The sequence below is a fragment of the Dromiciops gliroides genome, chromosome 3 (assembly GCF_019393635.1).
Source record: "Dromiciops gliroides isolate mDroGli1 chromosome 3, mDroGli1.pri, whole genome shotgun sequence".
Lineage (NCBI taxonomy): Eukaryota > Metazoa > Chordata > Mammalia > Microbiotheria > Microbiotheriidae > Dromiciops > Dromiciops gliroides.
The window spans coordinates 648,128,615-648,200,703 of record NC_057863.1 but is presented as its reverse complement, the minus strand read 5'-3'; the positions used below and the strand labels follow the sequence as shown (position 1 = coordinate 648,200,703).

Sequence of the window (72,089 nt, the reverse complement as noted above, 5' to 3'; positions counted from 1 at the left end):
GTCCCAACAAGTCTCAGAACTTTTCAGACATCTTATACCCCATCCAGTTAACAGAACAGAGAACTGAGAGCACCAGTGGTTGCCTCTGCCCTCATTTCCACCCTCAGCTGCCTATAACATCCTTTTCTCTGGCTCCATGTATCATCTACACATCCCATCAAGAGCTAGATTTCTCTTCCAGTTTGTCTCCTGGACTGAGTAAACTAACTTTTAATGTTCAAGGCCAAGCTGATCAATCTGAATTTCATAAAGAGGTCACCAAGCATGCTTTTATCTTTTATAATCAGTTTAATGCTTCTTTGTGGTCCTTTTCTGTTATTGGGTCCTAGACTTTCTAGAACCATTTCATTACCCTTACCTGTTCATATATTGCAATCCCTAGGGGATAGAGTGAGATATTTAAAAATATGTGTTGGGGGCAGCTAGGTGGCACAGTGGATAAAGCACCAGCCCTGGATTCAGGAGGACCTGAGTTCAAATCCGGGCTCAGACACTTGACACTAGCTGTGTGACCCTGGGCAAGTCACTTAACCCTCATTGCCCCACAAAAAATAAAAAATAAAAAAAATAAGGATTAAAAAAAAGTATATGTTTAGGGGGCAGCTAGGTAGTGCAGTAGATAAAGCACCAGCCCTGGATTCAGGAGGACCTGAGTTCAAATCCGGCCTCAGACACTTGACACTTACTAGCTGTGTGACCCTGGGCAAGTCACTTAACCCTCATTGCCCCGCAAAAAAATAAAAATATAAATTTTAAAAGTACATATTTAAAGCTGGACAGTCCCTCAAAGGTCATTTCTTCCAACTCTCTTCTTTTATACTTGAAGAACCTGGGGCTCTGAAGTCAGAAGGGTCATGAAGATTGTAACACTCATTTAGAGCCAGAAGGGCTCTCAGAGGCTATCGAGTGCTAAACTGGAAAGGCAGCTTGAACCTGGGTCCTTGAACTCCAGAATCAGTGCTCTTCCCCAACTCCCAACCCGAGGGCTCTTCCCTCTCCCCCTTCTGACTATAGAGGAGGGACATCTGCTCCCTGGGCATCACCCTTCATGTTCGTGGCTACTCACAGATGATTTTTAGGGAGACAGGGGCACTGATACTGGCCACGGCTGGGTTCCTGGCCCCACATTGGTATAGGCCACTGTCGTTTCGAGTGACAGCCTCCAGGGTAAGGGTCCTGTTGTCTGGAGACAGGTCCAGCCCCTGGCGCCCCCTGAGGAGAATCTCCCCATCCTTGTACCAGAAGATGGTCACCGTACTCCTTGGAGGAACACAGGTCAGGTTGACAGAGTCCTTGTTCTCCACCGGGCCTGAGTTATTGGCCACAATGCCAGGCTGGGTCAGTGTCTCTGTGGGGATACAAGAAAGTGGAATTCCATAGAGATTTCTAGGTGTCCCCTCAGAACATGATAGAGTAGATTGAAGGTCCAACTCTCTTTAGCTCCTCAGGACCCAACACAGTGCATGGAATATAGTAAGTGCTTATGCATTGGTTGATAATGGACCTTTAAGATCATCTGGTTGAACCCTTCATTTTACAAAGGAAACAGGTCCAGGGAGATTAAATAACTAGCCTAAATTCACCCAGGCAGGAAGCAGCAGATCTAAGATTTGAATCCAGGACCTCTGGACCAACTAGGTTTTTACTCCTCCCTCTCTCTCATCCCCTTCTCTGATCTCACCTTCAGTCAGCTACCAAGTCCTATAGAGTCCACCTTCTCTACCATCTCTTTCCTCTTCTCTTTTACTATAGCCACCATCCTAGTTCAGTCCTCATTACTTGGACTTTCCCAATAGCCCCCCTGGGACTTGTATCTGATTGGATACAAGAGGTGAGAAAGAAGTAAGAAAGAGGGAAGGGCCTAAGTCTAGTTTGGAAACCACTTGGTTGACCCCCCCCAAAATTGTAGTAGTTGTGATTTGAAATGACAGAATCTCAGAGTCAATGGCATTTTAGATGATCATAGATTTAGGGCTGAAAGGTACCTCAGAGGGCATCTGGTCCAGCCTCTACCTAGGTTGGAATAACTTCTTCAACCTCAATGACAAATGCTCCCCTGGCTTTTATTTAAAGACCCCTGGTAATAGATGGCAAGCTTATGACCTCCTGAATCAGCTCATCTCACTTGGGGAGACAGCTCTGGGAAATTCCTTCTGAGCTTAAATCTGCCTGTTTGTCATTGTTGCTGGAAAGACCCAGAAAATTTCAAGAAAAACATTTCATCTTTTCCTTACCTCCCCCAAGTTTCAAGGGTCTGTGATTCCACCCTAGGGGGTCTCATCCCTCCACTAACATGGCTTGCAGCATCTCTCCTCCGAGGCTTTAGTGGATAACCCTTACCGACAACCGAAATAGTTTTGAGTCTTTTTAACTATATTGATCCCCAGATGACAAATCCATCCTCAAAATCTTTACAACATAGCAGGCTACAAGATTCTAAGTTCCAGGTTCCTAAGATTCTGTTACTCAAAAGTTTTTCCATTTATGAACCTTAGATTCTAAAATTCTATCATTCACTTGGCTTACACTGATCAATACAATGATCTATGACAACTCCAAAAGACTTATGATGTAAAATGTTATCCAACTCCAGAGAGAGGACTGATGAACCCAGAGCAGATTGAAGGAGATTTTTTCCCCACTTGATTTCTCTTGTCTTTTTGGGGCAACATAGCTTATATGGAAATATGTCTTGAATGACTACATATATAATGAATATCATATGGCTTGGCTTCTCAATGAGTAGGGGAGAGGCTGGAGGGAGGAAAAGGATTTAGAAATTAAAACTAAAACAAATGAATGAATGGATAAATAAGTGAATAGCTAGATGGATAGATCGATAAATAGACGATAAATAAATAAATCTAGCATTCCAAGTAAATAAATCAATTCTACCATTCCAAAATTCTATGGTCTAAAGTTCCATGTTTATAAAATTCTACAAGTTTGGGGGGGCAGCTAGGAGGCGCAGTGGATAAAGCACTGGCCCTGGATTCAGGAGTACCTGAGTTCAAATCCGGCCTCAGACACTTGACACTTACTGGCTGTGTGACCCTGGGCAAGTCACTTAACCCCCATTGCCCCGCCAAAAAAAAAAAAAATTTAAAAAAAAATTCTACAAGTTCACTAGAACCCACTTCCATAACTCCTGCTGAGCACAGGCATTGAGGGCAGACTTTGGTAATGTTCTCCCCCCACCCCATCCCACCCACATCCAGCTTCAAAATGTCCTGAAAGCCAATGGCTCCCTGGCATCCCTTTGACATGTTTTAATATTTTGTTACTAGGGTATCATTTCTCATATGCCATGCCTTACCTGATATACTGACTGCCGTTTCTGCCATGCTATGGAGACCAGAGAGGGGATTAGTAGCATTACAGGTGTAGACTCCTGAATGCCCCCCAGAGATGTTTGGAATGAAAAGTTGCTGGCCAGATGGTCCCTCGGTCCCATTGACCCACCAAGTGTACTGGGCTGTAGGGTTGGAGTTGGCAAAGCAGGAGAGACTGAGGTTGGATCCAATGACAAAATCTGAACCCACAGAACTGAGCATGGGAGTGTCTGGACCATCTAAAGAAAAGAAGGGGGGAAAAAAGAAAGAAAAAGAAAAGAAGGTAGTGTTGGACAGAATGGAAATCTCTCTGTTCTGTGGCCAGTGACCTGGGGCAAATTATCCATTCCAAATCAAATCAGAACTGGTCTCCTAAGTTAGCCTTCTGAGAGCCACAAGCTTGCAAGTCAGGTTCTGGCTCTCCCTTTGACTGATTTCTCCTGTGGCCTTGGGCCAGCCCCTTTCTCTTTCTAAGCCTCCTGCTTTCTCTTCCAAAAAATAAGGGCATTGAATGAAATTATTTATGAAGTCTTTCACACACTAATGATCTATTATTCTAAATTCTTAATTCCTTAAATTTCTAAGATTATTTTATTCAGATGTTTCCAAGGATCTATAATTCTAATTTCTCTGCCTGAAAAACCCTAGCTGGATGAGATTCCCCTCCCTCCCCACCTTCTCCCCTCGCCTCCTCCCCCCACCCCCACCCCACCCCGCCCCATAACTCACAGATCACGTTTACCACTAGGGGGCTGCTGAGGCTGAACGTAAGCTCATTCCGAGCCTCACATTGGTAGGTTCCTGAATCATTCCTGGTGACCCTGGGGATGGTCAGAATCCTTCGATCTGGAGACAACTGGAGTCTGTCACCCTCAGAGATCAATTCATTGTCTACAAACCAGCGAAGAGTCACACCATTATTGAGAGGGGTACAGGTCAGCTTCACTGAGTCCAGGTGTTCCGTTGGCCTGTCATCCTGGACCGTGATGTTGGGTGGAGACAAACGCTCTAAAAGGGAAAATGCAGAAAGATAGATGACAGATTCATAGGATTTAGCACTGGAATAACCAGAAGTGATAGAAGCCAGTGGTTCTTCAAATATGGGCCAGGGACTTCTGAGCGTCCTGCTACCCTTTCAGAAGGTCTGTAAGATCAAAATTATTTTCATAACTGTAAGGTCTAAAATTCTAGCTGTGATGTCTAAAATCTAATGAGTGGTCACCTAAAATTAGAAAATGTATAGCACCAATCTTTGGGCATTAAGTATTTATTAAAGTATATTAGGGGGTAGTAAAGAGAAACACATGGATAAAGTATGAGATTTGTTTACTCTTCCTAGCCTTCCTGTCCCTGCCACCAAACCACAGTCCAGAACCCAAAAGACCTTGCTTCTCCGTGGCTTCTCCCAGAAGCCTCCTGTGAAACAGGAAACAGGGCTGTACACACACACACACACACACACACACACACACACACACACACACACACCTTCAAGCTAATTGGCTGGTAGCTCTGATTGACAGGACCCACTGGAGGCAGACATCACTTCCTGACACCGATCTGACCTTCAAAACCCCAGAAAGGTAACTTCCAGACGCTAAGTCACATGCTCATGGTGGAGCTTCCCTGCAGTATCTTTCTCAACAGGTTGGTAGCACTCTAATTCTCACAAAATAATACTAAGATGTTTTAATATCTAACATGGTAAAGACCAATAGATGTAACCGGAGGCATACTTAAGCCAGCTTGAATTGGAACCAGGGAGCTGATTGTTAAATTTTCAATGTAATCATTTACACCTCAGAAACTGGTGAATATGACAACTCAGGGCTTGGCTTATTGTTTTGTTGATTTCTAGACTTAAGAAAGTAATGGAGAAAATATAATAATTCAGATTTTATTTAAAAGAGTATCTTGTGTACCTGTTTCTACCTCCCTGCCCCATTCAGAGCCAGTTGTTAAATATTTACTAGCACACCCCTGGATATAACCTACATAAACAAAAGCTCTTTAAGATTCTCAATGTTTAAGAGTGCCCTAGGGTCTTGAGACCACTACTTTTGAGAACCACTAATCTAGACCAAAGACCCTTAGCCTTTTTTCTGGGTCAAGGAGAGCTTTAGCAGTCTGGGGGCAACTAGAGACTTCTCGTACTAATGTGTGCTGCCTATATTCATCATTGAAGGAAATGCTACATTTTAGTTAGAGACTAGTGAAAGTAAAGATAATAGCTAGCATTTGTTGTTGTTCAGCTATGTCTGACCTTTCATGACCTTGTGGACCATGGAGGTCTTCTTTGCAAAGATACTAGAGTGGTTTGCCATTTCTGTCTCCAGTGGAAATGAAGTGACTTGTCCAGGGTCACACAGCTAGAAAGTTTAAGGTCATATTTGAACTCAGGTCTTCCTGACTCCAGGTCCAGAGCTCTATCTACTAAGCCACCCAGCTGCCTCCACTTAGCATTTATACAGCTTCAAAACTCACCAATTCAATTCAACTTACTAAGCACCTGTTCTATTAGTCAGTAAATAAGCATTTATTAAGTGCCTAGTAGGTGTTGTATTAGGAGCTGGATTAACAAAAAACAAAATGAAACAGACCCTGCCCTCAAAGGGTTTACATTATATTAAAGGGGAGGGATGACACCATTTGTATGTAGATAAGTATAGTGCAAAGACAGCCAAAAAAGGACAACATTTGGGGAAAATCAGAGAAGGCTCCCTGGAGGAAGTGGCAGTTCAGCTAGAGATGAGCCTTGAAAGTAGACAAAGATTATGAGAGGCAGAGATGAGGAGAGAGGGAATTCCAGCTCAGGGGGCAGCTTGTGAGAATGCACAAATTTAGGAGATGGAGGGTCAAGGCTGTAGAAATGCTAATACTCAGTCCAGGTTGCCTGCAATGTAGTGTGTAAAGAGGAAATGTGTGAAGACCAGAAATCCAGGCAGGAGCCAGACAATGGAGAATGTGAAGGGCTAGGCTGAGGGGTTGCTGCTTTATCCTGTGAGCAATAGGGAGCCATTCAAAGTTCTTGAGTGACGTGATCAAACTTAAGCATTAGGAAGATTCCTTTTAGCAACTGTGTGAGCTCATCACTCAACTGAAGTTGCTCTTTTCAAAGCCAACAATAATCTGCTGAGTCCAACATTCTTTTCTCAACTCTCATCACTCTTGAGCTCTCTGCAGGCTTGGACCCTGTTGGCCACACTCTCCTCCTGGATACTTTCTTAGTCCTCTTCCTGCCTGATTCACCCACCTCCTACCTGTCTTATCATTCCTCTGTTTTCTTCGGCAGATCTTATGTTTCCTGGCTCATTAGCATCAGAGTTCCCCAGGGGCACTCTCCAAGGTCCTCTTGTCTCTATATACTACTATGTCTCTCTCTCTCTCTCTCTCTCTCTCTCTCTCTCTCTCTCTCTCTCTCTCTCTCTCTCTCTCTCGGACTGTTTCTGTCTGTCTTTCTGTGTCTCTGTCTCTCTCTCTCTGTCTCTCCCGCCTCCCACCCGAGTATATGCACCTCTTAGAATCCTTGCTTTCCCTCAAGACTCAGTTCAAATCCCACCTTCTACAGGAGGCCTTTTTTTTCTTTTTTCTTTTATTGTAGGGCAATGAGGGTTAAGTGACTTGCCCAGGGTCACACAGCTAGTAAGTGTGAAGTGTCTGAGGCTGGATTTGAACTCAGGTCCTCCTGAATCCAGGGCCAGTGCTTTATTCACTGAGCCACCTAGCTTCCCCCAGGAGGCCTTTTCTACCACCTATCCCACTTTTCTAGTATTTCAGTGAATAGAGCACTAGACCTGGAGTCAAAAAGACCTGAGTTCCAATCTGACCTTACACACTTACTAGCTGTGTGACCTTGGGCAAGTCACTTAACCCTCTTTGCCTCAGTTCCTCATGTGTAAAATGAGCCAGAGAAGGAAATGGCAACCCACTCCAGTATCTTTGCCAAGAAAATTCCAAATAGGGTCACCAAGAATCAGACAAAACTGAAACTACTGAACAACAACAGAAAGAGCTAGGTGTCTCAGTGGATAGAGCCCCAGGCCTGGAGTCAAGAACATAGGTATTAAAATCTTGCCATTTACTAGCTTTGTGACCCTAGGTAAGTCACTTGATTTCTCTCTGCCTCAATTTCCTCATCTGTGAAATGTAGATAATAATAGTACTGAGCTTCTAGGGTTGTTACAAAAATAAATTAGATAATATTGGTAAAGTCCTGAGTGTAATGTCTGGTATATAACAGATACTTAATAAATGCTTGTGTCCTTCCTTCCATTGATAAACTCCATTTGACCCTATCTGTGTCTTGTTATTTACATATTGTCTCCCCATTAGACTGTGAGCTCCTTGAGGGCAGAGACTGGGGGGTTTTTTTGTTTCTTTGGGGGAGGGGGGTTGTGGGACAATGAGGGTTAAGTGACTTGCCCAGGGTCACACAGCTAGTAAGTGTCAAGTGTCAGAGGCTGGATTTGAACTCAAGTCCTCCTGAATCCCAGGCCTATGTTTTATCCACTGTGCCACCTAGCTGACCCCAGGCAGGAACTGGGTTTTTTTGCCTTTATTTCTATCCCCCGGACTCAGCACAGTGCCTAACACATTGACCTGTTGCTATGTAACAATTGATATTATTTCTACAACACTTTGAAATGTACCCAACATTTCATACACACCATTTCACTTGACCCTCCCAAGGAGAGAGGTAATAGAGGAGAATTAGTTTCCTTTTACAGCTGGGGAATCTGAGGCTCCCACAAATTATGGCTCCCACCCAAAGTCACGCACCTAAGGCAGGCCAGAGCAATCTCCCCACCCCAGGTCCCCAGACTGCAAGTCCAGGACTCATCTACCAGATCTCTCCACTAGGGGTCACTCTTCTCCCATGTCTCCACTCAGCAGCCTTGTAGCTTTCTGGACCAAAGGGTTCCCCTCTACGAGTCATCTCTTCCTATTAGAATGTAAGCGACTCGAGGGCAGGAGCTTGTAATGATATTCCCAGCCCTTAACGCAGGGATCAACTCACTGAAGAATTGGGGGAAGGCTTCAAGGAAAGCCCCAATTTCCCCTTAGAAGCACGACACTGGTCAACAGAGGATCAAACCCACAACCCTGGCGTTGTTAGTACATTTGAGCCAACTAAACTGAGGATCTGAACTCAAATTCCACTTCTGACATTTACTACCTGTGCAAACTCTGGACAAGTCCCGAAACTTCCCTGGGTCTCAGTTTTCCTCATCTGTAAAATGGGAGGAGGGGAGTCAGACTATATAGTTTCTGTGCTTCCTTCCACCTCTGGTCCTATAATCTTAAGTGGTGTATGTTAAAGTCCTATCAAGAGTTGAACTCAGATCACTGGATTCCAGGTCTCAGGTACCTTGGATCCTTGCCTCTCAGTTCATCTAACTTTTGTTTACATACTCCCAGTAACAGGCAGCTCGTTATCTACTGAGGAAGATTTTTCCATTGGTGGACAGCTCAGTTCTTAAGAAGCTCTCCTTTATATTGGCTCTCTGTAAGTACTATTTAGTGTTTCTAGTCTGACCTCTGGGACCAAATAAAACAACCTTAAATCCCCCTCCCTCTGACGGCCCTTCCTGAACACCGCCATCCTATCCAAACTAAGTCTTTTCTTCTCCAATCTAAACATCATGAGTTCCTTCAGCCGATCAATTACCCCAGGGCTGTATTGTGAATCCCATCCCCCCATTTTCATTCTGGCTGCCCTCCTCTGAAGTCACAACTTATTGACCCCTAACTAGGTGACAAAGTGGATAGAGTGCTGGCCCTAGAGTCAGAAGGACCTATGTTCAAATATGGTCTCAGACACTTACTAACTGTGTGACCCTGAGCAGGTCACTTAACCATGTTTGCCTCAGTTTTCTCATTTGTAAAATGAGCTGGAGAAGGAAATGGCAAACCACTTAAGTATCTTTGCCAAGAAAATGCCCAGTGGGGTCATGAAGAGTCAGACACGATTAATTGACAAAATAAGAAACCAACCTAAAATATGGGTACAAGAACCATCCTGATATTTCTGATATGGCCTGACCTTCTTAGGCAATGCCAGCCCTTTATAAGCCCAGAAAAGCTATGTGACCATGGGCAAGTCATTTTCCTGCTTTGGATCTTAGTTTACTTTTCTGCAAAATGAAGGCATTGGACTTGCTGACCTCTGGAATCCCTTCCAGTACTGAGTCCTGCAACTCTGAGATCTACACAGCAACAGAATGCACCCCAGCTCTGCTCCAGAACTCTTTTACCCTCATTAGGCTGCCCCCTTCCCCCTCCAAACTCTCCCCCATCACATTAGGAGGCAGCACAACAAAGTGGGCAGGGCCAGGTTTGGAGTCAGAAGATCTGGTATCAAATCCTTGACCTGCCATTGACTGACTGTGTAACCTTGGGCAAGTGAATTGCCTTCTATGAGCCACAGTTCCCTTATACTTTAGGCTAGGTGATCTCCAAGCATTCTAAGTCTTATGGTTCATCCCAGCTCCGATGATCAGTAATGCTACTTACCAGACACTAGTAGATTTCCATGGTACAGGGCATTTTCCCCAAATGATATTAGATGCAGGGTGAAGATGCCACTATCATTCAGGCGGACATTTGTGATGTTCAGGGAGCCATCGGGGGCCCCCATCTCTCGACCTGTGTGTGCTTTGCCAGGGCTCTGTGTATGGGTTGAAAACCTGTAATTGAGGATGCGAAGGTCTGCTTCATTTGTTGCTCCCCGATACCAATTATAGGATATGAGATTCTCAGGGAGTCCCTGGACAGCCAGGGTGATGTTCTCACCCTCGATGGAACGGGAGGGGATGGGGATGATGGTTGGCTCGGCAAACACTCCCTGCTGGCTCCAGGTGCTCAGGATAAGGGCTATGAAGGGGGGAAGAAGAGCAGGTAGGTCAAGAGCACTGAGTACTTACCTTGTAGTGATGAATCAGTCAGTCAGTCAAACAACAAATATTGACCAAAATCCTGCTATGTGCTACGCTCCACTGATACAAAGCCAAAATCAGAGCAGGCCTTCTTCTCCAGGAGCTAACACTCCATTGGGGGAAGAGGGGGCAATAAGTACACAGAGTAGGATAAACACTGGACCTGTGGCTCCATTGATACAGGGAACTCCCAGATGAAGGAACAAGTCAGCATACCTTCTCCGAAAATTATAGCCTTAGAGAGAATTGCCTAGAGGGGGAGAAGCCAAATGATTTACCCAGGATCACACAGCCACGATGTTTCAGAGAGGGAGGACTTGAAATCAAGTCTCCTTGGCTCCCAAGTCAGCCCTCTCTCCACTAACCAGGCAGTCTTTTGCACAAATAAATGGATGCAAAACATACAAAGTGATTTCCAGGGGATACGAATAGATAGGGCACCAGCTGCTGAGGGGATCAGGCAAGGCCTCTTGTATGAGATGGCACATGAATGGAACCCAGAAGAGAGCCAAAAATTCTAGGAACAGTCTCCCTTATCACCTCTATTTCAGAGAACATCCCATTGTACCTAGGATAGGTACACTCACTACAAAATGCCATCTGCAAAGGCATGGTAACAGGAGATGGATGGTGCACACCAAGAGGGGAAGCAGGATAGTAGTATGGCTGCACAGTAGAGTGTGTGCTGGCCTAGTTATGATAGAATATAACTTAAGACAAAAAAAAGCACAGGATTTTGTCATAATACAGAGACAGTCAGAGAGATGGAGATTAGAGAAGCAGAGAGAGTGGGGATGGGGGAGAGAGAGAGATTAAAGAGTAGAGAATAAAGAGGTTGAGAGAGGTGATAGATGGGTTGAGAGAGAATATTGAGGTAGAAATGAGGGATGTATGAATAGAGAGGAAGATTAAAGAGTAGAAAGGTAGAGAGGGGGTGGACAGATAATTGATGGAGAGAGATTAAAGAGTAGAGAGGGAGAGAAAGGTGGATAGATGGGTGGATGAGTGAGTGGGTGAGTAGGTGTATGGATGGGTGGATGGATGTGTGGATGAGTGGGTGGGTAGATGGATGGGTGAGTGGATGGATGGATGGATGGATGGATGGATGGATGGATGGATGGATGGATGGATGGATGGATGGGTGGGTGGATGGATGGGTGGAGGTGGAGAAAGAGATGGAGAGATTAGAGAGTAGAGAGGTAGAGGAGGATGGAGAGAGAGAGAAGAGCATTTATTAAGCCTCTACTCTGTGCTGAGCACAGGAGATACAAATACAAGCAATCAAGAAAGTCTACACCTTCAATTAGCTTACATTCTATTGGGATGAGCAAACATAAAGGGGAGCTAATACTGCATTCAAGCAACATGATGTGGAGTTGACCAGGAAATGTCATGGAAGCCTGAGACTCCATAGAAATGCATGATCATAGAACCTCAGAATCATGGATTTTTTTCATCTTTAAATCAAAGAATCTTGGACACCAGAAATCTTAGAATCACAGACTTTTAGGGTTGGGAAAGTCTGTAGGAATGAACTTCCCTTTCCTTTTTGCAAATGAGCAACCAAAACCCAGAGAGGAAAGCAGAGTCCTAGCAGAGCAGGCAGAAAGTTTAGATTTACTACAGCAGGCAATGGGGAGCCATGGCAGATCCTAAGCAGAGTGGAGTCTAATAAAAATGGCATTAAAGGGGGAAAAATTAAAATTTTGTTTAATTTTTAAATTTAAAAAAAAGAAAATGGCATTAAAGGGAGCTCAATAGGAAGAGAATAATTTCCTTTCTGTCTTCCCCATCTTCACTTTCACATCTAAAACTCCCTGAGAACTGTTTCCTCCTTCCCCTTACTCCCTCAAAGACTCAGGTCAAGTTATGGGGTGGGGGGAGCTAAGTCCCCCTGAGTCTCCCTTCAGGACCAGAGAGAGATCCCTTTTCTCTCACCTGTGAACAGGAGGCCCTTCCACGGCCCTCCCAAGAGGAGATCCAGGCATCCATGTGTCTGAGCTCTGACCTCCCCTGGAATCCATCTTCTAGTCTGACTCCAGGCCATTGTCTGGGGCAGGGGACCAGGAGCCCGGGAGAACCGAAGGTGCCAGGAATGCATTGCCTGTTTCCCATGTCCTGAGTTTGAATGCCAGCCTGTCCCCCAGACTGAGCCCCTAGACACAAAGGGCCTCAGGGATGAGGGGCAAGCCCTGTCTTTAACCATCTGGAGCAGGGACTCTGGGCCAATTGGAGTCCCAGGGGCCAGAGAGATTCTTGCCAATTGCCTGAAAGAACACATTCCTTCTAGCACAGACACCAGAAGCAGTCAGAGGAAAATGCCAACTGATGCCAGGGCATGGCTTCTGTCTGCTCAGCACCTTCTTATCATCCTAGTTTATGCCCTTTGATCCACTATCTGGGGCTCATCCTGATCCCATCTGATAACAGAGTCACCTCTGCCACCTGCCTGGAGTTAAAGACCTGAGATGGAGGGAAATGATGAAAAGAAGACAGCATGGTGCCTTGAGAAGGCCCATGGCTCTGGAGTCCAAAAACCTGGGTTCAGATCCCACCTCTGACATGCACTACCTGTGTGACTTCAGGCAAGTCATTTCACCTCTCTTAGCCTCAGTTTTCTCATCTGTAAAATGGGAAGGTTGGACCAGCTAGACTCTGAAGTCTGCTCCAACTCTAGAACTATGACTCTGGAATTCTGCCCCCAGTTATAAGGGGAGATGGTCTACATGGCAGGATACACAGGATACACAGGGGTGAAAGTCTCCAGTGATTCAGTTTATTTTAACCAACACATATTTAGTGCCTTCTGTATACAGAGCCCTGAACTTGGGATAGGGGAGACAGGCACTTTATATGAGACAGGGTCTCTCTACCCTCTTGGAGTTCACAGTTTCCTAGGGAGATAAGAAATGCATAGATGTTGTTCAGTCGTGTCTGCCTCTTCAAGACCCCATTTGGGGGTTTCTTGGCACTACTAAATACTGAAGTGGTTTGCCATTCCCTTTTCCAACTCATTTTACACATAAGGAAACTGAGGCAAACAGGGTTAAGTGACTTGTCCAAGGTCACATGGCTGGTAAGTGCCTGAGGCTGGATTGAAACTTATGAAGATGAGTCTTCCTGATTCCAAGTCCAGTGCTCTATCCACTGTGCCCAATTCAACTAGGAATCATATACCAGTGCATCAGACAGGGGCCCTCAAAGTGCTCCATGAGGTCTAAGGAAAAGGTTGTTCCCACTGTGGGTATCAGGGTAGCCATCCAAGCAAGATGAAGCCCTACCTGAATCACAGATCTCTAACTTAGAAGGAAGAGAGGGAATATGCATGCCAGGCACTGTGCTAAACCCTTTACAAATGCCCTCTCATTCGGAAGGCACTTCAGGAACTGTCCAACACAACCCCTACCCAGAAGAGAACCTCCAAGATAACCCCTGACAAGTGATCATCCAGCCTGAAGGCTTCCATGAGACGGAAACCTCCCACCACTTTATGGCAGCCCACTCCACTGTTGGACAACACTCATGGTTAAGAAGTCCTCCCCTCCCCGAATCGAGGCTAAGTTGGCTTCTTTGCAACTTCCACCCACCGCTGCCTGGCCTGCCTTCTAGGGCCAAGGTAACAAGACTACTCTCTCTTCCACAATCAGCACTCAGAGTATTCAAACATTCCATCCTGCCCCCACGCTGGTCTGAGTCTTCTCTTCTCCATTCTATACAGACAGAGTGAGGCTGATGACTTTGCACAGCTCTGTCTCACTTAAATCCAATTCACTCACAAGTCATCGGCGATGTCATTGGTCTTCTTCAAAAATGAAGGATGAACAATCAATAACCTCGGTCACTTCAATAGATCCTTATATACCATGGACCTTTACCTTACTCACGTTGATCAGAAAAGGATAGGTGGGAAGTCAATTGGCAGAGAAGAGGAGGGAGGACACCAGACACTAGGAACAAAATGGGCAAAGACCAAGAGGCCAGAGAGCACAGGGTGTGGAGGTGGAGGGAACAAAGGGGCAGGAAAGGTGGCAAGTTTGCCAGTTTGACTGGAGCAGACAGTATGCAGAGAGGAGAAATAGAAGATAAAATAGAAGGCTGGAAGGGGAGAGGTCACCACATTGTCTCCAGCCTTGAAAATGAGGCCAAAGTATTTGACCTTGGCTAATGGGGCAAAAGGAGGGCAATAGGGAGCCCCTGAAGATTTCTGAGCAGTGGAATGACATTTCCAGACCTACAACAAAGAAGAATAATTCTGGTGGGAGTGAAGGATAGTCTGGAGGTGGGAGAGAAGGAAAGCAGAAGACCTATGAGGAGACCATCTCAATAATTCAGACAGATCTTGATAAAAGCTGGTGGACCATGTTGCCTGTGGGACTAGAGATGAGGGAATGGCAGAAATGGGAGGAAAATTGGTTAGCATTTTTCAAATCTAATGGGTTGACATGATTTGAAGGTGGGTTATATTCAAATCTAACCTCAGATACTTGCCCAGTGTCACATAGCTAGTAAGTATCTGAGGTTAGATTTGAATATAACCCACCTTCAAATCATGTCAACCCATTAGATTTGAAAAATGCTAACCAATTAGATCTGATTTCTGTGTGATGGACCTTCTACAGGGGAAAAGGTATATGAACTGAGACGTGACCGCAAGGAGGGGGTCTTTGGTCTGAGAGAGAAGGCCAAAGACCTCATTTTATTAATAACCCACCAGCTATATTCATAAAATGATCACATTACCCAGATACTATGTCTTTCGTTATTTTAATCATACAGTTCCATCCTCTATAAAATGGCATAATATAATGAGATAAGAATAATCTCTGTGTTATCTCTCAGGGTTGTCATGAAGAAGATATGTTGTAAACTTTGTAAAAGTGTTAGAGAAATTAAAGTCCTCTGTTTATTATGAGAGCAAAGGCCTGAGAATGAGTCCTTGTTCTGCCCAGCAGAAATATGTGTATCTATATCTTCAGATGTTGATTGAAGGAGTGAATGGGGAGTGAAGGGAAGGCAGGAAGAGTGTCCAATGGATCACTGGTCTAGGAGGGAAGAGAATGGTTTTTCCTCCCATTTCTGCCACTAACTCACTATGTGGCACTGAGAATGAACCTGCCTCTTTGAGCCTCAGTTTCTTTCTCTGTCAAATAAATATAATTCCAGCCCTGCTTCCTTCAAAGGATTGCAATGAAGATCAGGGAGAAAGTGTGATGGAATGGGAAGAGCCCTAAATGGAGAGTCTGGAAATCTGGCTTCATGACTACTTGAGCACTGTGGGAGGGAATGCTGATCTCGGTGACAGAAGACCTGAGTTTGAGGATCAGCTCACATTGGCCATCTGACTATGGACAAGTTACTGACCTTTTCTGAGACTCAGTGATCTCATCTGTAAAATGATTATCGAATGATATAACAAATGTAAAGCATTTGTAAACCTTAAAGGGTTCTATAAATGTTAACTATTATTTTTATTATCAAAAAGGGGGCAACAATACTTATATTATTCATCTTACAAGACCATTGTGAAGAAAAGTTTTATAATCCTTAAAGTCCTAGAGAAATGGTCTTATTGAATTTATAATTCTTAGTATTATTATCTCATTATCTTTAAGGGAATTCATTTTTTTAAAAGTTACTACTCAATAATAATAATAACAACAACAATAATAATGATAGTTCTTTTCTTCCTTATTATTGTTATTCACCCTAATTCTGCCACTAACTTGCTTTTTCAATCTTGCCAAGTCAATCCTACCACCAGGGCTCTGGACCTCAATTTCTTCATCAGAAAGATGAAGGGGCCAGGGCAGAAAATGTCTAAAATGCTCCTGGTTCTCAGGCTCCATGACCTAAATTTGAGGCTGCTTCAAAACTGGAACAAATTTAGCAGAGAGGCTGGGTGACAGAATCAGCACGTTCTGTAGTATGTGTAATTTAAAATTCTAAATGTGGGTTCTAATCTGTTCCCCCAGTTTTGGGGGAAACTAACTAAAATCACTGATAAAATGAGTTTAGATTTTTAAGGGTTTTATTGAAATATAGAAAGAGAAAGATTGAGAACAGAATTCCTACAACCTCACAATCCTATCTTTCCTCAGCTCCTCTCCATCATTCTCTGCCGTCACCACCAAGTCAGGAACCAAAAAGACAGTGCTCTTCGTGCAGGCTCCCCTTTCCTCCTTCCTGTCCCCTCCCAGAATGGGGAGGTTCTTCAAGCTGGTTGGTTGATTGGGCCAGAAGTTCAAAGTTTTTTTAGATTCTGAGAACCATGGTTTCTTAAGTACTCTCAAGTACCAGTCAGATGTGCTTAGAATCTAGTCAACTACTAATCGCAGTCAAATCAACCACCTGAGTGGTCAGGTGGGCTCCTGAGTATCTGCCAAATCTCATCTATCATATTCCATTATCTTGACAAGTAAAAGGCTAAAAGGATGAGGAGAATCTAACTGAATAAAATTTTGTAGTCAAATAGTAAAATCCTGTACTTGGGATCAAAAAGTAGACTTCACAAGGAGAAGATGAAGGAACCTGAGAAACAAAGCAGTACAAAGCAGTAGAATACCAGGCCCAAAGTCAGAAAGAACTGAGTTCAAATCTGACCTCACTTACTAGCTGTGTGACCCTGAGCAAGTCATTCAGCCTCTATCTGCCTCAGTTACCTCAACTGTAAACATGGAGATAATAATAGCACCTTCTTCCCAGAGTTATTATAAGGATCAAATGAGGTAGTATTTGTAAAGTGTCTTGCAAATCTTAAAGCTATATATCAATTCTAGCTATTATTAGTTGTTTTACTAAATTAATTATATTTATTATTTATAATAATAACAAACACCACATCATGTGAGAATGTTCTGAAAATATAAAATAGTTCATCACAAGCTTTATGGAAGCTATGTTGTAATGTGTTCACCAAAGGGAGAGAGGAAAAGTTGAAGCAAGTTTATTAAGTCTTGTGGTCATAGCCTAGTGACCAAGATGAGGGGATGGTTGTATTCCTCTCTGGCCATTGTAACGATTGGAATAACGCCACCTGCTGGATACTTACTGTAGAGGAGTTCTGCCCATGAAGGGAAGGTCTTTGAGGGCAAGACCAGGAGTCAGGAAGTGACGCGGGCTAGTGGGAGGAGGAAGGAAGAGACTGGCGCTCAGTCTCGCGCTCTTTTCCTCTGGACTCTGGTGGAGAAGGGAGCTAGAAATGTGCTCTCCCTTTAATAGATAGAAATCTAGGCCTTTTTCTCTCTCTTTACCAAATTCTTATTCTCCTTAATAAATGCTTAAAAGTCTAACTCTTGCTAAAGCTTATAATTTATTGGCGACCACTCATTAGATATTTTAGACAGTTTAGCTAGAATTTTAGCCCTTAACAGATGGCTGACCACGAAGAGGAAAGCTAAACCTCAGTCTTCTGATCTTCTGGTTGGGTAAGAAATTTCCCCTACCCTTTAAATTGCTAAGTACTGGCGCACTGGCTGTGTTTTCCTTTAAATTTTTTCAAATGGACCTTTTAAACTCCCTAATTACCCTATTTTTGATTTTAGTCTGTTTAACCAGACAAATGGGAGATAAGATCATGTTAATGCTTTGTTTTTGTGGATTTTCTATTTTTCTTTTTATTTTTGTTAAAAGAGCCAGTAACTTACTCACAGGAGGAAATATCTCTCCCTCTCCCAACCATGCTTTTTCAGAGAAACCTGAAGAGATTCCTGCTGCTTTTCCCAGTTCCAACACTAATTGTTGCTCTAATTTTGCATGCCTGGAGGCAATGACCCACCCTCTAGAAGCTTTTAATCCCCTAGCACCTGGAGGCAAAGTGGGGGAAGAGGAATCCAGGCCTGAGTTCAAAATCAAGTCGGATTCAAATTGCGCTGGTCCCTCCCCTCCTCCCCAGACCCCACCCTCTACTCCTCCTATGGCCAAGCCCATAGCTTCCCCTGCCTGGGAAGTCCAGAGATCTGATGCGCATGCTCAACTTTTTCTACCTGCATTTGCAGCTTCAGGCTCAGCCCTTCCCCGGCCTGGCTGTGCTTTTGAGACAATCTTAGAAAACTCTTTAAATTCCAGATATGCTTGTTTTGTTCATAATTTTGCTAACCTGCTTTTGTCTTTAATTAGTAATCTTATAAAGCATTTGTATGGTGAAAAGACTGACAGACAATATAAAGGGGTTAAAGAAGAAAAACTTAAGCTGAATAAGAATGACAACCATCAACATAGTTCAAGATTCTGCTTCTTTTGCCATGGAAGGGTATATATTTTAGAGAAATGTAGAAGTAAGCAGCAAGGTATTGATATGAGTGTTGGGGATTTTAGATATCGGAATCAAAAGTGTTCTGAATTCACTCAGAGTATTAATGTCAGTTCAGAGGTTACATAGGATTTCTGTGCTATTATATATACATTTTGAAATTAATGGTATGGGTTTATTTTCATAGAGATTTTCATGCTTTTGAGATTGTGTCTTATACTTAGTTTTTAAAACAAGGAGAATATTTGTAAAAGCTTTTTATAGTCATGTGATCAAGTTTATATTTTATAGTACTCTTATTAATATTAAATTCATATTCATTTAGATTTCCCTAGTTTGAATTTCATTGTCTTTTATTATTCCACGTGTATTTTCTTCTATTCATTCATCTATCTAATTTTGAAACATGGTTTTGATTTCATAATACAATGTTAATTCTAGGAGTATTGTGCTCCCATATTCTGAGTTGTTTGTTTTTGTTATTTTTTTTTCCTCAACTGATTATTTGATCAAACTCTTTAAAGCATTTCCCTGGCAAATTGGTTGCCATGGCAAGTGTAAATTGATTCTAGAAGTATTATTTTTGATAAGCATATTCCCAAAAAAAAAAAAAGAGGGGAACATTTGTAAAAGTTTTCTTTTTTCAAAAAAAAAAAAAAAAGTTCCTTGAGATTCTGTTGTGCTTTAACTTGTATTTAAGTATGTTCTGATTTTTCACAAAAGTAATTGTATACTAAGTAAAAAAAAGGGTATTATTTGAAATTGTTGCATAATTATATATTATATTTTGAGTCAAGATGTATTCACATTTTTTGCAATCATTTATTATCCTCAATTTTAAATCCATATGAGACTTGGATTATGGGAACTTATCATTTAAGACATTAATTGCCTTTATTCTGAGTTATCAGATGCCAGTTGGCCAAGATGCCATCCAATCACAAGAGGAATACATGCAAGAGCAGACACTGAACTGTCACATGAGGGGAGACATGCATGAAGTCAAGGTATGGCCGAGGGAACGGCTTTTGACAAATGTTGAGGTTGGATTCTCTTGGTTTAATATTTTATTCTCTTTTTCCCCACAATATTGTACAGATGGCTGGAAGTATTCATCCCACCCATCTCACTTCTACACCTGGCTTCTATGCTCCCTCCTATATGCCTGATGCCATGGACATCTCAATCCCATGCATCTGATTAAGTCTGACTCAGTTTCTTCCAATATGTTCGGTGGCATGGACATATATTCCATCCACCTATTTTAAGCCTGGCATACTGTATGGGCAGTACATATTGCTCAAGTGTGGGAATGCTCATATCCCATCATTTCTCTGTTCTTTTATGGTAACCCCCATAATTATCTCAGGTGTCATGATAAATACAGTGTTGAATTTGGCCTTGACACCTGTTACCAATTATATTAGATTTTTTAATTTCTCATAATGGCATGAGGATAATTAGGCAGATGATGCAAAAAGTGATGAAGCAAAGATAAAAAATTATTTTTAATAATTAATATCGCAGCAATTGTCTTCTCAATTACCCTCCATAAGGGGGGGACTATAGTAATATTATAATTTTAAAGAATGGTTCAATTTTTGTTTTATTATATGTTTCATGTGTAACAACTAAGATTCTGAATTCCCTTAGACATGTTTTTGAGAACTTTCATTGTTTGATTTGATTATTGACAAAGCTATTTTAAAGTTGTGTTAAGCTCAATTTTGTAGGAAATTTTCCTGGCTGATTACCAGCATCCACACATCAACCCCTGAAAAGACTTCCATTCCACGACTACACCTAGAGGACATCTGAGAAAAGACTTTCAGAGACTTTAAATGAACAGTTTTGATTTGTTCTTTTTGTTGGTTTTTTTCTCTTTCTGTTATAATATACACCATCTGTAACATGTATTCTCTGCAGAGGCCCTCCCTTTGCAAGACTAATGTCAAAGCGTCGGTTCATGAGGACAAAAAAAATCGCCCCTCTGGACAAAACTTTCCTCTCTTCCTTTTCTATATTGTTGTTCACATATTATTAGTTAGCAATAGTTATCATATTGTTTTTACTGTTCCGTCAAGGAAACATTTTGTTTCTTGAGGAACAACAGGGGGGACTGTAACGATTGGAATAACGCCACCTGCTGGATACTTACTGTAGAGGAGTTCTGCCCATGAAGGGAAGGTCTTTGAGGGCAAGACCAGGAGTCAGGAAGTGACGCGGGCTAGTGGGAGGAGGAAGGAAGAGACTGGCGCTCAGTCTCGCGCTCTTTTCCTCTGGACTCTGGTGGAGAAGGGAGCTAGAAATGTGCTCTCCCTTTAATAGATAGAAATCTAGGCCTTTTTCTCTCTCTTTACCAAATTCTTATTCTCCTTAATAAATGCTTAAAAGTCTAACTCTTGCTAAAGCTTATAATTTATTGGCGACCACTCATTAGATATTTTAGACAGTTTAGCTAGAATTTTAGCCCTTAACACCATAGACCACAACCAGAGGATTTTGTCCAATTCTAGAATATAATCTCTATGTGAATGTAATTCTAGAATGTAATCTCTGAATCAGGTGTGAACAATCTGGAGAGATAGACCAGAGCCAGACTAGGAAAGGCTGTGGATGCCAAAGAAAGGAGTTTGTATTTGGCGATAGGGAGTCACTGAAGCTTCCTCACATGGTTAGACTTGTACTTTAGAAATATCAATCTGGCACTTGTGTGGAAGCTGGATTAGAGGGGGGAAACTGAAGGCAGAGAGACAAGTGAGGAGACTATTATAAGAGTCCAGGTGGGAGGTGATGAGGGCCCAAGCCAGGGTGTGAGTAAAAAGAAGGGGATGGGTGCGAGACAGTGTACCTGTCACTAGGACTATGCTAGATGATAGGGATATGAAAAAGTAGTCTCTGTGCTAAGGGAACTTACAGGTAAGTAGGTATGCAATATATAAATAAACAGAACACAATGTAATTTCAGAGAGAGAACAGAGACCTTAGCAGTTAAGTGGAGGTGAAGCAAAGGGAGAAAGGATGAGGGGGGAGAATAAGAGATAGTGTTTAAACTGAGCTTTGAAGGAAGCTGGAGACTCCTAGGGATAAAGGTGAGAAGGCAATGTGCTCCTGGCAAGGGAGACAGCCTGGGCGAAGAGACAGAGGTGGGAGGAGAATTGTCATGTATGAGGAACAAGTCTGGTTGGGCCAAAGAGTGCCTGAAGGAGAACAATGTCTAATAATGCTGGACATCAAGGACACCAGGTTTGAAAGGCTTTAATGACCAACCAGGAATCTGTGTCTGATAAGGGAGGCAATAGGAGTCACCTAAGTTTCTTGAGGAGGGAAGCTGAATTCAAATGTTCTATGGTTATAATTCTAAGCCTCTAAGCCTCTATGTCCCTAATATTCTAAGACACTCACAACGACCTTACATTTCTGCTCTGTTCCATTCTGCAAACATTTGGGACTTGAATTACCCATGCTTCTTTCACTCATTCATTCATTCATCAAGTCTTTATTGAGCATCTATTGTTTGCCCAAACTTGGGCTAGGCACCATGGGATTCCTCAGTATGTAGTAGCCCAAAAGTCCCCGCCCTCTGGGAGCTGACCAGCATGTCCAGCCCAAGTTCTGTTTCCTCCTAGTCCCAGTGATGGGGCTCAGGCAATCAAGGATAAGAGAACTCAGAAGTAAGAGAGGGCATTGTGGTACAGGGTGGTCTGGGAAGACTTCTTGGAGGAGGTGTCTCAGGAACATCCACTGAAGGATGGATGTAGTCTAGGTGTGCAGAGAGGGAGGGGAAGGGTGTTGCAGGTTTGTGGAATGAGCTTAGCACGGGTGAGGTATGACCCAAAGGAGGGCAAGGAAAACAGACGTTGGGGAGTTTGGAGGGAGAGCCAGAAGGATGGGGCAGGGAAGAAGAGTTTAAAATAAGACAAAAAATGAAAGAATGGGAAGAAGCTGGCTGTGTCCCAGCTGTGATAGAACCATCAGACTTCTAGATTCCGGGAGGAGGCGCTCGTAGGGCTCTGGCCATCCCATTCATGCCACCATATTGAACTGCCTGGATCTGAAAGGTAAAGTATGAGACCAGAACTAGTCATGCTGAAAGGGATGGGAGAGAGTCTTGACCACTGACCTGGGCAAGTGCTGGATGGGGGAGGGGTAGCAGGGTCAAACTGCAGGAAGAGACCAGGCTTTAGGCTCTGGCTCCACCCTTAAATAGCTGTATGACTCCACGGAAAGTCCCTTACCTTCTCTGCAACTGCTCCCTTCCCTCATCTCTAAAATGGGCTGGGGGTGGGAAGGATAGCTAGACATTGCCTAAGGGCCTTCCCAACTCTGACCTCTCCTAAGAGCCCTCCCAACTCTAACCTTGCAGCTCTTTGTTAAGGGGCTTCTGAGCTCTGACATTCTCTAATCTGAAACTCTTCCCAACTCTGTCATTCCATGGTCTAAGGTCCCTCTCAGCTCTGATATTCCATGCTTAAATCCTCATTCCACAGAACACAGAATGTCAGAGCTTACGTATAACCTGCTCCAATTCTCTCGTTTGAGACAGAAGGAAGTGAAGGGGCTTGGAAAGACCCTTCAGCTGAGGAAACACCGTCTTGTTAGTCCCCCAGGAGGACTGCCTGTCACCTTCCATGGAAAGGGGTTCAAGGACCGAGAGCCCCTCTCAGATGCCGAGATCTTTGCATCTTCTCATTTCTGCTGGTGGCAGAGGCTGTCCTGGGAACATCACACCGGTCTATGTCTCTGGCCTCTGTGATTAGCCTGCTCCCACAAGAATGATACCAAGGAAACGTACTCACCTCCTCAGTCGAGAAAGTAGAGTCCTCCGGACCTATCCAAGTGAGAGAGGCAGAGACAGAGAGAGGAAAGGAGAAGAAAAAGAAGCGGAAGACAAGAGAGGGAGATAAAAAAAGAGAGATTGAGGAGACAGGGGGAGAGAGGAGAGAGACGGAGACAGAAGAGAAAAAGAGACAAAGAGAGGAAAGGGGAGAGAAAGAGGAGGAAGACAGAAAGACAGAGGAGATAGAGAGAATGAGAAATACAGAGAGAAAGGAGGCAAAGAAGAGGGAGGGAGAGAGGAAAGAGGCAGACAGAAAGGCAGAAAACAGAGAGAAGAAAGGGAGAGGCAGAGATAGGACAGAGGCAGAGAAAAGATGGGAAGAAGGGAATGATAGGAGAGAGAGAGACAGACAGAGACAGAGAGATGGAGACAGAGAGACAGAGAGAAGAGTATTAGAGGAACTCATGTTTCTGCATGGGGGGGGGAGAGAGAAAGCAGCACTCAATAGCCTCACCCTGGCATTCAAGGCTTCTAAGGGCTGTTGTTCCTGCCTCATCTACCTGTTCATACCCCATTCCCTCCAGCCTGATTTCTTCCTCAACACCTTCTTTCTGGTCATTGCCCTTCCTTCCCATGCACAGGGGATGGGGAAATCTATCTCCCATATTCTCCATCTCTGTTCTGTCCTTCAAGGCTGTCTCTGTCTTCCCTGATTGACCCAACCCCCCAGATCTCTGTCCTGATACTTTTGCTCTCCTCCCCAGGCCCAGCTTGGGAATTTACCCATCAGGCTGACTGTCTTCCCAAGTCCTAACCCTTAAAAATGTTTCCTCAGCTGGAGATAAAACCATTCTTACCCAATCTCGCATGATGCCCAGGAAGTAGCCCACCGTGAACGCCAGTGCTGCCCCAAAAAGGACACCAAACGAAATCCCAGTGATGCCCCCATCAGAGATGGAGGTCCTGGAGTATGTAGGTGGGTCATCTACCATTTCTGGAAGGGGACAGAGGGAAGCACAGAGATAATGAAGAGGAGAGGAAGAATGGGTTTGGAATTATCCTTCAAGGCTCAGCTTGTATTCCATTTCTGGAATGCTTTTCCTGCTTTTTCCATGCCAACGCCTTCTTTTTAAATGTGGGACAAATGATACCCAAATATTGAAGGTGTTGTCCCAGGAAACACAACAAGCAGGGACAAAATTGGAACCAGGATCCACTCCTCCTGACTCCCAGTTCAGGACTCTCTCCACAGCACTGGGTCCCTCTGGCCAAAGGCAACTTCAAAGGAAGATAGGAATGGGGGAAATCCCAGGAAATCAAATACAGAAAGACCAAAGAGGGCAACCAGCCCATCCCCTCAGCTTACGAATGGGGAAACAGAGTCCCAGAGATTGAAAATTATTTTGTCCAGAGTCACACAGGTCTATTTGGAGGCATATAAGCCCAGCTTCTCCAACTCCAAACCCAATGTTCTTTCCATAACAACACACAGCCTCAATATCTCACCTCACTTTATTTGCTAGTGTACCCTGTGCTCCAGTCAAACCCGATGGCTCTGCCTTATCTCTGTCCCCCACCTCCAGCCCAACCTGTGCTCTCCTACCTCCTCTTCCATTCAGGCAGCTCCTTAAGCCCCATATACCCTCCACCACCACCTCCAGTTAAGCATCGAAGGAGCACTGGAATTGGAGTCAGAAGGCCTGAGAGCATGACCTTGGACAATCACTTCCTCTCTCTGCCCTTCAGTTTCCTCACTCTGTAAAATGAAGGGGTTTGACCAGTTGACCCTGAAGGTCCCTTCCATCTCTAAATTCTATGAACACTAAGTGACTTCCTCTCCATCCTTTAATTCCCAAACTCCTTCAAGGAACTTTAGCTTATCCGCCCCTGCCCAAGTTAGTAATGACCTGGCCCTTGCACCTCACATTCCCTTGGATTGTGCCTATCTCATGCTTATCATGTTAGGTGGTCAGTTTTATAGCAGTTAATAGAAAGCATCCAATTGCACAGACCCTGTTCAACAGGTGTGGGTAGCACCATTAATGGGGAAGAGGCATGGCTCTGAAACCACAGTGAAGGGCTGGGATCAAATCCCACCTAACTTTGGTGTATTCTCATGTGACCTTGGGCAAGTCACTTAACCATCCTTTTGCTTTGTATATATTGGTTTCGAGTTGTCTCCCCCATTGGACTGTGAGATCCATGAGGACAAGAACTGTCTTTTGCCTCCTTTTGTATCCCCAGTGCTTAGCAAAAAGTAGGCACTTAATCAATGCTGATTGATTGGTTGATTGATTGATTGATCAGTCCTGATACTGAGCTTACTATCCATAAAAGGAAGGAGTTGGACTTGGTGGCCTCTGAGACCCTCTCTGTCTAGGTCTGTGACCCTATCAACTCCATGAACCAAAGACCACATCCAGTGTTACATAATAAACACCTTAGAATTCTAGCTTTCTCTGGATTCTGCCATGGTGCTGGGAGTCAGAGAAAGTTGCAATCACCAAAGAAGAATCAAAATTATAAAAGTTCCAAAGGGCAATGGAAGAATGAAAGCCAGCTGCAGCAGCTTTACAGAGATGACTTCCAAGGCAAGCCAAACCAATCAAACTCAATAAACATTGGTTAAGTCTCTACTAGGTTGCAGGCAAATGAATGGCTTAAGCTGGGCTGGACTAGATTGGATTGGACTGGACTTAACTATAATATGCTATACTGGAATGGGATAGATTTTCAGTCATTTGTCAGTCATGTCCAACCCTTCATGACCCTATTTGGGGTTCTCTTAGCAGAGATAACTGGAGTGGTTTGCCATTTCCTTCTCCAGCTCATTTTACAGATAAGGAAACTGAGGCATACAGGGTTGAGTGACTTGCTCAGTGTCACACAGCTAGTAAGTGTCTGAGGCCAGATTTGAACTCAGGAACATGAGTCTTCCTGACTCTAGGCTTTGCACTCTATCCACTGCACCACCTGGCTGTCCATATTCAGTCCATATTGGAATGGATTAAATTACATTCGATTGGATTGGATTGGAGTGGGGGGGGTTCATGGATAACCATGGACAAGAATACAATAGGCTGAGAAGGCTATGAGTAGTTGCAGTTTCCATTAGAGAAGATGTTAACCACATATATAGAATCACAGACCCATGACTTACTGGCATATCAGAGATTATTGTCTTCTGTATTTGTATTTCACCCCTCTCCCCCATTTGACTGAGCTCCATGAATTAGCTAAAAACTTTGTGTCTCCCCGAGCACTGAGTCTACTGCTCAGGCCATGGTAGGTTTTTAATAGAAGACTGTTGAATGAGAATGAGCCTTAGGCTCCTCACCATAAACCTGGATCTTCACATCGGTGGTACTATGTCGGCCCGTGTAAGAGTTGGATGCATTGCAGGTATACAGTCCAGAAATATTCTGAGAGATGTTCGGAAGGAAGAGGTACTGGCCAGGGGTCTCAAGGATACCATCTATTACCCACATGTACTCTGCAGGAGGGTTCGAGTCAGCAAAGCAGGAGAGGGTGAGGTTGGAGCCCATGATGAAAGTAGAATCCATAGAGTTTATGGTGGGTTTGTCAGGACCATCTGGAGTAGAAAAGGAAAATCCTCATGTGATAAGACTAAAAAGAGAGGGGAAACAGGACTAGCCAGTAGCATAAGGTGACCTAGGGAACAAGACTCGTGATGAAAGCAAGACAGGTTAACCCCAAGACAGAAGTACATAAAGCCCATTCTCATGCTACCCACACCTAACTCTACAGAAAAGTAATCACCCAGGCCCATCACAGAGAGGTGACCGATGAAGAACACCGCAAAATGACTTTTTGTAAATGCACGTGTAATTTGTGTCAGGAAATGTCATTTTCTGTGGCTTGGCTTTAGAACAAAGTGTTTCAAATATGAAAGGAGCCTTAGCATAGAGAACATAGAATGTTATACCTGGGAGGGATCTCAGGTGCCTTTACAACATCCCATCGAATGGTGATCCAACCTTGGTTAAAAGGGCTTTCACCAATGGGGGCCTCACCATGTCCCAAGGCAGAACATAACACTTTCCAACAGCTCTGATTTCTGAATTTTTCCATGTTGTCAAAGTGTGAATCTCTCCCTCCTCCCCTCTTGCCCAATTCCCTCCTACACCTGGTTCTGTTTTCAGGAGCCAAACCAAACAAGTCAAATCCCTCTCCCCTGTTAGAGCCCTTCAGTCACTCTATGGCACTTGTGACATTTCCTCCAGTTTTTCTTCTCCAGGCTAAACACGGACTCATATGTGTAAGACTTGGGGCAGCTAGGTGGCACAGTGGATAGAGCACTGGCCCTGGATTCAGGAGGACCTGAGTTTAAATCCAGCCTCAGACACTTGACAACTTACTAGCTGTGTGACCCTGGGCAAGTCACCTAACCCTAATTGCCTCACCAAAAAAAAAAGAACAAACAAACAATAAATGCAGGACTTGAGGAGACCTTGAAGGCCTGAGTCCAACCCCTTCATTTTTACGTATGGGGTAGGCCCAGAGAGGGTATGTAGCTTGATTAAGGCCAAAAGGTGGTACAAAGAAGAAGCTGGATTCAAACTCAGGTCCTCTGACTTCAAAGCCAGAAGTGCTTTCACAGCACCACCCTGGAAAAGACCTTGGACTTCATTTAATCAAACTCATCATTTTACAACTGAGTAAAATAAGTGTCTAAGACAAGAAGAGGCTGTGAAGTCCAACCCCCTCACTTTGCAGAGCAGGAAACTAAGACTGAGAGTGGGGAGTAGGAGCAGCTAGGTGGTGCAGTGGATAAAGCACCAGCCCTGGATTCAGGAGGACCTGAGTTCAAATCTGGCCTCACAGACACTTGACATTTACTAGCTGTGTGACACCGGGCAAGTCACTTAACCCTCATTGTCCCACAAAAGGGGAAAAGAAAGAAAGAAACAAAGGAAGGAAGGAACAAAGAAAGAAACAAAGAAAAAGAAGGAAGGAAAGAAGGAAAGAAGGAAAGAAAGAAAGAAAGAAAGAAAGAAAGAAAGAAAGAAAGAAAGAAAGAAAGAAAGAAAGAAAGAAAGAAAGAAAGAAAGAAAGAAAGAAAGAAAGAAAGAAAGAAAGAAAGAAAGAGAGGGGGGAGTGATTTTCCCCAGGTCACACAGGTGATAAGTGGCAGGTGCAGGTTTAGAACCCACGTCCTCCATCTCTAAATCCCATGCTTTTTCCACTATCTGGTGCTGCCATCCCCAAGGGACAGAAACGCCTCTCTACTGCAGGGGAATGGCCGACGTGACCTTAGGGAGAAATCTTAGTGGAGAGATGGAAAGACTCACAGTCCACATTCAGGGTGATGGGATCACTGATGCTGGAGACAGCTGAGTTGCTGGCCCCACACTGATAAAGTCCCGTGGCATTCCTGGTGACATTATCCAGGGTGAGGGTCTGCTGGTCGGGGGACAGCTCCCACTGGTCCCCCTCAGGGAGCAGTTCACCATCCTTATACCATTTGATGGACACAGTGCTGCGGGGAGGGACGCAGGTCATGCTGACGGAGTCCTTTTTCTCCACTGGCGCTGAGTTGTTGGCAGTGATGGTGGGCTGGGGCATGGTCCCTAGAAAGAACACAGGCATTGTAGGTTTGAGGAAATTGGATGACCTCCATCAAGTGCCTCTGTGCAGCTGAAAGAAGCAGGTCATTGTCGGTGACTAGACCCCGCCTTCGAAGAGAATGTCGAGGCTGTCTTGTCTGACCTCTTCACTGTGTTGATGGGGAAACTGAGGCCCAGCAAGGGATATGTTAGCATTCTTGTGTATATAAGGTGATCTCCAGCAAGGGCAAGAGCATAAAAGAAAAGATTGGCCCTGCCCTCAAGGAGCAGACATTTCAGTGGGGGAGACAGTACAGAAAGGCAAATTGTGTCCGGGTTGGGGGAGGCTGATTGGGAAAACCACAGGGGATGGTGCATAGACTGACAGAGAGATTAAATAACATGGCCCAAGTCACAGAGGTGAGAAGTTGGCAGATCTAGGGTTTTAACCCAGAGCCTCTGACTTCCAACCCAGCATTCCCTCCCATCATTAAACAATTATTAATTAAGTTAATTATTAAATTATTGAACATTAATAATTTAATATTCTATTATTAAATTAATTGGTTTGGTTAATTAACTTACTTTAATTTTAATTTGGTTAGTTAATTAAATATTATTGACTGGTGATTGATTGATGATTGATTTGTGAGTCAGTTCATTAAATGACTCAACGATTATCTCCCATATGCCAGACCCTGAGCTAAGCCCTTAAGTGGAAGAAATGTAGACTGCCTGATCAGCAAACACAGGAAAAGAGTATATATACAGTCTCTGACACACCGCATCATGCTGTAGAAACTCCAGCTGTCATCAGTCATGGGCCCAAATGGTTGATGTCCGACTCTATGGCCTGATAAGAGCTGGGGGTTCTGGGGGCCACCATTCCGGCCACTCACCAGAAACAGAGATCTTGGTGTCCACTGTGCTGTGGTGTCCTGAGAGGGCATTCGAGGCCTTGCAGGTGTATAGACCTGAGTGATCCAGAGAGGCAGCAGGAATGGAGAACTGCTGACCAAAAGGCCCTGTGGTGCCATTGAAAATCCACTCATACTGGGCAGCTGGGTTTGAGGCAGCAAAGCAGGAGAGGGTGAGCTGGGACCCAACAAAGATGGCGTCTGGCTCCATGGCGGTAACCGTGGGCACGTCAGGGCCATCTGGAATAGAAACCCTCTGGGGTGGTGAGATCAGATGGTGAGGGAGGAAACCTCCATCCTGACATCTGACCTGTGGCCCAGGAGCATCTTTGTCAGAGCAGATTCAGCCTGCCTGGCTATGCCATTGGATTTAACCTCAGATTTCACTTCATTCCCAGAATTTTCAAAGGGATGTAAGAAAATAGAACAGGCAGGATCAAGGATGGGAGAGGCCTTGGAACCAAAATGTCAGAGCTCAAAAGATCCTTAAAATGAGAAATGACAAAGCTGGGAAGGTCCTTAGAACACAGAACATGGACCTTTGGAGCTGCAAGGAACTTAGAACAGAATTCTAGAGCTTGGAATGTAGAATGTCAAGGCTGGGGAGGGGCCTTTAAAATGTAGAACATGGATTTTCACAGCTGGAAGTCTCTAGAATACAAAAACATGAAATGTTAGATCTAGAAGGAATTTCAGAGCACAGACTATCAGAAATGAAAGGCCCCCTAGAACATAGAGCATGGAATGTCAGAGCTGGGAGGGACCTTTGGACATATGGACAAGAACAGCAACCCTGAAGACCTGTGATTTCATTAAAAAAAGGAAGTCCTAAGTGGGGAAATGCCCTCTACCAAAGCAGACTGGCAACTTCTTTGTAAGCTAGAGTCTCAGAGTGTGGCATATAGAATTGAAAGTTTAAGTGACCTGCCCAGGGCCACATAGCCCTTAAACCCAGGGTTCTTGGCTTCTAGGCTGGCCTTCTATATATTACACCATTGCTATCTATTGATTGATCAATAGATAGATATTATCAAACACAGAGTGTTAAAAGAGTTAGGACTTAAAGGTCATCTGAATTCCAACCCATTGGAGGGGGGGAGGGTGCAATGCAGATTAAGTGACTTGCCCAAGGTCACACAGCTAGTAAGTGTCAAGTGTCTGAGGCCGGATTGGAACTCAGGTCCTCCTGAATCCAGGGCTGGTGCTTTATCCACTGTGCCACCTAGCTGCCCGCCCCCATTCATTCTACAGAGGAGGAAAAAGACCCAGAGAAAGACTTGGCCCAAGGTCACATCAGAAATTTGTGTTGTTGCTGGCAGCCACATGGAACATAGTCTGCCTTCCCTGGTGATGCGCATTGCCACCCACAACCCTGGTAAGGCAGCCTGTGAAGTATGTGGTAGTCTGGTTCCAGAAACCGCCAAAGACTTGGATGAGATGGAGCATGTCCGGAGGAGAGTGGAGAACATGAGCAAGGACTTGAGGGCAGGTCCTTGGAGAAGGGGTGGAAGGAGCTGGGGATGTTTGTCCCAGAAAAGAGATGGCTCAGACTAGGGAGACAGGATTGAAATCTTCATTCTAAGAGGAAGGGGCAGGATTGTACTGGCCTGGCTTGGCCCTAGAGGGAAGAATTAGGATCACAATGGGACTAGAGAGGGGGCAGCTAGGTGGCACAGTGGATAAAGGACAGGCCCTGGATTCAGGAGGACCTGAGTTCAAATCTGGCCTCAGACACTTAACTAGCTGAGTGGCCCTGGGCAAGTCACTTAACCCTCATTGCCCTGCAAAAAAAAAAAAAAAAAAAGGAAACAATGGGACTAGAGAGGAGATGGCTTGATATAGGGGAGAGTTTGCAGAGCTGCTCCAGAGAAGAATGGACTGCCCACCTCTTTGGGTAATGAGTCCATCACTGGACATCTTTAAGTGGAGGCTATTTGGACTTTACTCAAAGATGCTTGAAAGGGGGTCTAACTAGTTGACTTCTTAGACTCTGTCTAGCTATATAAATGACCTCTCAGATCCTTTCTTTTTTTTTTTTTTTTTTGTTGTTGTTGTTTTGGTTTGTTTCAGTTTGGTTTTCTTGGTGAGGCAATTGGGGTTAAGTGACTTGCCCAGGGTCACACAGCTAGTAAGTGTCAAATGTCTGAGGCTGGATTTGAACTCAGGTCCTCCTGAATCCAGGGCCAGTGCTCTATCCACTGTGCCGCCTAGCTGCCCCATCTCAGATCCTTTCTAAAAATTCTAGTTCTTCATGTTCCTTGACTCAGGTATCAAACCAATCAGGGACAATCCTCACCTCCCCCCAATAAGAAGAGGGAATACTCACAAGTGATGTCCAGGAAAAATGGGTTGCTGATGCTGGTGCTGACTGGATTCTTGGCCTCACACTGATAGGGCCCCTCATCAGCTCGGGTCACCCTGGGAACACTGAGACTCCTCTGATCAGGGGACAGTTCTGCCTGGTTGCCTCCCAGAAAGAGTTCCTTGTTAATGTACCACTGTATAGTTGCATCCTTGCTTGGGGTGATGCAGCTCAGCGTCACAGAGTCCATATTCTCTACTGGTGTTGAATTGTTGGCCATTACATTGGGTTGGGTCAGATTCTCTGTGGGGGGGGGGGGAAGAGAGAGACCAGGAAGACAGAGACTAATGAGCAAAGAATCCTGGGACATCAGGACTGGAAGGAACCTTAGAACATGGAATGTCAAAGCTGAAATGGAATTTGGAACATGGGACATGGGGTGTCAAACCTAGGAGAAACCTTAGAACATAGAATGTCAGAAGTAGGAAGCCCCTTAGAACCTGAAATGTTAATGCTTAGAAACTTAGAAACTGAACACAAAGAGTTAGAGCAGGGAGAAAGCTTAGAACATAGAATGTCAAATTTTAAATGGACCTTAGAATATAGAACATGGAATGTCAGATCTGGGAGAAACCTTAGAAAATAGAAGATCATGGATGGAAGGGAACTTAGATCATAGAAAAGAGAATGTCTTATCCTTAGAATATAGAACAGAGGCCCCTTAAAACTAGAGGCTCCTTAATACACCAAATGTCTGGACTAGAAATGATCTGTTAAAATGAGCTGGATGGGGACAGCTAGGAGGCACAGTGGATAAAGCACTGGCCCTGGATTCAGGAGGACCTGAGTTCAAATTCAGTCTCAGACACTTGACACCTACTAGTTGTGTGACCCTGGACAAGTCACTTAATCCTCATTGCCCCACCAAAAAAAAAAAAAAAGAGCTGGAGAAGGAAATGGCAAACCACTCTGGGATCTCTGCCAAGAAAACCCCAAATGGGGTCACGGAGAGTCAGACACAACTGAACAAATGAAAGGACTTCCTGGCTCCAGATCCTGAACTCTATGCACTGGGTCACCTCCCTGCCCTCAGGGTGCTCACAGACTCATTTCCAACCATCAATTAAGTGTTTGCTATGTGCTGAGGCAAGTGCTAAGTGCTGGAAATGCAAAGAAAAAGCAAAACTAAGCCTTGCCCTCAAAAAGCTTATACTCTGAGGAAGACAACATGTGTAAATGAGAACATGCAAGAGAAATATAGAGTAAGATAGATTTTGTACCTCTCTAATAGTGTTTATCAACCAGCGTCCCCAAAGTTTTGGTGTAGTTTTAAGCAATAATATTTGTATTTGTATGACTTGTACTTCTCTGCATGTGTCTTAGCTCCCTACTAGAGACCAAGGAACCTCAGAGACAGGGAGCATGCCTTACACCTAACCTCTATGTCTTTCTCACACCCTAACATAGGACTCTCCAGAAATGGCTTGATTTATTTAAGTAAATCATCGATTAAGTATTCATTGATTAATTAATTAATAAGTAAGTAAATGAATTGTTTAAGGACATAAAGATTCCTCCCCCATTCCGAGGAGATAGTCAGAGGGCAGGACCCTTCTTTCCCTCCACTCCGATACCCTGTCACAGGGAAGAGAGCCCCCTGATAAGACAGGCATGGCGACAGTTGGGGGATGAATAGTTCTGAAGAGGAGAGGAAGTTGGCACTGCCACCTACCAAAGACAGGTACGTAGATATTAAACACTTTGGTTGACACAGAGTCTGTCGGAATCAAGATCTTGCGAAGAGTGTAGGTCCCCGAATCATTGACTCGGGCACTAGAGATGTACAGGGAGCCATCAGCCCCTGCTGTCTCTCGCCCGGTGTGTGCCCGCCCAGTTGACTGGATGCCAGAGATGACCCGGAAAGTGAGGATCTCCTGGGCCTGCTCTGTGCCACTCCCTCGGAACCAGTTGAAGGAGATGAGATTCTCTTCCGCCAAGCCCTGGACCAAGAGGGTGATGTTTTCCCCTTCTATAGGTTGGGACGGGATAGGGGTGATGGTCAGTTGGGCAGGTATCAGCTGGAGCTGGAAACTCAGAAGGAATGCTGGGGGATTGGAATGAAGGGTGGCAGAGAAGAGAGATAGAGGAGAGGAGATGGCTAAAGTTAGGGCATCGACTGGGACAAGCACTTTCCCCTCCCTCCTCTACTCAAGAACTATCCAAGGCTCCCCGCAGCCCCACCCCCATCAGGCATTGAGGTCCTCCTGCATGGGCTGACTCCAATCTACCTTTCCAAATTTATCCTTCAGTTATTCTCTTATATTCACCCCATGCCTCAGGCAGACTCCCCTCATTTCCTCCTTCTTATCTCCAAGCCTTTGCTCACACCATCTGCCATTTCCTCTACTCTCAAATTCCTACCCCACTCCTGTATCAGTAATTCATATGAATACAATGCTTTAATATTTAGAAAGTTATTTCCTCCTCCCTATGGCCCTTACTAGCTGTGTGACCTTGGGCAAGTCACTTAAACCTCATTGCCCTGCAAAAAAAAAAAAAAAGTCAGGGACTTGCCCGTGGCCACGTAGTTAATAAATAGAACCTAGACTGACTAAATTCAGTGAGTTCACTGTACAGTGCAATGAACACTAGCTTTGGATTCAGAGAACTGGGTTCAAATACTGTTGCTCATGCTTACTACGCATATGACCCTCCACAAGTCACTTCCCGGTGGTAGGGCTCACTTTCCCCCTCTGCAAAACAAAGATCCTTCCTGCTTCTCCCAGGCAGGTCTCCTCCAAGACTCCCTCCATGAATGCCTCAGCTCCCAGCGCTCCTCTCCTTCCTCTGAACCTCCATCACAGTCAGCATCAACCATCTACAAACTCTCCTGTGTCCTTGACCTTTGAGGAGACATTCCCCTTCCCCCTAGGAGGAGGCTTCAGGCTATGCCCAGAGATCCCCCACCTTCACAGCAGCCCACTCCAGAGCGGGGCTGCTCTTTCCCTCTCTCTCACCCCTGACTCCTGAGGTGACACCGAGGGATCACGTGAAATTAAAGATGGAAGGTGGCTTCAGAAATCACTGAATTCTTCTCCTTTTACAGATGGGGAAACTGAGTCCCAGAGAAGGGAAGTGAGTTGCCTCAGGTCCCAAAGCTATCGCATGACAAAGTGGGGATTCAAACTGTCTTCTGACTCCAATCCAGCCTTCTTTCTGCCATGCTAAGCTCTCATTAGCCCTTGTGTCATCCAATATGGAGGGAATGGGGGGGGGGCACAATATTGGTGAGAATCTGGGTAGTCGAGGGGCTCCTAGGCTCCTTGATTTGGAGCTTGAAGGGACTTTAGTCCAACCTCTTCATTTTACAGATGTGAAAATTGAGGCACAGAGAGGTTTAGTGACTCCCCCAAGGTCATAGCTAATATGTGTCAGAGGTGACCTTCGGGCCTGGGTCTTCATGAATCCAAGCCTAGCACTGGACCTGCTATGCCCCCACTGGCTCTGAAAACTACACAGTGTCCTCATGGACACTAGCACTGAATGGATCCTCCCATCTCCCAACCATTTCCAAGCCCTGACCTCCAGCCTTCCCAAGCCTTAAGTTCTCTCACCTGTGAGCAGGAGCCCTTTCCAAGCCCCATGCTTCTGAAAGTCCCCCAACAAAAGGTCCATGAGTTCATTCATCCTGATCCCAGTGACCCTGAGATCCATCTTCCTTCCTTCCTCAAAGCCCTCTTCTGCAGAAAGGGAATAGGACACTGGTGGCCCTGAGCCCAGGTTCCTCCCTCTCTCCTGTCCCCAGCCACCAAAGGCTTGTGGCAGCCCTGAAGTCCCAGAAAGAAGGTCTGGGCTGTGTCCCTGACAGGTATCCCCTCCCCGGGGCCTCCCCCCCTCCCCGGGGCCTCCCCCCCTCCCCCCGCCCGTGGGCTCTCACCAGACTGAGACCATGGGATGATTGATCCTAGCACCAGAACAGCATAATGAGGAGATGGCTGATGATCACTCAGCTGGAGCTAAAAATGCCAGCTCATCAACAGCTCTTGTCCTTATCATCTCAATCCCTGAATGAGTGCCCTTTGGTCATCCAGGCTTCCAGGCTTATCCTGGATTCTCCATTTTCCTTCTCCCAAGGAATAATCAGGAGTGTTAGCACTAGAAAGTCAGATTTAGCCTATTCTCCCATTTTTTTTTTAGTGAGGCAATTGGGGTTAAGTGACTTTTCCAGGGTCACACAGCTAGTAAGTGTTAAGTGTCTGGGGCCGGATTTGAATTCAGGTGCTCTATCCACTGAGCCACCTAGCTGCCCCCCTATTCTCCCATTTTATAGATGGAAAACCTGAGGTTTGGGAGAGGTCCACCACAGTAGCCATCACTCCCACTTCTCTAGTTTGCAGTGGTCCTCATGTTTGCCATGCTCTTCACTCGCCTGAGAGGATGAGAGGATGAGAATTCCCATTTTACAGATGCCAAATTAAGGATCAGGTAGAGGACATGCTTCACCCAACATCACACAGCAAGTTTGAAACCAGGAGTCCTAGCTCTGTCCTGGCCTGTCCTAACCAGGCATTAGGTTAGATGCTGGGAATTCAGAGACCAAAAAACAAAACAAAAACCAAGCAACACCTCCTCCCTAGGAGTCTGTTGTATCCTACTGGAGGAGAAGGGGGAGGCTGTAGAGATTATCTCATAAACCAGGGAAGGGGAAGGGAATAATTATTTATTATGCACCTACTATATGCTAGGCACTGTGCAAAGCACTTTACAAATATCTCATTTGATCCTCACAACAACTCTAAGAGGGAGGTGCTTTCGGGATCCCCATTTTAGAGTTGAGAAAACTGAGGCAGAAAGAAGTTAAGTGAGCTGCCCAAGGTCACTCAGCTGGGAATTATCTTAGGCCTTCCTGAGTCCAAGTCTAGTACTCTTTCCACTGCACCATCTAGCCAGGCACAAACCCAGCAGGTCAGTTCAGACCTTCATCCCTCAGTTAACCTGAAGACCCTATCTGGGAAGGTGTCCATGCATACATCTCTCTGCATTTGGATTCTATAACCTGATAGGTATTCCCAACCAATAAGAAAGGACTAGGACTCCTGGGTGGGGAGGAGAAGGGAAGGGAGAAAGGGAGGGAAAGAAGCATCCCAAAAGACTGTAAGCCCTTGAGGGCAGTGACAATAGGGGGTTTTATCTTTGTATCCCTCAGTGTCTAGCATGATGCTTGGCACATAGAAGGTGCTGAATAGGTGATTGTGGGGAAAATTCATGTCAGGATTCCAGGGCTGCTTCCAGGGAATCTTTTTTTTTTTTTTAAGGTCAGGCAATTGGGGTTAAGTGACTTGCCCAGGGTCACACAGCTAGTAAATGTCAAGTGTCTGAGGCCGGATTTTGAACTCAAGTACTCCTGACTCCAGGGCCGCTGCTTTATCCACTGCACCACCTAGCTGCCCCCCCAGGGAATCTTTAAAGATAAATGGAGCTTGGTGCAAGGTATAAAATAAAAGGCAGCCATAAAGGGAGAGATCAGATTCTTTCATGTCATAAAGGCATAAAGTAGATCTTGCCTGAGATTAGGTTAGGCTGGAGAAATTGCTGCTGGCACAAAACGCAGCCACTTCTGAAGGGCAGTAATTGGTAGAACACCATCCTGCCTTGGATCTGGACTTGACGCGTGACCTTGACCAGGTGCCTTCCTCTCTCTGGGACCTCTGTCAAATGACGAGATGGAACTAAATGGTCTCTAAGAGAATTCTCACAGCCCTGGTGTTCCACATTGTAAGAGGAATATGGGGTTACACAAAGTATATCCTCTGCCTCCCTCCTACTCACCATGAGGAGGCTTGGGAAGACCAGCTTCTGGCCAAGGTCGATTCCCATTCCATCCCGACTTCTCTCCCTTCTACCATCCCCACTCTCTCATTTATTTTCAATCTCTACCTCTCTCCTGGTTCATTCCCTCCTACCTACAAAAATGTCCGTGTCTCTTCCATCCTGAAAAAGCCTTCACATAATCCTTCCATCTCTGCTATCATCCTTCATCTCTTCTGACTTTTGTAACTAAACTCCTTAAAAAGACTCTCCAATAGGTGCCTCCACTTTCTCTCCTCTCACTCTCTTCTTCTTTTTTCTTTTTTTTGGTGAGGCAATTGGGGTTAAGTGACTTGCCCAGGGTCACACAGCTAGTAATTGTTAAGTGTCTGAGGCCGGATTTTAAACTCAGCTCCTCCTGAATCCAGGGCTGGTGCTCTAACCACTGTGCCACCTAGCTTCCCCTCTCTCACTCTCTTCTAACCCTCTGTGATCCAGCTTCTGACCTTATCATCCCACTAACACTGCTCTCTTCAAAGTTAATAATGATCTCCTAATTGCCAAATCCAATGGCCTTTTCTCAGTCCTCATTCTCCTCCACTACCCTGCAGCCTTTGATACTGTTGGTCATTCTGTCCTCAATACTTTCTTCTCTCAAGGTTTTCAGGGCATCCATCCCTCCTTCTCTCCCGATCCTCTTCCTACCTTTCTGACCATTCCTTCTCTGTCTCCTTTGCTAGATGCTCCCCCATATTATTCCCTCTAGCCATAGGTGTCCCTCCAAGTTCCATCCAGGCCCCCCTTGTCTTCTCCCTCATCAACTCCCATGGATTTATTACCATCTCTATGCTAATGATTCTCAAATCTACCTGTTCTGCTCCAGTCTCTCTGCTGAACTCCAATCTCACAATAGAAATGTAAATTTGTCTAACTGGTGACGTTGTGGGGACCAATTTTTAATTGGGGAGTGCTAGCTAAGTGGCTCACCACAATATTGGGGCAAGGAAGGAGACTGGCAACCTCCCTCAAAACAGAACAAAATTTATTTTAACAAGAACGAACTTAAAAAAAACAACAACAACAACACAAACAAGATCAGTAGGATCAAGAGAAAGGAAATAAAATGGGGAAAGGGAAATTATAATACCTGAAAAAATACCACCGCCCAGGAATCAGCTGAAAATATTCAGCAGAATGCCCGTCGCTTTCCAGCTTCCAGTTAGAATGCCCAATTCTCCTCCCCCAAACCTAGAAACACCCCACACAGCCCCAACCAGTGGGGTGGCCGCTCTGACAGTCGCATAACTGCCCTCACTAGGCTTCTAATCATTACAATTTTGCCAGGCCCATGGTGCCAGAGCCCTGGCAACGGCTACAACCAGTGAGTGGAGCACCATGTGGTTTGTGGAGCCCCAGGCCAGTGTGTGCCGAGGCATAAAAACCTCAAATAACAATTAATTCTTGACAACCTGTTTGCCGAGGACATCAAAAGGCCTTCCTTCAGTACGGAGTCATTAGTCCCTCCCACTGACCCTAGACACATGTGCCTGTGGGTTAAGTGGATCATGGTTGCAGTTGGGAACATGATGAATTAAATGGTTCATGATTGTAGTTAGCAACAAGAAAGTCATATATATATTCTAGGTAAGTAAAAATATATGGGGGGCAGCTAGGTGGCACAGTGGATAGAGCACCAGCCCTGGATTCAGGAGGACCTGAGTTCAAATCTGGCCACAGACACTTGACACTTACTAGCTGTGTGACCCTGGGCAAGTCACTTAACCCTCATTGCCCTGCAAAAAAAAAAAAAAAAATATATATATATATATATATATATATATATATATATCAGGCTATCAGCCATCTCCATCTTGGTTGACCATTCACACATCTTTGCTACCTTGGCCACATCTTGTATGATAGTAGCTATCAATAGTACCTAAAGGGGGTTTACAGAAAAACCTAAGACCCAAGCTCTAATTTAGATCTGAGCTCTAAGAGGGAGTCAGACCCCAGTTAATGGGTAACTTGAGCCTTCATTAATACAAGTCAGGACCTAGGTTCTCTTTACCCACATTAATCAGCACTCATAACAAGTACACAAAGAGGCAGGTCACAGAGACCTTAACTATAACATATATACATATATTTTGAAACTAGGCATGGGAATGAAATGGTGACATGTGCAGAAAAGGCCAAATTGGTCCCCAGATTCACGTTATGGCACGTAAACCCTAAAAACGCACCTCCGTGGAAAAAGGTACCCACCTCGGGGGTTGGCTCATGTCCCCAGGAACGCCAAATCAGGATAAGCCCTCCCCTGTACCTCCCTAAGGAGGAGATTATTATAATGAGACTGATAATCAATTTATCCATACTACTGTGTAATTTAAGATTCTAAATGTGGATTCTAATGTGTTCCCCCAGTTTGGGGGAAACTGACTAAAAATCACTGATAAAACGAGTTTAGGTTTTTAAGGGTTTATTGGAAAATAGAAAGAAAAAGATTGAGAACAGAATTCTAACAGCCTGGCATTCCTATCTTTCCTCAAATTTCCTGTGAAGTCCTCTGCCGCCACCACCATGAAGTCCGGAAGCCAAAAAGCCAGCGCTCTCTGCGCAGGCTCCCTTTCCTCCTTCCTGTCTCCTCCCAGACCATAGGAGGCTCCTCCAGTTGATTGGCTGGTAGACTTGATAGACAGCACCCATGAGCAAACGTCATTTCCTGACGCCAAGGAAAAGCCACAATGCCTCTGAGGCATTTTCCTCATGGTGGAGCTCTCCACAGCAAGTCTCCAGTAGGTGGCATCATTCCAATCATTACACTACAAATACAATTGTCTTTCCTTTCCCTATTCGAGAAATACCTCCATGATGCTCTCCCTGTGGTCACTCACAGTATTGCAACAAAACTTGGGAAACTGAGTCACTGAGTCTTGTAATTCTTTTGGGACGACTCATGATCAATTTGACCCTAGATCCATCCCACATTAACGCCACATCCCATACCCTCTCCACAGAACCATGATGCACTCCTCTTCTTCATCATCATCATCTCTGTTATTTCTACATTGGTGAAGGATTATAAGTACAATCACCTCCTGCACCAATGGAGACAAAGTCCTGATCACCCAGCCCCAGGGCTCTGGCTCTGGGGAAGAGAGTTTGAATGGTAATAAAATCACAGATCTGTGGAAGCATTAGAATCAGATACAGCTCTGCCCCTATATTTGAAAGAGAAAGTCAGGAAATCTCTTGGGGGAGGGGGGGGAGAAAGTCTCTCTCTTTCCTCCCCCCATATGATCACTCCTCTGTTCTCTCTCTCTTTTCTTCTTTTTCCACCCAGTTGACCATATGAGTTTGAGACTTCCTGGTGTCTCATCAGAGGTCCCATGAGTAACCAGAGTTAATAGCAGTGGCAGCCAACAGCAGATAAAATACCTAAAGATGTACAAAGAATGAATCTACTATCCAAAGATGGTCCAGTAAGTGAGAACCCTCATGGCAAAAAGAGCCTGAGTCTCTCCTCTCCTGCCTTCATCAAATCCACCTTGCCCCCCACTCCCAGAAAGCTCAGGGCACTAACCTCCACCAATGAGGAAGAAAGTCCCACACCTGTGGGGTTTGAGATTCATCACACCTGCACAGGACTGAGGATTCTGGGAGGTCACTCAGAATCACATCTCTTTAACAGTTTCTCAACCACACATTTCTCCCACTGCTTTCACACCCCTGTCTTGGCCTCTTCCTCTGTCTTCTTCCTCTCCCTCTCCCTATTTTCAGTCATTCCTCCTTCCTCCCCCACCTCCTTTGTCTTTTACTTCAACTCTCTTTCCTTTCTCCTCTGCTCGTCTTTCCCTCCTTTCTCTGTCCCTCTGTTCTCCTGTTCTCTCCCCCTCTCCATCTCCCCATCTTTCTCTCCCCTTCTCTCTATCTTTCCTTGTCTTCCCTTTCTCCTCCCTCTTTCCCTCTATCTCACCGCCTACCCCCTTGTCAGTCAATTTTAGGCATAAGAATCCTGTACCAAACCCACAGTGATGTCAACACTGCCAACAGGATGCACAGGAACTGGTATCCCCCACATGCCCACAGCTGTCATAAAGGCCATTTGTATATGGAGAAACTAAGGCCCAGGGATAGGAAATGATTGCCCGTGGTCACACAAGACATAAGTGAACTGGAATTTGCACTCGTTTGGGGTCTGGAGGTACAAGTAACTAGCCACAAGTCCCACAAGAGCCCAGTCTCAGACCAGACCTGCCTTGGGTTGCCCTAAAGAAGGGCCATTGGATGGATGGAGTAATGATCTGAGAGAACCAAGGGCAGGAAATGGAAGTGGATATTACAACAGTGACCAGAGAGCTTGCCAAACACATGTACAACCCAGGACAGGCATTCTATAAGGAGGTGGGCATATGAGACTCCCCAGGGAGAGGACGCACTAAGGGACCAGAAGCCCACACCGAAACCAGATGGCATTTCTCCCAAGCCGGCAGCACCTTTCGCATGGCTCCTGGAAGGTGGTTGTTTTCACAGGTAAAAGGGAAAGGCTCCCTCTGGATCCAGAGCACTGGGAGGGCAAGGAAGGGAGGAAAGGCAGGAAGAAGCCCAAGCCTCCAATATAAATCTTAGCACTGTCCTTGGCTTTCTGAGCCTGGAGACACAACTAGCAAAACTGGCTCTAGGGCAAGCACTAGAATCCAAACCCGGGCAAACAGCACAAACAGTAGCTCCATAACCAGATTGCTAAAGGAAATGAATTGGGAGGAGGAGGAGGAGGAGGAAGGGTGTTGCAGAAAGCTTTCAGATCCGAACCAAGAGAGAGAAGAATATGTTCTGAGCTAGGAAAACATTAAAAGACTCCATCTGGTAGATTCCGATTTGAAGTGATCTTGCTAAGAGGCAGCTAAGACCGGGCCTTTCTACCCATCGAGGCAAAGCATCAGGGCACTTAGCTCGCCCTGAATTCTGGCTCCTCAGAAAATGTCCCATTTGGTTGACCCAACCTAACTATGACTTGGACTGGGCTTCTGATTTGCCCATCTGAAAAAAGAAGTTTGAACTGAAGTTTCCTTCTTGTGTTAAAATTCTTTCTTTGGGGGGCAGCTAGGTGGCACAGTAGATAGAGCACCGGCCCTGGAGTCAGGAGTACCTGAGTTCAAATCCGGCCTCAGACACTTAACACTTACTAGCTGTGTGACCCTGGGCAAGTCACTTAACCCCAATTGCCTCACTAAAAAAAAAAATCTTTCTTTGTTCTGAAATCCATCCAAACTTTGATCCTATGTTCTGTGATCTAAGACCCCCTCCCAGCTTGCACATTCTCTGTTCTAAGGTCTCTCCCAGCTCTGACATTCTGTATTCTAAAGTCTCTCTCCCAGCTCTGACATTCCACCTTCTAAGTTCTAAGGTTCTTCCTAGGTCTGACATTTGCTGTTTTTAAGGCCCTTCAACTCTGACATTCTGTGTCCTAAGGTTTCTTGCAGCTCTTGACATTCTATGCATTAATGTCTCCTCCAGTTATAACAGTCTCAGTTTTTCATTCTAATGACCCTTAGTGCACTGGTATTCTGGGAAACTTCAAAAAGTCACTTGCAGAAAGAGGGGTTAATTAATAACCCAGCTCTAAGAGGGATTGAATGGAGGGATCTGGGATCTGGGAACAGATGGCTGTCTGTCCCTAATACACTTTCACTCTCCTCCCAGCCTCCGTTCTGAGCTCCTGGAATGGCACTGTGTGGGCTGAGGTGACCATCACCCCAATTCCAGAAAGGGCGACAGTCGGCAGCAGCATCACTCTCTCTGTGCAGACTGTCCAGAGAAATGTCCTTTCTTTCACATGGTTCCGGCATGACAGGGACAGTAGCAACCAGTTCTGTGTCATCCGACCTGGAGAACAATTTGGGTCCTGTGGTAATCAGAGCACTAACCAAGTGGTTACGTACCTGAATGGCTCCCTGACCCTGACAAACCTTTCATCTCAAGATTCTGGCCTCTACCTCGTCAGCATCAATACCCTGGAAAAGAAAACCTTTTGGGGTGAGAAATACATCCAAGTCCATGGTGAGTATCATTTCTTTTTGGTGTGATGAAACAGGAAATGGAAGGAGCCCAGGAATCAAAGACAACCTGGGTACTAGGCTCTGCAGGGCCACCAATCGATCATTTGGCCTGACTTTCAGCAAGTCGCTTTCCCTCTCTTGGCCTCAGTTTCCCCATTTGCAAAGAAAGGCAATGAGCTTTTCAGAGGCCTCCCAGCTCTGATGTTGTTTGCTAAATGATCCCATTCGAGTCTGACAATCTCTGTTCCAACATCTCTTCCAGGTCTCATAGGCCCTCCTAGCTCTGACATTCCATGTTCTAAGACCCCTTCCATCTCAGACATTCCATGTTTCAAAGCACCTTCCAACTCTAACATTTCCTGTTCTAAGGGCCCTCCCAGATCTAACATTCTATATTCTAAGTTCATGGGATCACAGACAGATCTGGAATTGGTAGAGACCTTGGAGGTTCTATTACCTGGAGGACAACTTCCCTTCTAGCTCTAAAGTCTCCTAAATTTAAATGATCCTTTCCAAACAAGACTACCATAAAACAAAAAGTCATCTCAGGCTGCATGGTATTTGTTGTAATTGTTTATCCTTCATCCTCAAAGAGGAGCGGGGCATCAGGGTGATGTCATGACTTGCACTGAATTGGATTTAAGTGAGGCAGGGCTGTGCAAGGTCACCAACCTCACTCTCCCCTCCACAGCCATCTGGGTCCAGTGGCAAAATGTATATCAGGACAACTGGAGATGGCCCCAGATGTTTAAGGCAATTGGGGTGAAGTGACTTGCCCAGGGTCACACAGCTAGTAAGTGTCTGAGGTGAGATTTGAACTCAAGTCCTTTTGATTGCAGGGCTAGCACTCTATCCACTGGACTCCCTAGTGCCCCTGCATGGTTACTTACTAATGAGGGCAATGGTCTATTAGAGAAAAGCCCTGTGGTCAAGAAGGACTCTATGGAAAACATGGGATTTGAATGAGGCTTTGAATGATGGGAAGCCTGGAAAAAACACTGAGATAGTAGAGGGGGTTTCCAAGCAAGGGAACTTACTCAGCAAAAGTATAGCATTGGGTGTATTATAAAACAATTTGGGACTGGCTAAAAACTAAAGTGGTGAAGCAGTGGAATAGAACAGGTATAAATGACACCATAGTAAATGACTATTGTCATCTAATATATGATCAACCCAAAGATCCAAGATTTTGGAACAAAAACTCATTATTTGACAAAAACAGGATGGCAGAAACTAGGTATAAACAAACCAACAACTCATACTGTATACCAAGGTTAGGTCAAACTGGGTACATGATTTACACATGGAAGGTGATACCATAATCAAATTAAGAAAGCATGGAGGGGGCAGCTAGGTGGCACTGCAGTGGATAAAGCACCAGCCTGGGATTCAGGAGGTCCTGAGTTCAAATCTGGACTCAGACACTTGACACTTACTAGCTGTGTGACCCTGGGCAAGTCACTTAACCCTCATTGTCCCGCAAAAAAAAAAAATTAAAGCATGGAATACTTTATCTCTCAGATTTATGGATGGGAAGGATTTAGGACCAAAGAAGTCTGGTTTTTTAAATTAATTGCTATTGCTATAGATATCAGTTTGGGGTGAGCATATTTTAATTTATTAATATCATATACCAGTGAAGAATTGGCCTAACTTCTCATGGTCTCAGGCTGTGTGGTAGAGAAAGCAGGGAGAGAGCTTCAGCATGGCAGCACAGACAGGAGGAAAGCACTCAAAAGACCTAGAAGTGAGAAAGACCTCAGAGAGCGTGCCCAGAGAGAGCTCATGGGTCTACCAAGAGTTTATCCTCTTTCAATAGAGAAAGGTCATTATAAATTGATCAAAGTTAATTGGTTAGAATCATTCAATTCCATTGGTTGGCATGATTTAAAGGTGGTCTAAATTTAAATGAACTCTAGAGGAGTGAAAAGAATGCAAAAGACCCCCACTGAAGTTGCTCAGGGCAAAGTCCCATCAGTCCTTCACTGAGCTAAACAAGAGTTTATCTCCATTTCTTTTGTTCCCTTGGGTTTGTCCCAAATAAAATTTGCTGAAGTTTCTCCCAAGAATTGGACTTTCTGGAGTGGGGAACTTGGGGGAGAGAAAGCACTGAGAAACTGATCCCTGGGTTCCCCCAAAAAAATCCATTATTAATAATTATTTTCTCACAGAAGATATAGAGAGCATTACAAAATGTAAAATAAATCATTTTAATTATATAAAATTAAAAAGCTTTTGCACAAAACCAGTGCAGCCAAAATTATAAGGAAAACAGAAAACTGGGAAATAATTTTTAATGTAATAAATATTTTTATTTATACTTTGGTGTTCTAATTTTTATCCCTCCTTTCCTCACTCCCTGAGGTGGCAAGCAATCAGATATGGGTTATACATGTATGATTATGTAAAACATTACCATATTTGTCATTTTGTACAAAAAAAGTCTGATTAAAAGAAAAAAATGAGGGGCAGCTAGGTGGCGCAGTGGATAGAGCACCGGCCCTGGAGTCAGGAGTACCTGAGTTCAAATCCAGCCTCAGACACTTAATACTTACTAGCTGTGTGACCCTGGGCAAGTCACTTAACCCCAATTGCCTCACTAAAAAAAAAAAAGAAAGAAAAAAATGAGTGAAAATCAAAAATAGCATGCTTCAGTCTGTTCCATCAATATCAGTTCTTTCTTTGGAGGTGAATGGTATGCTTCATCATTAGTCCTTTGGAATTGTCTTGGATCATTGTATTGTTGAGAATAGTCAAGTCATTCACAGTTCTTCATCATATGATATTACTGTCTCTGTATACAATGTTCTCTTGGTTCTGTTCACTTCACTATACAGCAGTTCATACATGTCTTTCCAGGCCACTCTGAAGTCATCCTGCTTGTCATTTCTTATAGCACAATAATATTTTGTCACCATCATATACCACAGTTTGTTTAGCCATTCCCCAATTGATGGGCATTCCTTTGATTTCCAATTCTTAGCCACCACAAAAAGAGCTGCTATAAATATTTTTGTACAAATAGGTCTTTTTTTCTCTTTTGGGGGATGTCTTTGGGATATAAACCTAGCAGTGGTATTGCTGGATCAAAGGGTATGCATAGTTCTATAGCCCTTTGGGCATAGTTCCAAATTGCTCTCCAGAACGATTGGATCTTTTTGATGTGGGATGGAATTAAAGTGATCAGATTGATCATGAATCATCTCAAAAGAATTACAAGACTCAGTGACTCAGTTTCCCAAGTTTTATTGAAAGACTGTTGACCACAGGGAGAGAACCAGAAAAATGGAAAGGTATCTCTTGAATAGGGAAAGAGAAGACAATTATATTTATAGTATGGATAAATTGATGATCAGTCTCATTATAATAATCTCCACCTTAGGGAGGTAAGGGGAGGGCCTATCCTAATTTGGATACCCCAGGGTCCTAGGTCAACCCCTGAGGCAGGTACCTTTTTCCATGGAAGTGTGTTTTGGGTGTTTACATGTCATAAGGTGAATCTGGGGACAAATTTGGCCTTTTCTGTGCATGTTACCTCAACTTACCATGGTCAGAATGTCCCCATGTTTTTCCATCCCCAGGTCTAGTTTCTGGGTATTAACATTTATCAATTAGAATTTCTATAGCTTGTCTCTCTATGTTTTTGTTGTATTTATGGTCTCTCTGACCTGCTTCTTTATGTTCTTGTTATGAGTGGTGATTAATGGGGATAATTAATAGGAGCCAGATTTCCAGGTACCAGTTAACAAGAACCTAGGCCCTGACATATTTATGAAGCCCCAAATCTTAAGTCATCCATTAAGCCCTTTCAGAACTGGAGCCTGAAAGTTATAGCCCCTCTTGGAGCTCAGATCTAAATTAGAGCTTGGGTCATAGGTTTTTCTGTTAACCCCTTTTAGATAATATTGATATGTTATCTGTTAACCCTTTTAGCTTCCTCCATCATTTTCACAACTCCACCAACAGTGGATTAGCATCCCAGCTTTCCCATATCCCCTCCAACATCCAATATTTTCCATTTTTGTTATATTTGCCACTCTGATAGGTATGAGGTGATACCTCAGAGTTGTTTTAATTTGCATCTCTCTGATCAGTAGTGATCTAGAGCATTTTTTCATATGATTATAGATAGCTTTGATTTCTTTATATGAAAACTGCCTGTTTATATCCTTTGACCATTTATCAATTGGGAAATGACTTGTAGTTGTATAAATGTGACTCAATTCTCTATACATTTGAGAAATGGGGCCTTTATCAGAGAGTCTTGTTGAAAAATTAATTTTTGAAACAAATATCTCTGATAAAGGCCTCATTTCTCAAATATATAGATAACTGAGTCACATTTATTTTAAAAAATCATTCCCCAATTGATAAATGGTCAAAGGATATGAACAAGTAGTTTTCAAACAAAGAAATCTATCTATACAAGTAGTTTTCAAACAAAGAAAGCTATCTATAGTCATTATCTAAATCACTATTGATCAGAGAAATGCAAATTAAAACAATTCTGAGGTACCACCCCATACCTATCAGAGTGGCTAATATGATTTTTTTTATTTATTTAGAATTTTTCCCCACCTTACATGCAAAACAAATTGTAACATTGATTTTTAAAACTTTGTGTTCCAAATTCTCATTCTTCCTCCCTATTCCCCCCTTAAGGAGGGAATAGCATACACACCCAATTGGGAGGAGTAATCCCTGCAGAAAAGTAAGATGGGAAGAAGATAAGGAGGGAAGGGTGAAAGAAGGGAGGGCAGAGCAGGGGAGGGGGCAGTCAGAAGAAAAACACTTTTGAGGAGGAATAGAGTAAAGGAAGATAGAAAATAGAGTAAATATCATGGGAAGTGAATAGGATGGAGGGAAATAGTTATGATGACTGATTATAATGGCAAAATGTATGGTACCTCCTTTGCTGGGCTCTTGTGAAGAACATTATTCGTCAAGTTTAAGGTATTATATAAAATTTATGATGAACAGGATGCTATCAGAAAAACCTGGAAAGACCTACATGAACTGAAGCAGAGTGAAATGCATTGTATACAATAACAGCAATAGTGTAAGATGATCTGCTGGGAAGCACATGGTCATTTTCAGTAATGCAATGATCCAATATAACTCTGAAGGACTTAAGAAAATTGCAATCCATCTACAGAGAAAGAACTGATGGTATCCGAAAACAGCATAATTTTTTTGACAGTTCCTTAATCTGAAGTTTTGTTTTCTCTCACAACCTAGCTAATGTGGAGATGTTTTCCATGACTACTCATATATAACTTATATTGAATTGCTTGAGTTCTTGGTGGTGGGAGGTGGGAAAGGAGGAAGGAAGAGAAGTTGGAACACAAAGTTTTTAAAAAGTGATGTCAAAATTTGTTTTTACATGTAATTTAGAAAATAAAATTCTAAACATAAAAAATAGCCCAGTATAACTAACCCCTTCCCCCTCCATCACCACCAGAGTAAAGGATGCATACCCAAGTGTGTCTCCTTCTGATGTGGGATGGAATTTGGGGTCAAATTGATCATGAGTCATCCCAAAAGAATTACAAGACTCAGTGACTCAGTTTCCTAAGTTTTATTGCAATACTATGAGTGAACACAGGGAGAGAACCAGAAAAGTGGAAAGGTATCTCCCAAATAGGGAAAGAAAAGATGGTTATATTTATAGTATAGATAAACTGATTGTCAGTCTCATTATAATAATCTCCACCTTAGGGAGGTACAGGGGAGGGCCTATCCTAATTTGGAGTTCCTAGGGTCCTAAGCCAACCCCCAAGGTGGGTACCTTTTTCTGTGGAGGTGTGTTTTGGGGGTTCACACATCATCAGGTGAATCTGGGGACAAATTTGGCCTTTTCTGCGCATGTCTCTTTCTGGTTCGTTCCCATGCTTAGTTTCAAAACATCTTCATTTTTCATTTATTTCTAGTCTAAATTTCTATAGCCTGTCAGTTTATCATTGCTATAGTTTCAGGTCTTCATGGCCTCCCTCCCTCTGTTCCCATTATGGGTACTGATTCATGGTGGGTAAGAGAACCTAACATCCTGACTTCCATTAACTGGGGTCTGAATCCCTTTTAGGGCTCATATCTGAATTAGAGCTTGGATCTTGGGTTTTTCTGTTAATCCCTTTTTGCCTCCTACATCACTTCTATACTGCTTCTTTGTGAAAAGAAAGCAATAAAGGGTCAGGTCTTCTTCTTATGAGTCTTACCCCCTCTCTACTGGTGTCCAAAGGCTGAGAGGAAATGTATGCAATACCTTTTGAATGATAAAGTTGTATCAAAGTAAAAAAAGAGATAGAGAGAGAGAAAGAAAGAAATGGCAAGCAGAATGATATCAGAAAAACCTGGAAAGACTTACATGAATTGATGTATAATGAAGTGAACAGAACCGGGAGAATATTGTACACAGTGACAGCAATATTATTCAATGAAGAACTGTGAATGACTTGACTATTCTCAGCAATACAATGTTCCAAGACAATCCCAAAGGACTAATGATGAAACATACTAACCACCTACAGAGAAAGAACTGATACTGACTGAACACATATTTATTGAACATGAAGCATGCTATTTTTCATTTTCTTTTTTTCTTTTTATTTGTTTTCTTATACAAAGTGACTAATATGAAAATGTTTTACATAATTGCACATATATAACCTATATCTGATTGCTTGCCTCCTCAGGAATGGGAGAGGGGAGAGAGGAATAGAATCTTGAACTCAAAACTAAATTAAAATGTTTATTTTTTTTTTAAGTATAGAATTGAGAAGTAGCCAGGTCAACTCAAATCAAGGCAACAAGCACTTGTCAAATGCTTACCATAGGCCAGACACTGAGCTAAGCACTGATGTTATCAAGAAGGCAAAACAAAACAGGATCTGCCCATAAGGAGCTCCTAATCTAATGAGGAAGACACCATGCAAACAGCCATGTACAAACAAGATATATACTGACCAGAGTAGAGATAATCCCAGAAGGCAGACCCTAAAGTTAAGAAGGACTGAGGAAGGCTCTTCTGAGCTGAGATTGGAAGGCAGTCAGGAGACAGACACTAGTAAAGAGAATGTTGCAGGCAGGGAGGACAGCCAATTTGGGATGAGATTACAGGAAAAGGAAGGATTAGGAGAAGAAGGGATAATATAGAGGGAGGGCTGGGACTTGAGCAGAGGGGATATGTGCTCAGTTATGGGAGATGATGCCCGGGAGGAGAGAATCCAATCCACCCTGCTGAAAGCTAAAGCTATCACACACTACTCCCAAGAATCACCAAGCCTGACTTGGTTAGGACCTCATGCACCCAGGGGTATACCAAGCCACCTTTGATGAAAGGCACAAAGAGGAAAAGGAAGGGCAGGGACTGAGGAAGGAGGGACAAAAGCCCCAGGTGTTACAAGATTCCTTTCCTATTTCCTGACAGGGCCCCTGCTGGCAGCTCCTCTTCAGCTTTCTATCACACATTTATCCATGCTGCTCACAGCCACCTCAGGACCACTCTCAAAATCCCATATAGACCTAGTTCACCAACTCGAACAATGTCAAGTCGGGAGGGGACCTTGCAATATAGAATGTCAGGGCTAGAGAGAACATTAAGCCACAGAATGTTAGAATTAGAGAGGACCATAGACCACTGAATGTCAGGGCTGGAAAAGACCTTAGAATACAAAATTTCAGAGCTTGAGGAAACCTTAGAACATAAAAGGTCAGAGTGAGAGGGAACCTTAGAAATGAGAGCAGAGAAATCCATAGTCCTTCCTCATACTCCAGCTTTTCTGTTGTTAACATCTGCCAGATTGATATTCCTAAAGTACAGATCTAAACATCACCCCACCTCTAACATCTTCAGACTCCTAATATCCTTCATTAAATACCTCTTCAGAGCATATAGATGACCCAACTTTTCTCTTTCCTACCTGAGTAACCTTGAAAGACTCCCTTTCCTTCTCTGGGCACCAGTTTTCCCAACTACAAAATACGATTATTGGAAAAGATCATCTCTGAGGTCCCTTCTAGCCAGGGCATTCCATCATCAGCCATCTCATGAGCCCCAACAATGTAGATGAAAAAGCTGTGACCTTCCTTCCTCTCCATGCAGATTCTCAGCCTTGTCAAGGGATACCAAAGTCTAAGGAAGACAACCTCACTTTCCTTGTGGCAACTGCTGTTCTGGCTAGCCTGATGATAGCTGGGGCCCTGAGCTGTGTTCTGTTTCTTATAAATACCAAAAGGTAACTATGTTTCCTCTATTGCTTACCTGTTTAGTCCCAGAACACCAACCCAGGGTGTGGCCAATCATCACTCCCCACCCTGTCACCTAGGGAGGACTGGCCACTGCAGAGACAGACCCTAACACCAGCAGAAACAATGCTGGCCCCTCTGGTAGACCCTGGATAGGGAAGCTGGTAGTGGTGAGCACATAGTCATCTTGGTGAGTCACACGGTCATGGTGGGTTACATCATGGTAGGGAGTGTGGGATGATAACCAGACAACAGACCATAGTCACAGCACATGCAAATGGCAAGCAGGGGTCTGTGTCCGGGAGATTCAGCAGGATCCAAGGATCCCAGAGCCAAAGGGCAGAGGGATGGCTGGGTGGTCTGTGGTGCAGAGAAGCAAGCAGGATGAAGTCATTGTGCCCCACGTGGTACAGAAGCAGGGGATTAAGCAGTTCACACTTATCAGAGGTCAGGAATCCTGGGAGATAAGCACAGAGTAAGAAGCATCAGAGGTTAAAAGGAACAAAAGGAGAACAGGTCCAAGATCCTGGGAAGGATACATAGAAAGGTCACACAGAATCTCCTAGAGTTGACTCCCACTTTGAAACAATGTAGAAAGAGCTCTAGACTTGGAGACCCAACCACTAACAACCTGTGTACTCATAAGCACCACCATCTTTCCTCTCTCTGGGCCTTCATGTCCCAATATGGAAAAGAAGGGGGTTGGAGCCCCCTATGGAACATAGATCCCAGAACCTCCCTTCTGATGACCTCCAGGCTAAGAAGAGTCACTAATTCAAGGGTTTTCCTTACTCTTTCCATTTAGGGCTTCAAAGAACCAACTGGAAGATCGAGGAACAGTTGGGGAAAGTCGTGCAGCCAGGCCCTATAGTGAGTATTGTTAATCATAGTAGAAGAAATCAGGGCAACTGAACTGTGGGAGCAGGAAGGAAATAGCTTGACCCTGGGGTCAAGGAAGGAAGAAACATCTTTTTGTCCTACCCTAAGTGTGTTTGGAGGTTGTACAGAAAGGCAGAACCTCTAGATTGTTATTTTAGACTGGCACCTTAGGCTATGGTCCCTTAATGTAGAAGGTGAAGGGCAGGGAAAGAAGAGAGACAAAGGGGAGAAACAAAGAGAGATAGAGAGGAAGCCAAGGACAGAGAGGGAGGCAGGAAGAGATGCATGGAGAGAGATAGACAGAGACAAAGAACACAAAGTAATATTTCTCTTTTCTGTTGGGTGTATGCCTAGTATCTCTTGTAGCCTCAGTTTACACCTCTTCAAAATTAGGAGATTGAAGGGGCAGCTAGGTGGCACAGTGGATAAAGCACTGGCCTGAATTCAAGAGGACCTGAGTTCAAATCCTGCCTCAGACACTTGACACTTACTAGCTGTGTGTGATCCTGGGCAAGTCACTTAACCCTCATTGTCCTGCAAAAGAAAGGAAAGGAAAGGAAAGGAAAGGAAAGGAAAGGAAAGGAAAGGAAAGGAAAGGAAAGGAAAGGAAAGGAAAGGAAAGGAAAGGAAAGGAAAGGAAAGGAAAGGAAAGGAAAGGAAAGGAAAGGAAAGGAAAGGAAAGGAAAGGAAAGGAAAGGAAAGGAAAGGAAAGGAAAGGAAAGGAAAAGAAAAGAAAAGAAAAGAAAAGAAAAGAAAAGAAAAGAAAAGAAAAGAAAATAGGGGATTGATCTAGGTCATCTCTAAGGTCCTTTAGTGAAAGTGCAGGTCTTGGGGTCAGGAAAAACCGGGTTCAGATATCACCTCTGACACTTGCTGTGTGACCATGGGCAAGTCAATTAACTGCTCTGTGCCTCAGTTTCCTCAACTGTAAAATGAACATAATGATACCGTTAGGACCTACATTATAAGGTTGCTATGAGGCTTAAATGAGGTCATATATGTAAAGTTTCCTCTGCCAACTTTAAAATGCTGGATAAACATCAATGATGATGGTGGTAGAGAAGCTTAGCATTCACTCACCCAGCCCTGCCATTTATGAGCTACATGACTTTGGGCAAGTACCTTCCCCCTCTGGACCTCAGCCTCTTCAACTATGAAATGAGGGAGATGGATTAGATCTCTGAGGTTCCTTCCTTTTCTGGTAAGACAAATGATATCATTGAGGCATAGAATGACACTGCAGAAACAAAAGCAGCCCACACCTGATTCATTGACCTGCTTTCTGCCACCTACTGAGAAGCAGACTGCCACTTCATCAACCAGCAAGGAGTGTGATATGTCATTTAGACATTAGGTAGTGCTATCTCCAGGCTACCAAATCAGTGGTTTGTTCAGAAAAGCTTTTCAGTGCATTTGGGCTTGCTTTCCCAAGGGTGGCTCCATGTCCTGTGTTTCCCGACTTTTACACTTCTCTCCTTCCCACCGCCTATCTAAGGTTGCTGGAACATTGCTGCTAGCCTGGGATCAATAGTGATCTAAGGTGTAGATCCTATCTTCTAGAGGAAATTTTTTTTTTTAAGTAGGAAATGAATATGACTCAGAAACATTAGAATCAGGGAAGCTAAGTGACACAGAGGATAGAGCATCAGTAGATTCATTTTCTTGAGTTCAAATATGACCTCAGACACTTACTAGCTGTGTTATCCTGGGCAAGTCACTTAAGCCTGTTAATTGTCTCTCTGAAGAACTTTGGCATAGATTATGTGACAGGGGAGATATTGGCAAAGGACTGCCCACCATGGCACACCTGCATCAAAGAAGATGCTGTGCTCTATGAGCAAAGCAGAACTGTAGTAACTCAAAAGAAACATGAGACATCTCCACTCCAAATGGTCATGTGAATTATTTGTGCCCAACCTATGGTAGAGTGTTCTGAGCTCATATTGGACTCAGTCAGATACACTGTACCATAACCCTGACAGAATGATGTCATTTTGTTCCTCCTCAAGAGTGAAGAACAGGGGGCAGCTAGGTGACACAGTGCATAAAGCACTAGCCCTGGATTTGGGAGGTCCTGAGTTCAAATCTGGCTTCAGACATTTAACACTTACTAGCTGTGTGACCCTTGACAAGTCACTTAACCCTCATTGTCGCCCCCCCAAAAAAAAGAATGAAGGACAACAGCAACCAACCCTGTTTGCCTCAGTTTCCTCATCTGGAAAATAGCTGGAGAAAGAAATGGTAAACCATTCCAGTATCTTTGCCAAGAAAAACAAAAACGTGGTGACAAAGAGTCAGACATGACTGAAATAACTGAACATTAGTATTTTTTATCATCGTCATCATCATTATTCTCGATTGTCTGATTTTCTACAGAAAAGGTGTTTCACGCATATGAAAATGATTCCCAGTCCCGAGTGATGCACACATATGAGAATGAATCACAGCCTCCAGTTCTTCACACACATGAAAATAATCCCCAAGCTGGAGGCAGGATGGCAACCACCCAGGTAGGAGTATTGCCTTTGGTCTCTGTCTCCTTTCATGCTCTCTTCTCTCAGTGGATTAGTCCCTTCCCTGCCCCTCCTCTGTCTCTCTAGAGGGAGGATACTGTGGTAAAAAATATGAAAGTTTTTTAACAGTTGGTTAGGATAACTGAAAGACTCCAGTTTTTGAAGGACCACCCTTTTGGGGAGGAGACCAATGGCATGAGCTACACACGCCAGTGTGCCTGCTGCGCATGTCAGACTGCCTGCTATGCACTCGACTTCTGGGGTGCAAGCTTAAAAGGCAAGGAGAGAACGGAAGTGGAGCTTTTTCCTGCTCTGCTGGTCTCCTGACTGCACTGCACAGACGGTCTCTCTCTCTCCAAAGGTGGCCTTCGGTTTTGGTGAGTTTTTTATAAGGAATATAGACTACGCTTAGACCTAAGATGATTTGTATTGTGTTTCTACTTTCCTATCCTTCTAATCAACATCACCTTGTGACTACCATAACAATAAAAGGTCTATCTAGAAAACCAAAAGCTTCTTCCATTTACTAGTCTGGGAGATAAATTAAGGGAAAGGTTAACTAGGGGAGATTTATGATCTAATATCCGATTTTAAATCTCACAATACCCACATCTCCTCTGGGCTACCCCTCAAATCTAACTCAGGATGTTGATGAGAAGACCCCTCCTCTAGAAGGGAAGGAACTTTATATCCTCCCATGTCACCTTTTGTGTACCTTTGTACCTTTAACATTTTTATATATGTTTTATATGTGTGTAGATATATCCCAATATAGAGATAGAGATAGAGGCAAAGACAGAGATAGAAATAGATACACACACACACACACACACACACACACACATGCAAGGTTTTTTTATCCAAGTAGAATGTAGACTCTCTGACTGAAGGGATTCTTTCACTTTTCTCTTTGCCCAAGTGTCTAGCACTTGCCTGGCACATAGCATGTTCTTAATAAATACTTGGGAGTTGATTGATTCATTTCTCAAAGGACCCTGGGAGCTTTCTTAGGGTTGGGGGAATATGGGACTGAAGGAGGCATAGCTGATTCCTATCCTTCTCTACAGGACCAGAGTTTTGCCTCAGCCTCCTCCTCCTCAACCATGTCTGAGAATACTTACCAGGTAAGCACAGGGACAAATTGGAGAAACACCTGAACCCCAGGAGAGATGGATGCTTTCACTTCAGCCAGCTCCCTCTTGACATCATCATCTTGATGGGGGGTGATCTTACCATGACATCACCATCACCCAAGAGGACTTGAAGGAGGAAGACCTGCTTGCCAATCTTGGCTCCAGGACTAAAGGGCTTATACACTGAGAACTAGAAGGGACCTCAGAGATCATCTTGTTCAGCCTCCTTGTTTATGGATGAGGAAACTGAGGCACAGAAAAGTTGAGTGACTTGTCTAATGTCCCACAGGAAAGGAGAGGCAGAACTTTCCTCTGTGGCACAATTCACTAGCTGTGGGATTCCAGGCAGGTCTCTCTGTTCTCTGGATCTCAGGCTCATGGAATGAATCTCAGACTTGAGAGTCACTCCAAAGGGTGTAGCCAGCTTAGCAGCTCCTCCTTAGAGCACCCAGCCTTGGCTGGAAAACTTCTTGACATTTTGAAGAAAAATTCATGTCCCATTGCTGGACAGCTCCAACCTATAGGAAATTCTTCCTTAGGTTGAATTGAAACTTGCTTTGTCTATAGCTGTTATTGGAGCCCTCCCAACTATTTCATTCTCTGTTCTAAGCTCCCTCCCAACCCTCTTCTAAGGTCCATCACAGCTCTGATATTTTACAATTACATGAAAAACTAATTAAGTCTCCGGGTCATGTGGGCTCAGTAGAGTGTGAGGAACACCAACAGTTAGGAATTGGGGGAGGGCAGGGAAGGTTAGAGTAGGTTCCTAGTGAAGGCAGGTGGTGAAGATCACCCTAAAAGATAGGGAATATCTCAGGAAAGGGAAGTGATCCCTGAGCTCTGGGTTGTCAGGGTGAGCTTCCTAGAGAGAGAGGGGCAGTATCCTATCCTACATAGGACCCAAGGAACACCCAGGTAAAGGCTGTGAGGATTGAAATGAGCCCATGGAAAGTGGGATAAGAGCTGAAGGCTCTGGGGGGGGGGGAGATGAAGAAAGAGATTAGACCAAGATTCTTTCTTCTCTAAGAGCCCCAGTCTGAGGCCTCTCTTTTTGTCCCCAGGAGCTAGATGTCACCAAAGTCGATGTCTATAACCAAATCATCCATCCAAGAAGCCAAGCAGAAAGGAAGATGTCCCAGAGATGATGCCCTCTGCCCAGCAAGGCACCATCTTCCTGGAGCAGGATCCATGGAGGCAAAACCCTTGGAGACAAGACAGACAGAATGGGAACCCTTGTCAAGGGCTCAGCCAGAAACCCAAGATCCCATCTTTCCACTATCTCCAGTCCCCAGAACTAAGCCCAATAAAAGCACCTGACCCCCAAAAGGCTTGTACTTTCCCCCCACCACCCTAACCATGGAAACTCCCATAGCTCATGGTTGCTAATCCCTGACCCCTGTGAAAGGAGAATTCCCACCCACTCCTTCCCCCAGATGGAGTTTGTTCTCACAAAACTACCTTCCTCCTCTTTGCCTGGATAGAGCCCAGGGATCCTGGCAGAGAAAGAAGAGATGGGAGTAAGAGACATCAAGGGCTGTCAAGTGTCTGCTGGAATTCTTTAAGGTGAAATGAGACAGTTTGTTTCTGGAGTTTGAAGCTGTGGTGGTGGAAGCCATTTCGTGGGTGAAGTGAAGGAAGGAGAGAGGATGGGGAAGTTGGTGATGCATGAAGGAATTGGGAGGGGATCCTGAGTGAGGCAGCCAAGTAGTACAGTGCCTAGAATGTTAGACCTGGAGCTGGGAAGACCTGAGTTCAAATTCAGCCTCAGACACTTAGCTGGCCAGTTCACTCAACCAGTCTCTGCCTGTGTTTTCTCATCTTTAAAAGGGGAGTAAAATTTTTTTTTAATTTTAAAATTTTAAAATAAAAGGGGAGTAATAATACCACCTACCTCCCATTTTGAGGACAAAAAATTGTTTATATTAGCTCAGTGTTTTGCAAACACTATATAAATGCTAGCTATTCATATTATTACTAGGGTGTTACATGGGCTAAGTGATATCCAGGAAATCTGGAAGGAGAGATATAGGGCAAATCATTTAATCTCTCTGGGCCTCATTTTTCACTTCTGCAAAATGAGAGAGTTGCACAGGTTTCCTTCCTTCTCCCCATCTAGAATCTTACATTCTAAGAGATTGTGCAAGGATCTGGGTCCTGGTCCCCTCCCACACCACAAAGATGTTAATACAAATATGGAGAGGTAAAAGGGGGGTGGTCAGGAGGAGAAAGCCGGACCAGATTCCATATTACAACTCTCTGGGTTCCCTGGAGTCTCATCAAAGAGGTAGGAGAATCCGAGAAGGGTGAAAGGCCCTAGAACTGGAGTGATGAGCATCAGGCTGTGAGTCTGTGGCCCTGACCAAAAGAAAACAGGGCACCAGAATTACGCAACATGGACATTTATTGCCCATTACAAGGACTCTGTACCAGAGAAGATCAGAGCTGGAAGGGACCTTCAACTAAAGGACCAAAAGCGTCAGAGCGAAAAGGGAGCTCAGAACATAGAACATCATAATGGGGAGGGAAGATAGAACATCCAATCAGAGAGTTCCTATCAGAATTAGAAGGAATCTCAGAGGCCATCCAGTCTAACTTACATAGATAAAGAATCCCCTCTGTCTTAACTCTCCAAACTAAACATCCCAAGTTCTTCCTAACAATTCTCCCATGACATGAGAACTATCATCTCATTTTTTTCTAGGAACTATTCTATTTATCAGATTTTTGTTGTTCAGTCGTCTGTGACCATTTGTGACCCTATTTGAGGTTTTCTTGGCAAAGATACTGGAGTGGTTTGCCAATTTCTTCTCCAACTCATTTGACAGATGAGGAAACTGAGGCAAACAGGATTAAGTAACTTGCCCAGGATTACACAGCTAGGAAGTATCTGAGGCCAGATTTGACATCAGAAGGATAAGTCTGTGAACTGCGGTGCCTCCTAGCTGCCCTTTCACTCAGCAACCAAAGTGATCTTCCAGAAATGCGGGTCTGGCCATGTCACCTCAGCCCTTACTCAGTAAACTGCAGAGGTTTCCTATTCCCTCCAGGATCACATATAAAACTCTGTTTGGCTTCTAAAACCTTTCACAACCTGTGCCCTTCCTACTTTTCTAGTCTTCTTCCATTTCACTCTCCTCCATCTACTGTATAATCCCGGAACACAGGCTTCCTGGCCCTTCCTGTACTCCACCCCCAGCCTTTCCTTGGCTACCCCAACCTCATGCCTGAAATGCTCTCTTTCCTCATCTCAGCCTCCTTCATTCCCTGGAATTCTTCAAGATTCAGCTCAAATTTCACCCTTTAGGAAGTCTTTCTGGCCTCCCTAACTATCACTGCTAGTAATTTCCCTCTGAGATTGCCAGCCACTTAGACTGTTTATATCTCCTATGTATAATTTTTTGCCTGTTGTCTTTCCCATTAGTATGTGAACTCCCTGAGGGTAAAGGCCCATGTTTTTGTCTTGCTTTGTATCCCCATACTTAGCACAATGCTAGGCACATAATAAATGCTTACAATTAATTGTTGACTGATTGAGCACATCACTTTATTGATTCATATTAATTCATGTCGATTCATGTTCAATTTATGTTGCCTTGTAAGTTTATCATAAAAACTGCTATCTAATCACACTTTCTTCCATCTTGTACTTGTGAAGTTGATTTTTTTTCTTTTAAAGTATTTTATTATTGTCCAGTTGCATATAAGGATAGTTTTCAACATTTGTTTTCACAGGATTTTTAGTTCCAAATTTTTCTCCCACCCTCCCTTCCCTCCCTCCTCCCCAAGACGGGAAGCAGTCTGATATAGGTTGTATATGTACAATCACATTAAACATATTTCTACATTAGTCATCTTGTGAAAGAAGAATCAGAGCACAAGGGAAAAACCTCAAAAAAGAAGGAAAAAAACAGCCCAAAAGTAGAAACAATATGGTTCAATCTGCATTCATAATTCACAGTTCTTTTTTCTGGATGTTGAAAACATTTTCTATCATGAGTTCTTTGAAACTGTTTTGGATCATTGCACTGCTGAGAAGAGCCAAGTCTATCATCATTGTTCATCACACAATGTTGCTGTTATGGTGTACAATGTTCTCCTGGTTCAGCTCCTCTCAATCAGCATCAGCATCCTTCCAGGTTTCTCTGAACTCCTCCTGCTCATCGTTTCTTACAGCATAATAGTATTCCATTACATTCATATACAACAACTTGTTTATCCATTCCCCTATTGGTGGGCATTCCCTTGATTTCCAATTCTTTGCCAGAAGTTTATTTTTTTTAAAAAACCCTAGTATAACATTTTACATTCATCCCCAGTTTATTAGGTTCAGTCCATCAATCTGGGCTATTGGTGGACTCTAAGATTTTGACTCTGCCATCTAATACATTAGTTATCTCTCCTAGTTTTGTGTCATCTTCAAATGTCATGAGCCTTTATCCAAGTCATTATATAAAATTACTTTTAAAATTATTATTTAAAATATTGACTAGCGGGGCAGCTAGGTGACGCAGTGGATAGAGCACCGGCCCTAGAGTCAGGAGTACCTGAGTTCAAATCCGGCCTCAGACACTTAACACTTACTAGCTGTGTGACCCTGGGCAAGTCACTTAACCCGCATTGCCCTGCAAATATGTACATATATATATATATATATATATATATATATATATATATATATATATATATATATATATATATATATTGACTAGCTCAGGACCAAGGACCCATCCCTGGGGCACTCCACTAAAGACATAACTCCACATTGGAATCTAGTGGTGCAGTGATAGAGCACTGACCCTAAAGTTGGAAAAACTTGAGTTCAAATATGTGTGACCCTGGACAAGTCATTTAACCCCAATCATCTTACACATTGGGGATCATCTCCAGTCATCCTGATATCTCTCTTGCCACTGAACCCAGATGGCTCTGGGGGAGAGAGAGGTTGGTCACTTTGCACAGCCCTCCCTCATTTAAACCGAATTACTTTCAAGTCATGACATCACTCCCATGTCAGGTCCTCTTCATGAACAAAGGAAAAACAATGACAAGAACAACAATCTATTAATAACTACTCCTTGGGTCCAGTCATTCAACTAGTTCCAATTTTACCTAATGATGCTATTCTCCAAATCACTCTCTTCACTCTGAGCCCAAAGAAGGTAAGAAGGATTTTGTCAGATGTTTTGATGTAATTCAAGTGTGCTGTGTCTCCCTGGCTTTCCCCTGACCTACCACTCTAGGAGCTCAGCCTGAAAGAGAAATCAAGTTAACTTACCATGACTTGTTCTTGATGGGACCATGTTGGCTGTTTGTAATCACTGCTTCCTTTTCTACACATTCACTAACCACCCCTCTAATAACACATTCTAGAACAGGCACCTAGTGACCAGGCAAGCTATTTGGCAACCCCTCCCAAAGCCTCAGTCCCTTTGCCACCTCTGGTCTGGAGCCAGGTCTAATCTACCATCAGCTCAGAAGGGGAGGAATGGGTGCTGGGGTCAGGCCTGGATGGGGTCAGAGAGGAGGCATAGTCAAGAAGAGCATCAGATTGTGTCCTCTCCCTACTTCCCTCCTGAAACATCTACCATGTAGAGGAGAGGCAACGTGATATAATGGAGAGGGCTCTGGATTTGGGGTCAGGAAATCTCACCTCAGACATTTACTAGCCCTGTGACCTGGGCAAGACCAAAAATAAAATCCCCTGGGCCTCAGCTTCCTCGCTTACAACATAAGGGTCTGAGGGGACAGCGAGGTGGCGCAGCGGACAAAGCACTAGCCCTGGATTCAGAAGGATCTGAGTTCAGGAGGACCTGAGTTCAGACATGTGACATTTACTAGTTGTGTGACCCTGGGCAAGTCACTTAATCCTCATTTCCCTGCAAAAAAAAAAAGGGGGGGAAAAAAGAGAAAAGTTTAGCCTGGATGGCCACTGAGGCCCATCCCAGCTCCCCACCTGTGCCCCTCCTCTGAGGCACCAGGTACAAAAATTCCTCCTCCTGATCCTTCTGCTCCTTGCAGAGCTCTATCTGCCCTTGAGGGATGGAGAATAAAAGAGGAAAATGTGTCCCCCCAGAATAGCACAGTCGGTCAGTAGAAGAGGCAGCTCTGAGTCTCTCCCAAGGATTAGCATGAAAACCCCTTCCCCTCCCTACTCAATTGCTCTGTAATTGTTCCAGAAAGTTTTGCTCCAAAGCACTTCATGTGGGTGTTTATTTGGTCCTTGGGGGAGATGCTGAGGGGACCACATGGCCAGAGGGGAGGGGCCAGAGAGGATGGACACAGGAAACCTCAGCTGGCCCATGTGATCAGGTGGGGAAACAAGTGACCCTGGGAAGAAGGAGCCAAGAGGAAGCTCAGGGCCCATCAGAGAGGGTCATGGTCAGGATTTGTGGATGAAGCACAAGCTGGGGAAATCACCCTGACTCTGGACAAGATGGACCCTTCCCCCTGCCCTCCTGGCCCCTGGAAGGCGCTGCTGCTCACAGGTGAGATAGGAGCTCCACACACCCACATGTCCATCAGGGAGCATCATTCAGGTAGATGCTCCAAATCCCAGAGAAGGCAGAGGAGGAGAAGAGGTGACCAGGCAAGAAAGATGGGAGGGGCTGCTTGCTGGGGCTGAGCTCCTTTAAGGACCAGCCACTGGGGAAGAAAGAGGTTCAAAAAGACTCATGAGGTGGAGGGGTAATAGGGACTCACTCCTCATCCAGAGGAGCCAGGCATGTCTCTGTGCCTAGGGATGCACTAGGGCAAAGTGGAGAGAACAAGGAAAACCTGGGTTCAAATCCCACCTCAGACACTCACTAGCTGGATGACCATGGGCAAGTAACTTGGCCTCTTTTTACCTCAGTTTCTTCATGTGTAAAAGTGGGAATAAAGACACCCCTACTGCATTGCTGTGAGATGCAAATGAAATAATATCTTAAAATTTTTTGGAACCTTTAAAGCACAATCAAAATGTTGGTTATTAATTACTATGAGGGATTGCTCAGACATTCCATTCCATCTTGTCTAGCAAGTAGGAAAAACCTCAGAAATGCAAAGGACATGAGAAGCCTCCATTTCAAAGATGGAGAAACTGAAACCAGGAAAGAGAATAGCCCAAAATCATATAGTGAGCCACAGAAACATAGAATGTCAGCAATGGAAGAAAATAAGGGGGAGAGTGGGAACAATCCAATATCATCTACAAATGAAGAAACTGAGGCCAATAAGGGTCCGGTCCCACAGGAAGCCAAGGGCTATGATTCTTGAGTGACTTCTGGCTGTCTAGCCTGGATGCAGGTTCCTGGGTCACTTGCGCTCCCCCTTCACCTAATTTTTAATTCAATTTCATTTTTTTGGTCACAAATTCTCTCTTTCCTTTCTCCCTTCCCTTTGAGAAGTGTGATGGTTAAATAATTACTATAGACACAAGTTTGGGGTGAGCGTATTATCAATTTATCAATTTCTACTGGTGAGGGATTGGCCAAGCATCTCCTTAACTTCTCATGGGCCCCAGAGGGAGTAAGTGGTCCCAGGAGTACATGTGGTCCCCCACAGAGACAGCATGTGGTGCCAAGGAGACTGAAGAGAGAGATAACAAGAGAAATACCATTTGATCCCAGAGAGAAAACATGGACACCTGTCCAGGGTTTTTGTCCCTTTTCAATAAGAAGCAGGTTGTTATACATCAAAAAATCTAATTGGTTGACATGACTTGAAGGTGGGCTGTATTAAAATGCAGTCCAAAGATGACATCAGAGAAAGGAATGCAAGACCCTCACTCAAGCCCTTCAGAGCAAAATTCCTTCATCTAGGTGTGGTTTAATCTCATCAGTAAGTTCTATCTAGATGAAAGAATCTGTCTCCACCTAAGGCTCCTTTTTTGACCTTAGGGTCTGGGTTAGCATTTTTTTTCTTAGTATTTTATTTTATTTTTTTCCAATTACATGTAAAGACAGTTTTCAGCATTCATTTTTTTTTTAGTGAGGCAATTGGGGTTAAGTGACTTGCCCAGGGTCACACAGCTAGTAAGTGTTAAGTATCTGGGGCCAGATTTGAACTCAGGTACTCCTGACTCCAGGGCTGGTGCTCTATCCACCGCACCACCTAGCTGACCCCAACATTCATTTTTGTAAGATTTTGAGTTCCAAATTTTTTCACACCTCCTCTCCCTCCCCCCTCCTGAAGCCAGCAAGCAATCTCATATAGGTTATACATTACATTCACATTAAACATATTTTCACATTAGTTATGTTGTGAGAGAAGAATCAGAACAAAGGGGGGCGAAAAACACAAGAAAGAAGAAAAAACAACATAAGTGAAAATAGTATGCTTCAAACTGCATTCAGATTCCATAATTCTTTTTCTGGATATGGAGAGCATTTTCCATCATGAGTCTTTTGGCATTGTCTTGGATCATTGTATTGCTGAGAAGAACTAAGTCTATCACAACCGATCATCACAATGTTGTTGTTACTATGTACAATGTTCTCTTGGTTCTGCTCATTTCACCCAGCATCAATTCATGTAAGTCTTTCCAGGTTTTTTCTGAAATCTGCCTGCTCATCATTTCTTACAGCACAATAGTATTCCATTACATTCATATACCACAAGTTGTTTATGATTTTTCCAATGGTGCATCCCCTCAGTTTCCAATTCTTTGCCACCATAAAAAGAGCAGCTATAAATATATTTGTACATGTGGGTCCTTTTCCTTTTTCTATGATCTCTTTAGGATATAGACTTAGTAGTGGTATTGCTGGGTCAAAGGGTATGCACAGTTTTATAGCTTTGGGGGCATGGTTCCAAATTGCTCTTCAGCATGGTTGGATCAGCTCACAACTCTGGGTTAGTATTTGACCTGGAAGAGATTAGATGAAATCTCTCAAGGAGAGCTGGCCTTTTGAGTGGAGAAGGAGGGAGAACTAAGAAAGAGATTTCTGGTTCCCACAATATATTCATTATTTATAATTATTTCTCACAGAAGGCAAGGGAAAAATTACAAATATGTAATTTATATAGTCATAGAAAGCAAATTACTGGGGGCAGCTAGGTGGCGCAGTGGATAGAGCACTGGCCCTGGAGTCAGGAGTACCTGAGTTCAAATCCGGCCTCAGACACTTAACACTTACTAGCTGTGTGACCCTGGGTAAGTCACTTAACCCCAATTGCCTCACTTAAAAAAAAAAGAAAGAAAAAAAAGAAAGCAAATTACTGCATTAGCCATGTCCAAAAAGGAAAAAAAAAAAAGAAAAAGGAAAAATATATACTTCAATCTGCCTTCAGAATTCTTCAGTTATCTCTGGAGATAGATAGCATTTTTCATTATGGGTCCTTTGTAACTATCTTGAATCATTGTCTTGTTCTAAGGCCCCTTCCAGCTCTGATATTCTCTGTTCTGAGGTAAAGATTAAAACTGCCTAAGCTGTTTCACCCTTTAAGAACATTCTTCGGGGCAGCTAGGTGGCACAGTGGATAAGCACCGGCCCTGGAGTCAGGAGGACTTGAGTTCAAATCCGGCCTCAGACACTTGACACTTACTAGCTGTGTGACCCTGGGCAAGTCACTTAACCCCAATTGCCTCACACACAAAAAAGAACATTCTCATGGACATATATAGTTATGTGCAAATGCACAGTCACAAGTACACATAGATTCATGCACACAGGCCTCTGCACACACTCAAGGACATGGTATATGTAGGACATCAAACCAACCCCCAGTCATAATGAAAAAGCACTCTGAGAACCTGAGTTCAAAGTCCACGGACATTTAGTTGGTATAGGACCTTGGATGAGTCAGTTCCTCTCTCTGGGACTCAGTTTCTCCTATAAAATGTAGAAGGTCAGCCTTGTCCTCTGTACCTCCAAGTAACATCTCAGAAATATTCTTTGTAAATGTCAAAGCATGGGGGCAGAGCCAAGATGGCTGAGGAAGGGCAGTGACTTGCCTGAGCTCTCCCTAAAGCCCCTCAAAATGCCTTTAAATAATGCCACAAGACAAGTCCTGGAGCAGCAGAATCCACAAAAGGACAGGGTGAAATAATTTTCCAGCCAAAGACAACCTAGAAGGTCAGCAGGAAAGATCCTACTGTACCAGGGTGACAGTGAAGCAAAGTCCAGCACAGGCTGCACCATCACAGACTCCAGAAAACCAGGAGCAGGCCTTGGGAGCCACTGAATCAGCAGCTGCACCTGGTCAGAAGGAGATTACAGTGTTCTTTGCAACAATCCAAGCCAACTCTGAAGGACTTATGAAGAAAAATGCTATCAATCCCCAGAGGAAGAACTGATGGTGTCTGAATACAGATTGAAACACAATTTTTTTACTTTATTTTTCTTGAGGTTTTTTGTCTGTTTTCTTTCACAGTCTGATGAATATGAAAGTGTTTTGCATGACTACACATTTATAACTTTAAAAAGGACTCAATCCTAAAGGGTTGAGGTTTGCAAAGGCATTTACAGACACCATCTCATTTGCTCTGCACAACAACCCTATAATGTAAGGGCTGCAGATATCATTATAAGGAAACTGAGTTTGAGAGACATTAAGTTACATGCTCAGGATCACAAAGATAGTAAGTATCCAAGACAGGATTTGAATCCACATATTCCTCAATCAACTAAACAATGAGCATTTATTAAGCACCTACTATGTGCCAGGCACCATGCTAGGCACAGAGGAGGAACAAAGAAAAAAATGAAACAGTCCCTGGCCTCGTGTAGCTAATCTTCTCCTGGGTGGATGCACCATGTAGCCAGATAAATAAGTATGAGGGCAAGGATAGGGAAACTGCTGGGCATGGAAACTCCCTTTGCCAGTGTATGAGACATACAAAATAAATACAGATTTGTAGGGAGTGGGGAGGAAAACACTAATAACTGAGTAATTCAGAAGGGATCTTGAGTAGGAGGGAGCACTGGAGATGAGCCTTGAAAAGGGGAATTGAGGGGAGGAGGCAGATTGTTCAAATGTATGGAGGTGGGAAACAAAATGTCATGTCCTGGCATTATTTGGAGATTTTTGGAATGATTGTGTGGGGAGCTCCAAGAAGTTACTGCCTTTCCTAATGTCATATCCAAGAAATGACAATCAGGCCAGTCTGGCAAGAACAAAGACTATACAAGGGGAAAATCATGTAAAATCACTCTAAATGCATAGGTTGGAAGCCAATCATAAAGGACTTTTTAGAATGCCAAACCAAGGAGTTTGGATTTTTATCCTGGAAGTGTAGGGAGCCAATGAAGATTACTGAGCAGGGTAGTAACTCCGCACCATGCTTTCTCTGCTCCTAGGCAACAAAAGAAAAAAATGTTTATCTAATTAATTAGCTCATATGAATAGTAAGATTATGTTCACCAGGCACTATGCTAGAAGCTGGGCATAGAAAGACAAAAGTAAAATCACCTTACCCTCTAGAAGCTAATATTCTATCAGATGAGACAATGTGTGTGTGCATATGTACATGTATACACACATATATACATACATACATACACACATGTATATGATATCTCTTCTGATAGAATTGAAGATAGAGGTGTTTCATTTTTACATATGTGTTTACACATGATGTATGTGCTGTGCATATATGCAGATACATATAGACATGTATATAGAGAACATGTACACAATAAGAATCAGGTACTTCGAAGAGTAGCTGAAATCAGGGAGGGCTACATGTAAGATATGGTACATGAGGTGGGTCTTCAAGGAAACTAAGGAGCAAATTGTGGAGAGAATGCCCTCCAAGTCATGGAAGACAATCAGTGCAAAGGTGGAGATAAGAAACTAATAAATAATAATAAGCATTTATAGTGTTTTAAGGTTTGCAAAGCATGTTACAAATATTAGCTCTTTGATCCTCCTAGCAATCCCAGAAGGTTGTTGCTGCTGAGTCATTTTTCAGTCATGTCTGACTATGCCTGACCTGATTTGGGGGTTTTCTTGTAAAAGATACCAGAGTTTTTTGTCATTTCCTTCTCTTTTTTTCTAATTTTTAAAAAAAAATTTTAAACTAAAATAGAAAATGAGAAAATGGGCAGGGGGAGGAACATTACCATGTACACAGCAGAACTCAAGAGGAGATTCAATATAGAACAACAAATTTCCATTTCAAGAAACTCTATGTAGTAAATACTAACCGTTGTTTTCAAAGCTACCCAGCTTTTCCTTGCTTCTTTTTAGGTTTTCTTTTGATCTCAGCTGTTCACTTTTTACTTTATTTTTTCCCCTCTCTGCCCCTCTCTCCCACCCCAAAGAAGACTACAATTAAGAGTGGAAATATATATATATAGACACACACGCATATATGTATATGTGTGTATGTGTATATGTATATGCATATACATAAATATATATATACATATACACTCATACACATTTATGTATGACCATACTATGCTTATTTCCATTTGTCATTTGTTTCTCTGAAGGTGGATAGCATCTCCTTTCATAGGTCCAAATCTCTCAATGTTTTTTCTAAATCAACCAGCTCATTTCCTCCACCACAGCAATATTCCAACCCCAATCACATTGTATCTGTAAGATTGTCTGTAAAAGTTTTCTCCCAATTTTTTGCATTCCTTCTATTCTTGGCTGCATATTATATATTTATATAACAAAATTTTAATTTAAAATCATCAAAATTATCCATTTTACATTTCAACAATGCTCTCACCTTATAATATAGTTTAAGGTCTGATGTTGCTGAATCTGCTTCCTCTACGTCTTTTTTCCCCTGGTTTTGTTGAAGTCGTTGACCTTTTGGTCTTCCAAATGAATTTTGTTATTATTTGTTCTAACTCAGTAAGAGGGTTTTTTAGATATGTATATACTAGTTAGGTAAAATTGGCATTTTTTTATGTTGGCTTTACCTACCCATAAACAATAAATATTACTTGAATTATTTAGATCTGAGTTTATTTCTACAAAAAGTGGGGGGTTTTGTGTTCATATAGTTCCTCAGTCTCTTTTGGCAAGAATACTCTCAAGTATTTCATATTGTCTAATTATTTTAAATGGTCTAAAGCAATATTGAATAATATGGCTAATACAGTGCAGTTTCTCTAATTTTCTATTTTGTTTAAATCTATTTTACTTTTATCTTTATCTAAGATCATGATTACTACCCCTGCTTTTTTTTTACATAATGTGTATCTCTCATTTTTATAGCACTTCCTGAAAGCAATATATTGTTGAATTCTAATTTTTAATCTACTATCAGTTTCCATTTTATGTTCTTTTTTTGTGTGGGGCAATGGGGGTTAAGTGACTTGCCCAGGGTCACACAGCTAGTAAGTGTCAAGTGTCTGAGGCTGGATTTGAACTCAGGTACTCCTGAATCCAGGGCCGGTGCTTTATCCACTGAGCCACCTAGCCACCCCCTAGTTTCCATTTTATGGGTAAATTCATCCCATTTACTATCTAAACTATAATTACTTGTGTATTTTCCTCTTTCCTATTTTTCTTCACTATACTTTTCACCCTATTCCTATCCTTCCTCACTTCTCTGCTTTACTCTAACTTCTACCTTTCCCTCCTATTCTTTAACCCACCCACCTCTTAAAGAGTTCCTCCCTTGTCCTCTTTCCACCTTCCTATCCTCTTGACCTCATTTCTTTCTGGATTTAGAAGACTTGATATGGGTTATACATGTCCAACCATGCCAAACATATAACCATATTAATTATGTTGGTAGAAAGATTTTTTTTAAAGGAGATAATCATGGACTCCAGAGATCTTACATTGGGCTTAGAACTTAGAGAGATTCATTTGTTCAAAAGTATTAACTAAGTATCTGGCATGTGACAAGCACTGGGCAAAAATCTAGGGATATAAAAACAAAAGTAAGATAGCCCCTGCCCTAATGGAGCTCACAATTTAACCAATGTGTGCACAAATAAGCCAGAATAAGATTAGGTCAAGGGAGAGAAAGAGAAGTTAAAAACTGGAGGTGAGGAGGGAAGGCATTCCATACATGGAGCACAGCCTGAGAAAAGACACTGAGTCAGATGGAATGCCAAGTTAAGTGAATATCAATTAGGCCAGACTGACTTGAATGTAGAATATCTGAAGACAACTAATGTGTCATAAATCCACCCAGGTAAGCTTCAACCAAGGCATGAAGGGCTTTATTTGAAGATTAATACAGAGAATTACATAATTGTTGATAATAATAATGCCAACCATTAACATAGTGCTTTAATTAAATTTGTATAACCATCATGCACTGGAATTTCAGGTCAGGCTGCCCACTATTAGAAAAATATCAATGGGGGGCAGCTAGATGGCGCAGTGGTTAAAGCACCAGCCCTGGAGTCAGGAGTACCTGAGTTCAAATCCGGCCTCAGACACTTGACACTTACTAGCTGTGTGTCCCCAGGCAAGTCACTTAACCCTCATTGAACCTCAGAGAGAGAGAGAGAGAGAGAGAGAGAGAGAGAGAGAGAGAGAGAGAGAGAGAGAGAGAGAGAGAGAGAAGAAACTGAGGTTTCAGAAAGAGAGGTTAATTAATAACCCAGCTCTAAGAGGGATTGAAGGGAGGGATCTGGGATCTGGGAACAGATGGATGTCTGTCCCTAATGCACTTTCACTCTCCTCTCAGCCACCATTCTGAGCTCCTGGAATGCCACTGTGTGGGCTGAGGTGACCATCACCCCAATTCCAGAAAGGGCGACAGTCGGCAGCAGCATCACTCTCTCTGTGCAGACTGTCCAGAGAAATGTCTTTTCTTTCACATGGTTCCGGCATGACAGGGACAGTAGCAACCAGTTCTGTGTCATCCGACCTGGAGAACAATTTGGGTCCTGTAGGAATCAGAGCACTAACCGAGTGGTTACGTACCTGAATGGTTCCCTGACCCTGACAAACCTTTCACCCCAAGATTCTGACCTCTACCTCGTCAGAGTCTACACCCTGGAAGGAAAAGCCTTTTGGAGTGACAAGTACATCCAAGTCCATGGTGAGTATCATTTCTTTTTGGCGTGATGAAACGGGAAGTGGAAGGAGCCCAGGAATCAAGGACAACCTGGGTTCTAGGCCCTGCAGGGCCACCAATAGATCATGTTTCCCTCTCTTGGCTTGCAAAGGAAGGCAATGAGCCTTTCAGAGACTTCCCAGAACTACCACTGTTTGCTAAATGATCCCATGTGAGTCTGACATTCTCTGTTCCAACCACTCTTCCAGGTCTCATAGTCCCTGTTTGAAAGCCCTCCTGGCTCTGACAATCCATGTTCTAAGACCCTTCCCAACTCTGGGAGGGAAGCCTGTAGAAGGAGAGAGGGCCATGGCTTGAGCAGAGGGGATATGTGTTCGATTATGGAGATGATGCCCGGGAGGAGAGAATCCAACCCACCCTGCTGGAAGCTAAAGCTCTCACACACT

General features: G+C 43.7%; 1 protein-coding gene across 1 annotated transcript; it reads left to right on the top strand.

Moving 5' to 3' along the window:
- The first annotated feature begins 42,323 nt into the window (after window positions 1-42,323).
- On the top strand, window positions 42,324-58,046 carry LOC122745928 (carcinoembryonic antigen-related cell adhesion molecule 4-like). Its single transcript, XM_043991389.1, has 7 exons — window positions 42,324-42,425; window positions 43,596-43,952; window positions 52,053-52,185; window positions 53,001-53,065; window positions 55,451-55,584; window positions 56,655-56,711; window positions 57,782-58,046. Exons 1-7 carry the CDS (start codon window positions 42,362-42,364, stop codon window positions 57,863-57,865), a joined length of 894 nt encoding a protein of 297 aa, XP_043847324.1. The 5' UTR covers window positions 42,324-42,361; the 3' UTR covers window positions 57,866-58,046.
- Window positions 58,047-72,089: the final 14,043 nt, after the last annotated feature.

Coding starts and splice junctions, on each gene's coding strand:
- LOC122745928 (XM_043991389.1), top strand. CDS start 42,362: ATGGCATTTCTCCCAAGCCGGCAGCACCTTTCGCATGGCTCCTGGAAG. Junction 52,186..53,000: donor TTTCTTATAAATACCAAAAG/GTAACTATGTTT, acceptor CTTTCCATTTAG/GGCTTCAAAGAACCAACTGG. Junction 53,066..55,450: donor TCGTGCAGCCAGGCCCTATA/GTGAGTATTGTT, acceptor GATTTTCTACAG/AAAAGGTGTTTCACGCATAT.